Genomic DNA, 72089 nt, shown 5'->3' on the forward strand with positions numbered 1-72089 from the left:
ATTCTCTGCCCGTTGAAGTGGTGGAGGCTGCCTCGCTAAATATATTTAAGTCACGGGTAGATAGGTTTCTGATAGACAAGGGAATTAAGGGTTATGGGGAGAAAGCGGGAAAGTGGAACTGATCCACTTCAGATCAGCCATGATCTTATTGAATGGCGGGGCAGGCTCGAAGAGCTAGATGGCCTACTCCTGCTCCTATTTCTTATGTTCTTATGTTCTTACCCCACCCATAATCCCCATAACCCAATGTATTTACCCTAGCTAGTCCCCCTGACTCTAAGAGGCAATTTATCATCACCAATCCACCTAACAGCCCCACATATTTACCCTGCTCATCCCCTGATGCTAAGGGAGAATTTAGCCTGGCCGATCCACCGAACCTGCACATCTTTGGACGGTAGGAAGAATCTAGAGCACCCGGAGGAAACCCACGCGGAGAACGTGCAGGCTCCACACAGACAGTGATCCGAGGCCAGAATTGAACCCTGGTCCCTGGCACTGTGGAGCAGCTGCGTGACTCCATCCATGACTTCCGACTGTGTCCTCGAGAAAGCGGAAGCTTTGGTCTGCAGAATGCAAACGAAGGCCCGTTTGGGAGAATGATTGGGAAGCAGGTGTGGAACTGGGGAACATTCCAGTTTGTCAGGTTGAGCAGCATCAGCCTGCTCTTATTTAAAATCCTTGTCATGTTCCTCTCATATTTAAAATCTGAATTCAACTCACCACAGCTGAACATTTGTCTGAACAACCCTTCACCAGTCTGGTGCTGTGTTCGGTACTCAAAAAGAAGCATCGGATCCGCATGCTAATGGGCTGAATCTAAATCCTCCTGGAATTCTAAATAGGAAGAAACTTAATCAATGCGCACTGCCGGTGACTTTGCTTTGACTTCTCTTTGTTCCCGTAGTTATTTATGGCCACTTTATGGACAATGGCTTCACTTCTGAGTTACGTTGGCCCTGTTACAATTGGGAGGTGATGGCCTAGCGGTATTATCGCTGGGCTATTAATCTAAAAGCTCAGCTAATGTTCTGGGGGGCCCGCGTTCGAATCCCATCACGGCAGATGGTGGCATTTGAATTTGTTATGAAGGAAAATCTGGAATTGAGAATCTGTTGTCGGGAAAAACCCATCTGGTTCACTGACGTCCTTTAGGGAAGGGAATCTGCCGTCCTTACCTGGCCCGGTCTCCATGTGATTCCAGAGCCACGGCAACGCGATTGATTCTCAATGGCCCTCTGAATAAGGGCAGTTAGGGATGGGCAATAAATGCTGGCCAGCCGGCGATGCCCACGTCCCACAAACGAATAAAAACCAAGGTCCATCAGAATGTGGGCATGGTCGCGACTACTGCACGCCCCTAACCACCGTCCAGTTATCAGAGGCAATTATTCCAACAGACTTCAAGATTTAAGCTACAAGGAGCGATTAAACAAAGGAGCATTGTATTCCCCGGAATTTCAAAGCTTAAGCGATGAGTTGATTGTCAGAGATGTCTATTGGAATTTTACTCGCAGATCGGCATTCTCTGTTGGCCTCCGGTGGGATTGTACAAGCCTTGGGCAGCAAGGCGGTAAAATTCCAGCAGTCATCTTTCAGCTGCGGTTCCGCCCGCCTGCTCTGAGAGTTCCCCGGCCAACATTTATTCCCTCAATCAACATCACCAAAACCGATTATCTGGTCATCTCCATATGGTTGTGGGATCTTGCTATGCATCAATTGGACCTGAAAGCGAGCCCAGTCCAAGCTATACCCCTAGTTCTTAAAGGCAGCAGTGTTTAGCTTCATCAAACTGTTTATTGAGCCACACTATCACACTTCAGAAAACTTGCTGAACTCCAGGGCCCTGCGCAATCTACTCACTTCCTCAAGACAATCGCAACGCTTCCCTTGTCGTTCATTGCCAGATTGTCATTAGATCAGGCTGTCAGTAGTGGAGTATCACAAGGACCAGTGGGAGAACCACAGCCAGTCACTAACCATACTAATGACGTGGATGTGAGGACCAAATGTAATATTCCCAAAGTTGCCGATGGCATTGAACTAGGTGGGAATGTAAGTTGAGAGGAAGATGCAAGGAGGCTTCAAGTGACTTGGACAGGGAAAGCAAATGGACTAGAATATGGCAAGTATGAAAAATATGAAGCTATCCACTTTGGTGGCAGAAATACAAAGTCTGAATACTTCCTACATGCTGGAAGGTTGGGACGTGTTGGAGTCCCAAGAGACCTGGGTGTCTTTGATCCTGAGCCTCTCCGAGACTGGAATTCTCTGGCCATTCATGCTAGTGGGATTTACCGATCCTGCTGGCAGTGCATCTACTGCAGCGATTTTCCCAGCGGTGTGGGATGGCCTCAATCAGAATTCCCATTGACAGCAGCGGGACGAGAGGGTGCGGCCATCATCAAACAGCACGCTGCCTCCCGCCACCGAGAGAAACGGTGCGGGGAGGCCAGAGAACCCCTCACCGTGTCACTTACGTGAGTCACTAGAATGGAGGTGCAACAAGCAACTGGGAAGGCAGATGGTACATTGGGCTCCATTGCAAGAGAACATGAGTACAGAGGTAAAGATGTCTTGCTGCATTTGTATAGAGCCTTGGTGAGACTGCACCTGGAGGATTGTGCAGAGTTTGGTCTCCTTATCCAAGGATACTTGTCATAGAGGGAGAGCAAGATAGATTCTTGATTAACAAGGGTCATGGGTAGGCAGGCATGTAGATTGAGACCATAAGGCCATAAGATATAGGAGCAGAATTAGGCCGTTCAATCCATTGAGTCTACTCTGCCATTTAATCATAGTTGATATTATTTCCATCGCCATTCTCCCGTCTTCTCCTCATAACTCTTGATCCCCTTATTGATCAGGAACTTATCTATCTCTGTCTTAATGACACTCAATGTCATAGCCTCCACAGCCCTCTGTGGCAATGAGTTCCACAAATTCACCATCCTCTGGCTGAAGATATTCCACCTCATCTCAGTTTTAAAGGAACTTCCCTTCACTCTGAGGTTGTGACCTCAAGTTCTGGTCTCTCCCACTAGGGAAACATCCTCTCCACACCCACTCTATCTAGGCCTCTCAGTATTCTGTAAGTTTCAACTAGATCCCCCCTCATCCTTCTAAACTCCATCGAGTATGCACCCAGAATCCTCAACTGCTCCTCATACGACAAACCCTTAATTCCTGGGATCATTCTTGTGAATCTCCTCTGGACCCCCTCCAAGGCCAGCACATCCTTCCTTAGGTATGGGGTCCAAAACTGCTCACAATATTCCAAATGGGGTCTGACCGAAGCCTCATACAGCATCAGAAGTACATCCCTACTCTTGTATTCGAACCCTCTAGAAATGAATGCTAACATCGAATTTGCCTTCCTAACTGCCAACTGAACCCTGCATGTTAACCTTAAGAGAGTCCTGAACCAGGACTCCCAAGACACACACTCACACCACTCCGCATGTGACAAATCAGCCAAGATCTTATTAAATGGCAGAACAGCCTCGATGGGCCGAGTGGCCTACTCCTGCTCCCAATTCGTATGTTTGTATGTACAGATAATGAAATGTTTTCGAAATGACTATTGGAAAGATACCATACTCCCACTAACCACACCATAATAATGAGCAGATAATCTGTTTCTATGGTGTTGACTGAGGGATAAACATTGGTCAGAATTCCGGGGAGAACTCCCCTACTCTTCTCCAAACTAGCACGATGGATGTTTTACAACCAGCCCAACAGGCAGCCAGGGCCTCCGTGCGACAGTTCTGCCTTTGGTGGGGGGACAGGCTTGAGGGGTCAAATAGTCTACTCCTGCTGTTAATCTCCTAAATGTCCTAACATTCTCCTTTGTGTGCAGACATTTTCAAATCAATTTTCCAACACAAGCAAAGGTTGCTGGAGCAGATTTCCAAAACTGAGGGGTTAATTATATAAAATAGTCCCTAATAGGTTCAGTAAGATTTGATTTGATTTTAGTGTTGTCATCTGTATTAATATACTGTGTTGTTTCCTGCGCCCTGTACAGATAAAGCATACCGTTCATAGAGAAGGAAAGGAGCGAGTGCAGAATGTAGTGTCACAGTCATAGCTAGGGTGTAGAGAAAGATCAACTTAATGCAACAGAGGTCCATTCAAAAGCCTGACAGCAACAGAGAAGAAGCTGTTCTTGAGTCGGTTGGTGCGTGACCTCAGACTTTTGTATCTTTTGCCCGATGGAAGAGAGAATGTCCGGGTTGCCTGGGGTCCTTAATTATGCCGGCTGCTTTTCCGAGGCAGAGGGAAGTGGGACAAAATTCTTCACCCAGATGGCTTTTAGAACGTGGCTCTCACTACCACGGGAAAGGTTAAGGTGAATGTCACAGATGCATTTGAGAGGAAGCTAAATAAACACAGCAGTAAGAAAGGAACTGGAGGATAAACAGTTTAAAGTTGATTTATTATTGTCACAAGTAGGCTTACGTTAACACTGCAATGAAGTTACTGTGAATATCCTCTAGTCGCCACACTCCGGCGCCTGTTCGGGTACACTGAGGGGGAATTTAGCACGGCCAATGCACCCTAACCAGCACGTTTTTCGGACTGTGGGAGGAAACCGGAGCACCCAGAGGAAACCCATGCAGACACGGGGAGAACATGCAAAGTCCACACAGGCAGTGACCCAAGCTGGGAATCGAGCACGGTCCTTGGTGCTGTGAGGCAGCAGCACCAGCCACTGTGCCACCGTGCCACCACAGATTGGGTGGATGGAAGAGGATCGAGCGGAGGTCCGTAAGAGGCATCAATATCAGTATGGAGCAGTTGGGCTGAATGGCCTGTTTCTGTGGTGTACATACTTTAGGAGGTTGTTACCTCTGACTGGGATCATTCTTTGTAACACACAGGTACGTCCATTCCATCAACGGTGACCGGGCTGTTCGCTAACTGCTTACATTCGCAAAGTCAACCGCACAAGCTCGCCCGCCAAGAACAAAGGACAGAAACAAACCTGCCAGCTGTGCCCGACTCAATACTGCACTGAGACGTTCAGCTATGTCAACTGTGCCAACACTGCCATCTGCACTCATTTGGCCACCTGTGTCAAGAGTGCCAATTATTTCAGTTACGCCAATCAATTTCTACTGTGCTATTTTCATCCTTGGCTGTCGACTTCATGCCAACCTCACTGTCGATGCCAACAGCAGAAGCGTTGCCAGTTTTACCCTTTCGTGGCTTTAGATGAGTCGATTTGTATCATCGTGGCAATCTTTGTTCTGCGTTCCTTCTTTATCAAGCAAAGTTTATTTATTAGTCACAAGTAAGGCTTACATTAACACTGCAATGAAGTTACTGTGAAATTACCCTAGTCACCGCACTCTTGTTCGGATCAGTGCACCTAGCCAGCACGTCTTTCAGACTGTGACAGGAAACTGGAGCACCCGGAGGAAACCCATGCAGACATGGAGAGAACATGCAAACTCCACACAGACAGTGACCCAAGCCGGGAATCGAACCTGGGTCCCTGGCGCTGTGAGGCCTCCTCAGGCCTGTGAGGCAGCAATGCTGACCACTGTGCCACCGTGAACTGCCTCAGTGCCTTGCAAGCACACCCCAAGTCGGAAAGTCATGCCTACAAGTCCCCCTTTGGGGACGTGAGTCCAATATTCATACCTCCTTATGACAATGTTTTTTGACCACTCTGCTGCCTTTGACGAGGACTATCACACCATCCCCCTTCTCCGACCATCATCCAGCTGGGTGTGAGTGCACTCACCAGGTTGCAATCTTATCCATCCAGTCGATCGAGAATCACCTGCAATGGCTCCTTTTCCACTCTCACTCTCGTCACTCTGGTGTCCCACAAAGTAAGGGCATTTTCCTTTCTTTTATTCTTCATCCACACGCTAAACCTCAGAAACGCTATCCAGTGAGACAGCGTGTGATTCCACACATATACTGATGACACCCACCAACGCTTCCACCAACACCTCCACACTCTGGAAATTAATCAATCATTTGTTAGCTATCCAGTACTGGATGAACAGAAACTTTGGAAGGTGGAAGCCACTGTCTTTGATTTCTGCTTTAAACTCCGTTCCCTAGCGATCGACTCCACCTTTCTACTTAGCAATTGCCTACGGTTGAATTAGACTGACCTGAGGAAGGATGTCCTTGCTGTAGTGAGAATACAGCGAAGGTTCACCAGGCTGATTCCTGGGATGGCAGCTCTGTCATATGAGGAGAGACTAAGTTGTTTAGGATTGTATTCACTGGAGTTTAGAAGAGTGAGAGGGGATCTCTTAGAAACTTATAAAATTCTAACAGGGTTAGAGAGGGTAGATTCAGAAAGAATGTTCCCAATGGTGGGGGAGTCCAGAACTAGGGGTCTCAGTGTGAAGATAAGGGGTAAACCTTTTAAAACTGAGGTGAGGAGAAATTTCTTCATCCAAAGGGTGGTGAGCGTGTGGAATTCACTATCATAGAAAGTAGTTGAGGCCAGAATATTGTCTGATTTCAAGAAGAAATTAGATATGGCTCTTGGGGCTAAAGGGATCAAAGGATTTGAAGGGGGGGAGGCGAAGGCGGGGATCAGGATATTGAATTCTATGATCAGCCATGATCAAAATGAATGACAAAGCAAGCTTGAAGGGCCAAATGGCCCACCCCTGCTCCCAGTTTCTATGTTTCTAAGACAACCTTACTGCCCTTTCACCAGGGTCGCTTATTTCCAACTTCGATCGTCCCCAGATCATCCGCTCATCCGAGCCTTTCATCACCTCCCGACCTGACCATTCACACAACTGACTGTCCGTCACGCAAACCAGCCTCCCATCCATCGACTCTGTCTACACTTCCCACTCCCTCGGCAAAGCAGCCGGCATAATTAAGTACCCCACGCACCCCGGACATTCTCTCTTCCACCTTCTTCCATCGGGAAAAAGATACAAAAGTCTGAGGTCACGTACCAACCGACTCAAGAACAGCTTCTTCCCTGCTGCCGTCAGAGTTTTGAATGGACTTATCTCACATTAAGTTGATCTTTCTCTACATCCTAGCTTTGACTGTAACACTACATTCTGCACCCTCTCCTTTCCTTCCCTATGTACAGAATGCTTTGTCTATACAGCGCAAGGAACAATACTTTCCACTGCATACTAATATAGAAACATAGAAGATAGGAACAGGAGGAGGCCATTTGGGCCTTCGAGCCTGCTCCGCCATTCATTACGATCATGGCTGAGCATCCAACTCAACAGCCTAATCCTGCTTTCTCCCCATAACCTTTGATCCCATTTGCCCTGAGTGCTATATCTAGCTGCCCCTTGAATACATTCAATGTTTCAGCACCAACTACTTCCTGTAGTAATGAATTCCACAGGCTCACCTTCTTTGGGTGAAGAAATGTCTCCTCACCTCTGTCCTACCCTGAATTCTCAGAACTGTGATTCCTGGTTCTGGACTTCCCCACCATCCGGAATATCCTCTCTGCATCTACCTTTCCAATCTTATTTGAATTTTATAAGTCTGTATGAGAGCCCCCTCATTCGTCTGAAGACTAATACATGTGACAATAACAAATCAAATCAAATATTCCAACACACTCCAGACCAACCTCTCACACTTGGCCCTTTGTAAACTTGAGGCCATCCAAACCTCACTGTCAACGTCCTAACCCAAACCAAGCTCTATTCACCCAAAGCCCTGTGCTTGCTGATCTACGTTGATGGCAGGGTTTAGAGATGCCTTGGTTTAAAATTTCTCATTCTGAGTCTCAAATCTGCCCATGTTCTTCCTCCTCTCTATATCTGTAACCTCCTCCAGCCCCACAACACTCCAGATTATCTGCACCCTTCCAATTCTGGTCTCTTGAAGATCCTCTACATTAATCACTCCATCACTAGAGCTATGTCTTCAGTTTCCTGAATCCTAAACTCTGGAATTCCCTAAGTCAATCTGCCTCTTTCTTCTCCTTTTAAGTCTCTCCCTAAAACCGACCTCTTCAACCAAGCTTTTGATCATCTGACATTCTCTCAGGTTACTCACGGTCAAATATTGTTTGATAACACTCCTCTTTACCATGTTAAAGACGCTATGTAAATTCAAGTTGTTGTTGTTGTTGCTGCTGCACTCTCCTAGGTGCTGGTTTTATTCAGGGGAGATGTTAAACAAACGGCCTATCTGCCCTCTCAATTGTGTGTAAAAGATCCCTTCCTTCAAAATTTATCTATTAGTGTCGCAAGTAAGGCTTACATTAACACTACAATGAAGTTGCTGTGAAAATCCTCTAGTCACCATACTCCAGTGCCTGTTTGGGTAAACTGAGGGAGAATTTAGCACGACCAATCCACCTAACCAGCACGTCTTTTGGATTGTGGGACTAAACCGGAGCACCCGGAGGAAACCCACGCAGACATGGGGAGAGCGTGCAGACTTTGCGCAGACGGTGATCCGAGGCCAGGATTGAACTCGGGTTCCTAGCGCTGCGAGACAGCAGTGCTAACCAACTGAGCCACCACGCCATTCCTCGAAAGCGAGCAGGGAAATCGTCCCTGGTGTGAGTTAATACTTAACTAGCAAAGCCAAGCAGGTTCCTAGGCCATTATCACCTTGCTGCTTGTGGGAGTTTGGTGACTGCAAATTTGCACAGTGCAGTTTGGAAGTTTCTCATTGATCACAAATCACTTTGGGACTTCTTAAGGTCATGGAAAGATGCTTCCTCCTTTCCTTCCTTTGAGTTTGACATTCAGACTCAACCCCAACAAATATAAGTGAAGGAGACACTCGTAAGTATGAGTTACTGACAGCATGCATATCTTATCCTTCAGCACAAGACACAGATACTCTTGCACTCACTGAAGGATGCTAAGTACAGACAATGTGTGGGTGAGTGGAGAATAATAATTACATCTGAAGTATTTTAGTGGATATTTCCAATTGGATGCCATTGTGGTAATGTATAATTTTATGATTTTATTTCAGACATTCTGACCTTGTACCACAGGTTTGACTGTCACTGGAGTTGTGAAGTTTAGGTTAAAGTGAAGGGTTAAAATCCATTTTTGAAGACAGGATGGACACACACAGCCTTCTGGAAGTTACTGGTGCTCTCTTCAATAATGGGCAGGGGGGATTCTGAAAGGCCCCTGGGGAAATAACTGGATCCAGTGGGGTTTGTTATGATCTGGGGAGAAACCCCCTGGCTTTTAAAAAGTACTCTGAATCCCCTGGGTGTGAGATGAAGAGACCACACGACTAGACTTCATGTTTTAAAGGGCCCTTTTTTAAAATTTTTACTGTCAAAAGAAGAAAGAAAGAATATAGACTCAGAGGTTTACAGCATGGAAACAGGCCCTTCAGCCCAACTTGTCCATGCTGCCCTTTTTTTTAAATCCCCTAAGCTAGTCCCAATTGCCCACATTTGGCCCATATCCCTCTATCTTACCCATGTAACTGTCTAAACACTTTTTAAAAGAAAAAATTGTACCTGCCTCTACTATTACCTCTGGCAGCTTGTTCCAGACACTCACCACCGTCTGTATAAAAAAAAAATCACCCCTCTGGACTCTTTTGTATCTCTCCCCTCTCACCTTAAACCTATGCCCTCTAGTTTTAGACTCCTCTGCCTTTGGGAAAAAATGTTGACTATCTAGCTGATCTGTGCCCCTCATTATTTTATAGACCTCTTTTAGATCACCTCTCAGCCTCCTACACTCTAGAGAAAAAAGTTCCAGTCTATCCAGCCTCTCCTTATAGCTCAAACCATCAAGTCCTAGTAGCATCCTAGTAAATTTTTTCTGTACTCTTTCTAGTTTAATAATATCCTTTCTATGTTAAGGTGACCACAAACTATACACAGTATTCCAAATGTGGCCTTATTACACTTGGAATACCAGTATTGTTAACACTGTGAACAATTACACTTTAAACCAAATTTCCTAACATAATTCTTTCCATTATAATTTTTTTTACCTTCAATTGAGAACTTTTTATGCTACAGTTTCTTGAGTATCAGATATTATCCTGGAGCCGGGTGAAGATATTGTAATAAGTCTTTGGAGGCAGAAGTATGCCTTTATTTACAACTCTAACAGTGGGACACAGAGTGCTATCCAGGAGCAGTCTACCTCAGAGGGTGCCAGAGGAACTGACACTCCCAGTTAAATACAAGGCAAAGACTCCCCAGTTGGCTTATCAATTGGATCCTTAATCAGGGAGTTCGTACTCCAATTGTCTAACTTCAATAGCCTGATTGAAGTCATTACAAGTGTATAATTTGTGGCAGAATAAGGTTGAAAAACTTATCAGCCATGATTGAGTGGTGAAGAATTGATTGGCCAAATGGCCTAATTTGCCTCCTTGTCTTATCTTATAACCAAACCACAAAACATCTCAGCACCCAGGGAGCCTCCTTATTTTCCCAGTCTGCCAGTTAGATTTCTGGAACTCTCCTTGACTATCCCTTCCACCATAGGTGGGTCTTAACTCCTTCATGAGTTTGGGTATTTCATCCTGAGCATGGGTGGCATGGTGGCACAGTGGTTAGCACTGCTGCCTCACAGCGCCAGGGATCCGGGTTCAATCTCAGCCTCGGGGAGGGCTGTCTATGTGGAGTTTGCACATTCTCCCCATGTCTGCGTGGGTTTCCTCCGAGTGCTCCGGTTTCGTCCCACTGTTCAAAGATGTGCGGATTAGGTTGATTGGCCATGCTAAATTGACCCTTAGTGTCAGGGAGATTAGGAGGGTAAAGTATGTGGGGTTAGGGCCTGGGTAGAATTATGGTTGATCAAACTCGATGGGCCAAATGGCCTCCTTCTGCAGTCGAGATTCCATGAAATTAAGTCTCTATGAAATGGGCCCCACACCCACAATTCCTCATGATACCAATCTGGTCTGGGTTCCTGAGGGCCTGTCTGCTCCTTCGTGGAACGTGAGTATAACTGGCAAGACTAGCATTTATTGCCCATCCTGAGTTGCCCTTGAACTAATCCATTTCACAGGGCAGTTCAAGTCAACCACTTCACTGTGGGTCTGGAGTCACGTATAGGCCAGACCAGGTAAGGACAGCACAAAATGACCTTGTTGAACCAGATGGGGTTTTTATAATCAACAATTGTTAATACCATTACTGAAACTAACTTTACAATTCTAGATTTATTTGAACTCATGCCCCCACAGCATTGGGCCTTTGGATTACTAGCCCAGTGACATCATTAGTACACCACCAGGTTCCCCACCATCTCCTTATCTTGGCTGCTTCAGACATAGACACACTAAAACAACCAAGGTATATCAAAGTAAAAGAAAACTTTTCAGCCCCTTTAACCCGTCTCCATGGCAATGTGACACACGTAGCCTTACCCCTGGAAGAAATGCAACTTATATATCTTTTAAGTGTTCTTTGATCTGAAAAGTATATGGATACATTATTTTCTCCCTTAGCTCATCTGGATGTGGATGACTCCAGTTTGGCGGGTTCTTGAGTGGCTGATAAGTCCAATGTGCATTCTGCAGGCTTTGACCATTCCGGATGGATGGGCCATGTTGGGGAGATGAGTTGTTTGGAGGTTTGCAAGCCCCATCGACTTTACCTCTGCATATTCCTGATAATATCTTCCATTGTGTTTGTGCCTTCTGCAGTGAACCTTCTCCATTTTGGTCAGACACAAGGCCGAGTGTCCCATGAGCTTGTGGGAATGTTTGATCTCTTCAGGGATGCTCTGAGACTGTCCCTAAAGTGTTTCTGTTGTCCTGGTGGGCATGTGCTGCGAGAACTGAATTCCGAGTAGGCCAATTGCTTCAGGGGGCTGGTGTCAGGCGTATGAATGACATGCCCTTCCCCAGGGGAGCTGCTGTTCAGAGGTTCGTGCCTCGGTTCTGGACATGTTGACTTGGGAGAGGATACTGCTGGCATTGGATAATTTCATTTTTTAAAAAATCAGCTAAGATTAAATGGTCCTTTGGTCTCCCAAGTTGTGTGGGTAAAGTGGAGTAGGGGGTGATGGGGATCGGGTGAAGGGGCATGGACCTGGGTAAGATGCTGAGTTGACGCAGAGTTAATGGGCTGAATGGTCTCCTTCTGCACTCGAAGGATTCTATGATTCTATAAATCCACAACTACAACTTGTTCATTTTATCTCTTCAAGTCACTTGGCAGCAGCAACTCCCACACTTTTTAACCCTTCAAGGCCTGGTGTCAGCAGGGAACAGAGGCCAATATTCATGAGTGCAGTACACATGTGTCAGTGCACATGCATGGCAGTACACGTGTGCCAGTACACATGTGTGGCAGTACAAGTGTGTCAGTGCAACTTGCATATCAATGCACACGTGTGTCAGTACACATGTGTGTCAGTACACGTGTCAGTGCACATGCATGTCAGCGCACGTATGTATCAATATTGGTTTACTTGATGACATTTCATGTGATCATTTTGCCAAAATAAATAAACAAGCCTCACCAATTTGCACAGGAAGTTTCACTTTGATTGGATTTGATTTATTATTGTCACGTGTAGTAGTACGCAGTGAAAAGTGTTGTTTCTTGTGCACTATACGGACAAAACATACTATTCATAGTGCACACAGTGGAGAAGGAAAGGAGGGAGTGTAGAATGTAGTGGTGCAGTCATAGCTAGGGTGTAGAGAAAGATCAACTTAATGTAAGGTAGGTCCATGCAAAAGTCTGATGGCAGCAGGGAAGAAGCTGTTCTTGAGTCGGTTGCTACATGACCTAAGATTTTTATATCTTTTTCCCGACAGAAGAAGGTGGAAGAGAGAATGTCCGGGGTGCACGGGGTCCTTAATTGTGCTGGCTGCTTTTCCGAGGCAGCGGGAAGTGTAAACAGTGTCAATGGATGGTGGGGGGGGTGGGTTTGTGTGATGGATTGGGCTTCATTCACGACCCTTTGTAGTTTCTCGCTGCCATGAGATGGGTGTTTACAGTGGGTTCAGTTGAAGATTTGAAGTGTTTTCCTCTCTCTTGCTTTTCAGCTCCTTTGAGACTTCCCATTCCATCCACCGAACTCACTGCATCTCTAACTGAGGCTAACACACTCATGATGTTAAAACAGAAAATGCTGGAAAATACTCAGCAGGTCTGGCAGCATCTGTGGAGAGAGAAACATATTGACTCCGATATGAGTTGTAAATCTTTTCAGGGTGAGTTACCCCCAGGACATAACTGAGTGGCGTAACTCCCCAACAAATCTCACCTGCCAGCTGCCATGCAATCTAGTCTGACACTCCAGCGCAGGACCAAGGGGGGGCTGCACTGTCGATGGTGCCATCTTTCAATGAGATCTTCAGCTGAATCTCTGCGCATTCTCTTTGGGGAACATAAAATGATGTGCAGCATGACTTTGGAGAGCGGCACAGAAGTCCTAGCCAATACTCATTCCTTAGCCATCACCTAAAGCAGGCGTTCTGGGCCATTGTCACATAGCTGGTCATGGGATCTTGCTGTGCACAGACTGGCAGCTGAGTTTCCTGCATTACAACAGTCACAATGCTTCAAAGAAGAACCTTGTTGGCCTTTCAGCTACCTGGAGGCTGTGAAAGGTGCTGTATAAATGCAAGGCTGTATCCCCCGCGCCTTTTTTTTAAGCTCCTGGGAAAGGCAAAGACCAGCTCAGGGAAAAGGAAAATCTGGGAAATTTCTTCCCAACTACTGGATTCAAGCCAAACAAACTCCAGGAGACCACAAATGGCCATGAGTCAGATTTCCTAATATCCGACCCACCTTTCCATCTGCTGTCATTGCAGCCACAGCTCGGAACTCTGGCAGTGAGTCTGCGCCTCACTGCATGAACAGGCAACTTACTCTCAAGGTCAGTAAACCAAAAAACCTCTGGACGCCCAGAGAAAAGGAGAGAATGCAGAATTTAATATTGACTGTATGCATTTGGTGAGTCACGGAATCATTGAATCCCACAGTGCTAAAGGAGGCCATTCGGTCCATCGGTCAGTCTGCACTGACCAAAATCCCACCCAGACCCCATTCCCACAACCCATGTATTTACCCTTTCTAGTCCCCCAGATACTAATGGGCAATTTCAGCATGGCCAATCCACCTAACCCATGCGTCTTTAGACTGTGGAGCACCCGGAGGAAACCCATGCAGACACAGGGAGAACGCGTACACTCCACACAGACAGTGACCCAAGCCGGGAATCAAAGCTGGGTTCCTGGTGCCCTGAGGTAGCAATGCTAACTACTGTGCCACCGTGCAGCTCCACTTAGCCTGAAGAGGTTTTGTCCCCCCCTCAGTTCACTGTCATTGAAAGGTCTTAGCTAGCGACCTTCCCCATTGCATCTCTGTGTCAGCTTTAGTGCATCTCTCAACACAGAGTCCTGGGATTTGGAATGTGCCACTTTGCAACACTCAGTCAGGGACAATCCTTGTATTGGAAGACCAACAAATTCCAGGGAAACCAGAGAATGTCTTTCACTAAGACGATGACCTCTAGCAACATCCGATGTTTGTCTTGGAGTGTGTGCCTGGGAACAGCCCGTAGAGCACAGAGTCCTGCATCACAGAACAATAATGAATAAAATTTCACAGCAAGAGTTCAGGAGATTTGAATGGGCGATCGGAAGAGACAGGATTTAATGATGCGTTTTAAAGGTAGGAAGAGAGAGAGGTAGATGTTATATTGTAACCAATGGGAACATGCTGTGGTGGTCAGCTGACCACCCGACCCGGAATGAATAGAAAGCAGATGGAGATTGTGGGGAACTTGTGTGACCCGAGTGGTGGAGTAATGAAGTTTCTTTATTGAACCTTTTACTTTGTGAAGTTAATTCTTTGCTTGCAACTGAAGTAAAGTAGAGTTTATTTATTAGTCACAAGTAATTAACACTGCAATGAAGTTACTGCGAAATTCCTCTAGTCGCCACATTCCGATGACTGGGTCAATGCATCTAACCAGCACATCTTTCAGGTTGTGGGAGGAAACCAGAGCACCCAAATGAACAGTAGAGGGGTTGAGGGAAGTAATTCTATAGTCTGGGGCTCAGGTAGCTGAAGGCACGGCCATCAGTAATGGAGCAATAAAAACAAAAGGCCAGATCTGAAAAAGTGCCGGATTTACAGAGGGTCCAATAGTTCATCTATCCGGGCCAGTCTAGTGCACAACTTTTTAAAAACCTGCTTTTCTCTTTTGCTGAATTTTTGAAGAAACTTGTTCTAACTTTCTAAGAAGAGCATCTTCCAGTTTCTGATTTTGATGGCCTCTAATTTGAAAGCTGAATATTTTTCCGTCTGTTCTGCTCCCAGAGGTTGAAGGACCTGCTATGGATTTTCTATAACTTGCAGATTATCGGCATTTGCAGTTTCTCTGTAAGGGTAATCGCGGCTTTGGACAATGGTGTAAGATGGAGCAAGAGCCATTCAATTTCTCGCTATACATCTCTCCTGACTCCTGCCTGAACTGACCTGATTGAACCATATTAGCTTCTGTCAGCTCCTTTAAGAGAAGGTCAGCGAGAGACGTGTCTTCCTTTGTGTACTTTCTTGTATACATAAAGGAAATGAAATGACAGCCTTAGAGGCCTTCTGTAGGATACAGAATAATGGAGAGCTATTCCACTTTCACAGCCAATGAGATGAATACCCCTGAGATCTCATATCAGGAAATGCCTGTACCTAACCCTTACCCTCGCAATATTGATTCAACGGGTAACCTGCCCTGGTTGCTGTGTGGATTGATGGGTGACTCATTTATCTCAAAACCAAAAGGCTTATGGGTTCAAGTTCCACTCCACAATCTTAAACCCCAGTTCCAGGCTGGTCCTCCAGTGCAGTACTGAGGGAGGGAGACACTGTGTGTGGGGCATGTGATGTTAGTGTACCTTTAAGTGGCTTTCTTAAGTCATGGTCACAGCCTTGGGTGATGTCATTGCTGGAAGGAGGAAAAGAAACTGTGGGCAGGTCAGGAGACAAAGGTTTTTGAACTTTCAGTTTGGTTTTGGCTACAGGGTTAGAAGCAGTCTTAGAAGCGAGCTAGAAAAGAAATCTCTTTCTCTTTGTTTTGCTTAGAACACTTTACCAGTTAGCTGAAAGGAAGGTTTGTTGCCAACCTGCAATAAAGAGTCTGTTTTGTAGAGCTGATCTGACCAAAAGCTGCTCTGAGTTTTCAAGATCATTTGAAATCAGCATTCAACCCAGGGAACTGGATTCCAGTATCATGTGAGCTTTAGCCTGCACAGTGATAAATCTGTTTAAAGAGTTTTGTTTATTGCATATTGGTTTTGTTTGGAACATCTGATATGTATAATGGTTGACATTACAATGGCTGTTTTGTTTTCACTTGTTATTGCTAAAAGTTCTTACTAATTTTCTTACTATACATGTCAACTATATTCTAAAATAAACTTTGTTTGATAAAAGCTCCCTAGTGGCTCTTTTGAATCACACCCGAAGTGGAACATCTCATGCTTATCCGAGCCGAATACAAGATGCAAAGCTTCTGATTCAGGCCGGCTTCATAAAACACTGTGGAGTTTCTATCCTGACCCACAGCAGGCGGGAGATTATCATTTCAGTGAGACTTTGTACCTCAGACCCCCATCTCAAGTAGGCTTGAAGGATCCCATGCCACTCTGTAAAGTAGAGCGAGCGGAGAGATGTCCCCAGTTCCTGGCTAACATTTATCCCTAAATTGGTGTCACTAAAACAGATGACCTGGTCATTATCCGATTGCTGATTGTGGGATCTTGCTGTGTATAAATTGCATATAAAGCCAGCTCTTTCTTTCCCGTTCATTGGAGTGACTTCAGTGTTGCAAAACAAACAACGAGTGTCTCCGCTGCTCATGGTTTTATTAAAAAGCAGCTGTAATTTTTCTGTCTGCGTCCCTCTGTCTGCTCTGATAAATTGTCTCCTTTAAAAATAATAAAAGAATTGTATATTTTTACAGCCCTTTGTCACCGTTTTAAACCACTTCACCTGTTTTGAAATGATTGTTGTCAATGCAGCTATTTTAGGACACGCTACAGAATCTTCTGAGCATAGAAACAGCCATTAGCAGGTCCAGGATGGTGTTTCTGCTCCATATTCACCTCCCTTCACTCTACTTCACTGAATCTCATCAACATATCCTTCAATTCCTCGCTCCCTAATTTTATCAGGCTTCTCCTTCAATACATCTCCCTGCTATTCACCACAACAACTCCATGAATTTAAGTTTAAAGTTTGTTAATTAGTGTCTCAAGTAGGCATACGTTAGCACTGCCATGAAGTTACTATGAAAAGCCCCTAGTCGCCACACTCCAATGCCTGTTCGGGTACACTGAGGGAGCATTTAGCATGGCCAATGCACCTAACCAGGACACCTTCTGGACTATGGGAGGAAACCAGAACACCCAGAGGAAACCCAGACAGACACGGGGAGAATGTGCAAACTCCACACAGATAGTGACCCAAGCCTTGGCACTATGAAGCAGCAATGCCAACCACTGTGCCACCCTATGTTCCACATTCTCATCACCTTCTAGATAACAACATTTCACTTGGATTCCTTATGGAACATATTTGCGATTGCTTCATATTTATGGCCCCTTGTTCTGGCCTTCAACTTGGATATTTGTTGGTGTTGTTTCTCAGTTAAGAAAGGATGTAACTGTGTAAACAGCTCAGAGAAGATTCAGACGGCTAATCCCTGGGGTGAAGAGTCACTTACTGAGGGAAAGTTGTCCAGATTGGGCCTATTGGAATACAGTGAAAAGTATTGTTTCTTGTGCGCTATACAGGCAAAACATACCGTTCATAGAGTACACGGGAGAAGGAAAGGAGAGGATGCAGTATATAGTTACAATTAGGGTGCAGAGAAAAATCAGCTTGATATTATATAATGGGACCATTCAAACGTTTGACAGAAGCAGGGAAGAAGCTGTTCTTGAGTCGGTTGGTACGTGACCTCAGACTTTTGTATCTTTTTCCTGATGGGAAAAGATGGAAGAGAGAATGTCCGGGGTATGTGGGGTCCTTGATTATGCTGGCTGCTTTGCTGAGGCAGCAGGAAGTGTAGACGGAGTCAATAGATGGGAGGATACACACTAAAGGGTGGCCAGAGGTTTGGAAATCTCTTCCACAAACAATAGTTGAGGCTCGATCAGTTGCTATCTTAACTCTGAGACAGATAAATTTTGTTAAGTAATTGTATTAAGGGACATGGACCAAAGACAGGTGTATGGAATTAGGCCCCAGATCAACCAACATCTCTTTGAAGGGCAGAACAGGCTTGATGGGCTGAATGGACATCTCCTGTTCCTATATTCCAAAGATCAGCTATGCTCTTATTGAAAGGACTGAATAGACTAGCACAGTGGTTAGCACTGCTGTCTCACAGTTCCAGAATCCTATGTTCGATTCCTGGCTTGGGTGACTATTTCTGCACATTCTCCCCGTGCCTGCGTGGGTTTCCTCCGGGTGCTCTGGTTTCCTACCTCATTCCAAAGCTGTGCGGGTTAAGTGGATTTGCACATTCTCCCCATATCTGCGTGGGTTTCCTCCGGGCACTGTGGTTTCCTACCACAGTCCAAAGCTGTGCGGGATTGGCCATGCCAAATTACCCTTTAGTACCAGGGGGATTAGCTAGGGTAAATGTATGGGGTTATGGGGCGAGGGCCTGGGTGGGATTGTGGCTGGTGCAGACTCGATGGGCTGAATGGCCTCTTTCCGCTCTGTAGCATTCTATGATTCTACTCTTTAACTATTAGAACCATAGACTTGTTTTGCTCCTCTGAGTTGGAATATATGGAGATAAGGTTTGAGTGTAGTGTCTCAGAGGGATTTGCCTTTAACAACGCAGCAGTGTTAACCCTGGAATGTGTGCTCAAGCCTCAGTGCAAGTCAATATGTGTTTATTACATTGACAGCATTTGCAGCACAAAGGACTATACCTGGGTGTCCCATCTGCTAGCTGGAGACATGGTGAGGACCCTGTAACATCTCTGCCGGGGACAGATTTCACTGCAGCAGGGCTTGTCAAGTCATTACAATCTCAGTTCAGACCAGTGGGACTGGAAGACTCCCCCTGGCAGGTTGGAAAATTCCAGCCCTGAGTATTTCAACGAATGATTAGGAAATGTTGGAACTCGGAATTCTTACAGCTTGCAACATTTTACCCAGAACCTATCCCCAAATGTGCTGAGGAATTATATTTATGTTGCAAATGTGCTTTCGTGGAAAAGTCTTCCTTGATAAGAATCTGGCAGGAGGAATACACATGTCAAGAAGTGAATCATTCCGATTGAGTAATAACAACTTGTACACAGTGCCTTCAGCAGAATGAAATGCTCACGGAAACGTTACCGGATTTACATAAAACAAAGCCTGACACTGAGCCTCACCAGGGAATATTGGGGCAAGATTGGCAAATATTTGGTGAAGAGATTGCTTTTAAGGATCGTCTTAAAGGAGCAACATTAGGTGGAGAGGTGTGGGGAGGGAATCCCAGGGCTTGCGGCCTAGGCAACTGAAGGCGTGGGCATGCTCAGGAGGCCAGAATTAGAGGAGTGCAGAGACCTCAGAGGGATATGGGGCTGGAACGGTGATAGGGAGGGACAAGATCACGGAGTGGTTTGGAAACAAGGTTGAGAATTTTAAAATCAGGATGCTCATAGAATCCCGATAATGCAGAAGGAGGCCATTTGGCCCATCGTGTCTGTACTGATCGTAATCCCACCCAGGCTCTACTCCCACACATTTACCCTGCTATCCCTCCTGACGCTAACGGACAACTTAGTATGGCCAATCCAGCTAACCTGCACATCTTTGGACTTATTACCAACCACAATCCCATCCAGCCCCAGTGCCCATAGCCCCATGTTTTTACCCTGCTAATCCTCCTGACACTATGTGGCAAATTAGCATGGCCAATCAACCAGTTGACCAATGTTGCTTGACTAGGAATGAGCGTAGACCGCGAGCACAGCTGTCAATTTAGGAAGAACTGGGATGCAACAACTGGCAATCAGGGACTAACATAAGAACATAAGAAATAGGAGCAGGAGTAGGCCATCTAGCCCTTCGAGCCTGCCCCGCCATTCAATAAGATCATGGCTGATCTGAAGTGGATCAGTTCCACTTTCCCGCTTTCTCCCCATAACCCTTAATTCCCCTGTCTATCAGAAACCTATCCATCCGTGACTTAAAAATATTTAGCGAGGTAGCCTCCACCACCTCAACGGGCAGAGAATCCCAGAGATTCACCACTCTTTTGAGTGCTAACAAAAATGAAGGTGCAAGTTTTTCACTCAGAGGGTGGTGAGTGAGTGGAATCGGCTGCCGTCAGTGGTGGTAGAGGCGAACTCACTGGGGTCTTTTAAGAGACTTTTGGATGAGTACATGGGATTTAATGGGATTGAGAGTTGTAGATAGGCCTGGTAGGCAGGGATATGATTGGCGCAACTTGTGGGCCGAAGGGCCTGTTTGTGCTGTAGTGTTCTATGTTCTAAGGTTTAGTGGTAACTTTGAGCCACTGCGCGCCTGCCTGCGCCCCAGGAGAACTGCTGCACTCCCGACATTGATCCCCTTTTGTACCCGTGTCATCTCAGCTTCCATCTGATCTACACCCAAGTTCCTCCTCTCCGGAATTCTCTTCCCAAACTCTTCAACCTTTCCACTTCCAAGCTTAAAGCCTACCTCCATTGGTCACCTGACCTAATATCTCCTTACGTCGCTCAGCATCAGTTGCTTTTACAGTGATTTATTTCTTATGATCTTCACGTTGCAAAACCAATGGTTGGTATTAAAGGATTAGCTAAGGTCAGGACAATTAACACAGATTAACAACGGGGCCGTTTGCACTCCAGGCAGGTGTGAAAAGGTTTGGGCGTATCTGGCTTGTTAAAATGTGCCTGGGAATTACCTGGTGTATGTTTTAATAGGAAAATGCGCAATTATTCTGCATTATTCACAATTATTCCTCATGAGGAGACCAATGAGAGAAGCAGTGACCCCCCACGACCCACGCCCAATTGCAAATCAGCTGCGGCTCAGCGGGTAGCACCTACACCTTGAGTAAGACAACATCAGTGAATACTTAAAGCAGCACGGCGGCACTGCGGTTAGCACAGCTGCCTCACAGCGTCAGGAACCCGGGTTCGATTCCGGCCTCGGGTCACTGTCTGTGCGGAGTTTGCGCATTCTCCCCGTGTCTGAGTGGGTTTCCTCCGGGTGCTCCGGTTTCCTCCCAAAATTCAAAGATTTGCAGGTTAGATGGATTAGCCATTGCCCCTTCGTGTCTCAAAGACATGTAGGTTAGGGGGATTTGTGGGGTAAACACCTAGGGTTACATGGATAGGGTCTGGGTGGAATGCTCCATTGTAGAGTCATAGAATCTACAACACAAAAAGCAGCCATTCGGCCCATTGAGCCTGCGTCGACAACAGTCGCACCCGGGCCCTATCCGCACAACTCCACTCATCCATCCCGTTAATCCCTCTGCCACTCGGGTCAACTTAGCCTGGCCGTTCTACTTACCCTGCATATCTTTGGACTGTGGGAGGAAGCCGGAGAACAGGAGGAAACCCACGCAGACATGGGGAGAACGTGCAAACTCCACACAGACAGTGATCCAAGGAATTGAACCCAAGTCGCTGGTGCTGTGAGGCAGAAGTGCCGACCACTGTGCCATCGTGCCACCCCTATGCTGCAGACTCTGTGGGCCGAATGGCTTGTTTCTGCACAGAAAGGATTTTATGATTTATATTGTACTGATAACGTAATATAATATCCAAAGGTGCTTCCTGGAACATTAGTCACTGAGCTGCGGAGCGAGATGTAAGGGCAGATAGCCAAAGAGGAAGATTTTAAGGGGCGTATTAAAGGAAGAGAGAGAGGTGGAGAGGTTTATGGAAGGAATTCCAGATCTTGGGGCCCAGGCAGCTGAGGGTTTGGTCACCACTCCTGGAGTGATTAAAATGGGGGATGTTTAAAAGGCCAGAATTTGAGGGTTGTGGAACTGGAAGTGATGACAGAGAGAGGGAGAGGTAAAGCAATGGAGGGATTTAAAATAAAACAAAGTTGGCAGGGGGAATGAGGTGATGTATGGCTGAATATAGAAAGAAACAAGTTAATCTTGCACAGTGGTTAGCGCTGCTGCCTCACAGCGCCAGGGATCCGGGTTCAATTCCCGGCCTCGGGTCACTGTCTGTGTGAAGTTTGCACATTCTCCCCGTGTCTGCGTGGGTTTCCTCTGGGTGCTTCGGTTTCCTCCCACAGTCCAAAGATGTGCAGGTTAGCTGGATTGGCCACATTAAATTGCCCCTTAGTGCCAGGGGACTAGCTAAGGTAAATGCATGGGGTTGAGGCCCTGAGTGGGATTGTGGTTTTTGCAGACTCGATGGGCTAAATGGCCTCATTTTGCACTGTAGATTCTATGATTCTATGATCTGGAAGGCGGAGCAAAGAGAGACATGTTAAGACCCAAGAGAATATGGCAAATATGGCTGGATGGCATTTATTTTAATGCAAAGAGCCTGATGGGCAAGGAAAATGGATGGTACGGTGGCACAGTGATTAGTGATGCTGTTTCACAGCTCCAGTTGTGGGGGTTTGATTCCCAGCTTGGGTCACTGTCTGTGCGGAATTTGCACAGGTTTCCCCCGGGTGCTCCGGTTTCCTCCCACAGTCCAAAGATATGCAGATGAGGTGGATTAGCCATGCTAAATTGCCCCTTAGTATTCCGGGATGCGTAGGTTAGAGGGATTAGCAGGGTAAGTACGTGGGGTTACGGGAATAGGGCCTGGGTGAGAATGTTGTCGATGAGCCGAATGGCCTTCTTCTCACTGTTGGGATTCTATGAACTGAGGCATCGATGCCATTGATGCTATCACCGGGAATGAGGGAGGGGCAGGACTGGCAGCTCAATATTTTGGGATATAGAACTTTCAGGTGAAGTGGGGGTGATTGTGAAAGAGGCAGTTGTGTTCCAGACTTGATTAAGGGGTCAATTACTGTCGTGAGGAGGGATGGTATCTTAGCAGGAAACTGGGGCACCTAGAACTGAAGCTATATGGGCAGAACTTAAAAACAAACTGGGGCAATTATGTTGCTGGGAGTGTATTATAGATCCCCAACCAGTCAGGGAGAGAGAGAAGAGCAGATGTGTAGACAAATCTCAGAGAAGTGTAAAAACAATAGGGTACTATTAGTAAGGGATTTTAACTTCCCCAGGATTAACTGGAATAGGCAGAGTGTGAAAGACTTGGAGGGAGTGGAATTCTTAAAGCACATCCAGGAGAACCCTAAAAACAACTGCTTCTGAATATTGAATTGGCGGAAGCTTCTGCTCATCCAGTACTGGATGGTTGCTAAGAATCCTGATCACTAAGCAACAATGCAGGAGTTGAGAGAGGTGACGGTGAGGTAGATTTGGGTGGTGTGTGGTCGGTGTACATGTGTAAGCTAAAACTGCTTTTGCATCATGTCAGCAAGTGACATAATGTGGATGAGGAATAGGAGGGGGTGCGGGGGTCAATGATTGATCATTGAGGGTAACAGTGCTGGAGGAGGAAGGGAAGCCATTGCAAGTGATTCCCTGGCGACAGTTAGATAGATAGGAATGGAACTGGGTGAGAGCGGACCCACCCAGCAGTGAAGGATCACCAACAACTGTCCTGGCACCCCCCTCATGCTGACACTATAGTTAAGAAAGTCCACCAATGCCTCTACTTTCTCAGAAGGCTAAGGAAATTTGGCATGTCCGCTATGACTCTCACCAACTTTTACAGATACAGTGTAGAAAGCATTCTTTCTGTTGTATCACAGCTTGGTATGGGCTCCTGCTCTGTACAAAACCACAAGGAACTACAAAAGGTTGTGAGTGTAGCCCAGTCCATCACCAGCCTCCCATTCATTGACTCTGTCTGTACTTTCTGCTGCCTCACCAAAGCAGCCAGCATAATTAAGGACCTCACGCACACCGGACATTCTCTCTTCCACCTTCTTCCGTCGAGAAAAAGATACAAAAGTCTGAGCTCACGTATCAACCAACGCAAGAACAACTTCTTCCCTGCTGCCATCAGACTTTTGAATGGCCTTATCTCACGTTAAGTTGATCTTTCTCTACACCCTGGCTATGACTGTAACACTACATTCTGCACTCTCTCCTTTCCTTCTCTATGAATGGTATGCTTTGTCTGTATAGCGCGCAAGAAACATTACTTTTCACTGTATGTTAATACGTGTGACAACAATAAATCAAATCAAAAAAGATGATGATGTGGTTGAGTGTGTCCAAGATTACAGAGAGAGGGACAAGGAGGGAGAATTTACCTTTATTCCAGTCACACAGGATCTTATTTGTTGATACAAACAGCTGTTCTCACTGTCACGTTGAGAAAGAACTTGAATTGAGGAAACAACTCACAAATTCAAACAGTGAGCCACTGAAAGATTAAGGTATAAGAATTTGGGTAACATGCACACAGGCAACCCTGAGTTCCAGAACCTTTCATATACACTATGCCTTAGTGTCACAGTTAGTGGGGGGAATAGAATGATAGAATCCCGACAGTGCAGAAAGAGGCCACTCGGCCCATCGAGTCTGCACGGACCTTAATCCCACCTATCCCCATAACCCCATGTATTTACCCTAGCCAATCCCCCTGATACATAAGGGGAATGTATCATGGTCAAATCCATCCTAAACTGCCCATCTTTGGACTGTGGGAGGAAACTGGAGCACTCGGAGGAAGCCCACACAGACACGGGGGAGAACATGCAGATTCCACAAAGTCACCCGAGGCTGGAACTGAACCCCGGTCCCTGGTGCTGTGAGGCAGCATTGCTAACCACTGTGCCACCGTGCTAAATCGATCTGAGGATCTGGAGGCTCAGGACTCTTCGAAGCATCATCTAGTGTTTGAGGTTTTCCACTATTGATGTGAATCTAGATATCGAATATTCACACCAGAATAAAGAATGTGTTAAAAATCGATCAGCTTTGCAGGACTGCATGTTTCGTAGAGGTTTACAGCACAGAAACAGGCCCTTCAGCCCAACTTGTCCATGCTGCCCTTTTTTATTAACCACTAAGCTAGTCCCAATTTGGCCCATATCTCTCTATACCCATCGTGCCCATGTAACGGTCTAAATGCTTTTTAAAAGACAAAATTGTACCCGTCTCTACTACTCCCTCTGGCAGCTTGTTCCAGACACTCACCACCCTCTGTATGAAAAAATTGCCTCTCTGGACATTTTTGTATCTCTCCCCTCTCACGTTACCCTCTAGTTTTAGACTCTCCTACCTTTGGGAAAAGATGTTGACCATCTAGCTGATCTATGCCTCTCAATATTTTATAGACCTCTATAAGATCACCCCTAAGTCTCCTAAGCATCAGAGAAAAAAGCCCCAGTCTATCCAGCCTCTCCTTATAACTCAAATTCTTGATTACCCAAGGGAGGGCAATGTTTGGAAATAGGCTGGTTGGTGTTGTTGTCTTTGAAGTGAGACGTTAATATTCATCCCTCCACCAGCATCACTCAAATTTATCTCAGTTTGTGGGATCTCACTGTGCACAAATGGGCTTTTGTGTTTCCTGCATTGCACCTTCAGTAGTACTTCATCGGCTGTGTCTTTGAGGGGGCCGGAGGTTGTGAAAGGTGCTATATAAACGCAACCCAACAATTCCCGAGGTCTCAAAATCAAAATGTTCTCTCTTCAAACAGGAAAGATTTGCCTTTTGATAAACACCTCCTCCTCTCGATCTCTCTTTCCTGCTTTAAAATGGTTCTTAAAACCTCTCTCTCGCCAAGCATTAGGTCAAATGTCCCAGTACCACCTTCTGTGGTTCAAGGTCAAATTTTGTTCAACGACACTCCAATCAGGCATCTTTCACGTGTTACTAGGTGCCATATGAATACAAATTGCTGTTGTTAAATGCTGTTGTTGTATTTGTCCCTTGGGGTGGGTGGACATGTGGCCAACGTTCGGTCGTGAAGATTTTGAGGTAAGAAGTTCATCCTGGCATTTTGTTGGACTATGTTTGGGGAGTTTTTTTAAGAACTTTCGAGCTGGCTCCACTATCAACAAGATTGTGCTGGTGTTGTATTGCCCACCTTCCTGCACTAACCCTATATCCTTAAACCCCGAGTAACCAAAGATTCACTGATCCCTGCCTTGAGTGTACTCATTGACCGAGCGTCCTTGGCTGTCTGGGGGTAGGGAATGCCAAAGATTCACAACTCCTTGAGTGAGAAAAGTTAGCTCAGTTGGCTGGACGGCTGGTTTGTGATGCAGAGGATGCCAACACTGTGGGTTCGATGCCCGTACTGCCTGAGGTTATTCATGCGGGCCCCACCTTGTCTAATGTGTGATGATCCTGAGGTTAAATCGTCACCAGTCCCACAGAGGGGAGGGCAGATTATGGCCACGTTATATTTGTAGCAAGACTTCCTTACGCTTATATTCCGATCCCTTTATAAAGAAACCGTTTGCTTTTCAAATTGCTCGCTGCACCTGCATATTAAGGATTTTAAGTTGGAGAGGATCCACGATAGAGTACATTGTACACGCTCTGCAGAAGTGGTTCTGTCTGAATGGCTGCTTCACGTCCACTTATTCCTTATGATCTTAGCGCTGCAAAACAAGTGGTTAGACATTAAAGGATTAGATAAAGTCGGGCCTATTAACAGAGTAAACCATTTAGATTAACAACAGGGCTTTTCTGCACTCAAGGCAGGTGTGAAAAGGTTTGGGTGTACCTGATTGTTAAAACGTATCTGGGAATTACCTGCTACATGGTTTAACAGGAAAATGCACAATTATTCTAATTGTCTCGCTGGCAATTCCGTTGAATTTAAGCAAAATTGCCTCGCTGGGGAGAAGACTGAGAGGTAACGTGACCTTTGAGATCCATAGCAATCACGTTGGGTCTTTGTTCAGTGAAGAGACCTCTTACCTTTGAGTCAAAACAACACCAATGAATATTAATGTAGTGTCTTTAATGTTATAAACATCCCAAGGCACTTTACGTGAATGTTACAAAGTAAAATTAGGCATCAAGCCTTGTAAAGTGATAGTTGGTAGAAAATCCTAGCCTCAGATTACTTGTTGATTAGTGTCACAAGTAGTCTTACATTAACACTGCAATGAAGTTACTGTGAAAATCCCCTAGTCTCCACACTCTGGAGCCTGTTCGGGTACACTGAGGGAGAATTTAGCACGGTCAATGCGTCTAACCAGCACACCTTTCAGACTGTGGGAGGAAACTGGAGCACCCAGAGGAAACCCACACAGACATGGAGAGAATGTGTAAACTCCACACAGGCAGTGATCCAAAGCCGGGAGTTGAACCCAGGTTCCTGGCGCTGTGAGACAGCAGTGCTAACCAGTGTTAACACGGTGCCTCTTCAAGGGAGAAAGCAGGATAAAGAGGGAAGTAATTCCAGCGTTTGGGCTGTTGAGGGCACAACCACCAATAGTGGATGGACAAAAATCAGGGATGTGCAAGGGGCCAGAATTAGCTGAGTGCGTGGTGAGATTTTATTACTTTCAACCCACCTTGTGAGTAGAGCATTGTTGCTCTTGTTGCTGTCAACAATGTCCATTTTTAGACAAAATGCAGTCAGGAGCAGGAATTCTGGCTGATTTGCAACCCTCCCTGACCTCTAGACTTTCAAGGTTAGTGGATGTCCTCTTGACTGCCTTAGCTGAACTCAACAAGCTTGGCGACGTTCGCCATTTGACCATGGACCATGGGATTTTCCTGCTGGAATCAGCACACACTGAACCATTGGAGCTGATTATTCAACTAAAACTGTGGTCATGGGATTGGATGAACCTCTGGAAAGTGTGAGAATTAGACGGAGTTCCTCAGCTAGGAAAAGGTTGTGGGGTGGCTTTGTTAATTAAGGATGTAATTGGCACAGTCTTGGGAGGTGACCTTAGCTTAAAATACAGATAAGAAATTGGAAAAGTAAAAGGTCACTTTTGGGGAGTAGTATATGGGCCCCTGAACAGTTATATTGTAGGTTAGAGTATGTAGGAAAAAACTAATAGAACTTGAAAAAAAGGCACTAGAGTGGATGACTTTAATTGAAATATAGATTGGACAAATCAGATTGGCAATGGGAGAGTGTATTTGGGACAATTTCTTGGAGCATTATGTTCAGTGCCATTCAGCACTCTGGACCTTGCAATATTCAATAAGACAGGATTAATCAATAACCTCACTCTGAAGACATCTCTAGGTAACAGTGATCATAACATGATAGAATATCCTGTTCAGTGGAAGGTGAGATATGTGGGGCTAAGACTGGTGTTTTAAACTTAAATAAAAATAACTATAAGGATACGAAGGCAGAGTTGGCTAAAGTGAACTAGCACAGTGCAGATGCAGTGACAGGCTTTTGAGGGGCTATCTAATGGAGAATTGTCCCAGTGAGAAAGAATGTTGGAGAAGGATGCATCACCCATGACTAAATAGAATCAAATTGAAAGAAATAATGTGCAAATCTGTGAAAATTAATGGAAGGTCAGAAAATTGGACAGATTTTAAGAATGAAACAATGACTAAACAATGACTAAAACAAAAAGGGAAGGATTGGGATAAAGAACAAAGAACAAAGAACAGTACAGCACAGGAACAGGCCCTTCGGCCCGCCAAGCCTGTACTGCTCATGCGCCCAACTAGACCATTCGTTTGTATCCCTCTATTCCCAGTCTGTTCATGTGGCTAGCTAGATAAATCTTAAACGATCCCAGCGTGTCCGCCTCAACCACCTTGCTTGGCAGTGCATTCCAGGCCTCCACCACCCTCTGTGTAAAATATGTCCCCCTGACCTCTGTGTTGAACCTTGCCCCCCCCTCACCTTGAACTTGTGACCCCTTGTGTTCGTCACCTCCGACCTGGGAAAAAGCTTCCCACTGTTCACCCTATCTATGCCCTTCATAATTTTATACACCTCTATTAGGTCTCCCCTTATCCTCTGTCTTTCCAGGGAGAACAACCCCAGTTTACCCAATCTCTCCTTATAGCTAAGATACCAGGCAACATCCTGGTAAACCTTTTCTCTCCAAAGCCTTCTGGTAGTGTGGCAACCAGAACTGGACGCAGTATTCCAAATGTAGCCTAACCAACGCTCTATATAGCTGCAACATCATATGCCAACTTTTATACTCTATGCCCCGTCCAATAAAGGCAAGCATGCCATATGCCTTCTTCACCACCCTCTCCACCTGCGCTGCCATCTTTGAGGATATGTGGACTTGCACACCCAGGTCCCTCTGTGTGTCTATACTTCTGATGGTTCTCCCATTTATTGTATAGCTCCCCCTACGTTAGATCTACCGAAATGCATCACTTCGCATTTATCTGGATTAAATTCCATGTGCTATTTCTCCGCCCGATTTTCCAGTCTATCTATATCCTGCTGTATTCTCTGACAATGTTCATCACTATCCGCAACTCCAGCAATCTTCGTGTCGTCCGCAAATTTACTGATCACACCAGCTACATCTTCTTCCACATCATTTATATAAGAGAAAGATATAAGATAAAGATTGCTCATAATATAAAAACAGATAGAACACCAACAGTATTGAAATAAGAAAAGAGTAACTGAAGCAGGTATTGGTCCTTTAAAGAGTGAATTAATGAAAAACAGGGATGTGGAGGAGAAATTGAACAAGAACTTTTGTCAGGAATTTTACTGGCACGCCTGCCCGAGGCTTGTAAGCTCAGGGCCGAGGCCAATGGGGAATGTTTTTCTATAAGATTCGCCTGCCCTGATTTCGCAGGGGCATGCCCGTAAAATCAAAGCCTTTGTGTCTGTCTTCACCATAGAAGATTTAGACAATTTCCTAAGGATACGTGAAAACCGAGAAACGAAAGGGAGGGAGGTACTTAAAACAATCGCCAGCTCCAGACAACTGTTACCGGGGAAGCTATTAGACCTACAGGCTGTATCCCAATCAAAGTGGCTGCTGGGTTAGAATCACAGAATCCCTACAGTGCAGAAGGAGGCCATTCAACCCATCGAATCTGCACCGACCACAATCCCCGTGTAGGTCCTATCCCCGTAAACCCACATATTTATCCTTCTGGTCCCCCGATACTAAGGGACAATTTAGCATGGCCAATCCACCCAACCTGCACATCTTTGGACTGTGGGCGGAAACTGGAGCACCTGAAGGAAACCCATGCAGACACAGGGAGAGTGTGCAAACTGCAGTGATCCAAGGCCAGAATTCTAAACTCCCTTAGATTCTATCAGCATTCCAGGAGATCAAGAACAGTCAACATGGTTTTGTGAAAAGAAAATCATGTTTGGCTAATTTATTAGCGTTCTTGGTGGATGTAACAAACAAAATGGATAAAGGGGAACCTGCAGATGTGGTGGACTTGGAATCCCTAAGACATTTAATGAGGTGCCACATCAAGGATTATTACACAAAATAAGATCCCATGCTGTTGTGGGCAACATATTGAAATGGATAAAGATTTTTTTTAGCTAGGAGCAGAGGAAAAAGTGTCTTTTTCATGTTGGCAAGCTGTAATTAGTGGAGTTTCACAGGGATGAGTACTGCACTTCAACTACTTAGAATTGATATCAATGACTCAGTTGAAAAGAATGAACATATGGCAGCTAAATTTAAAAATTACACCAAGAAATTAAATTGCCAACAAGGTCACAGAGGTAAAAGGGATACAGATAGGTTGAGTGGGTACAAATTCGACAGATGGAACATAATCTGGAAAAGTGTCAACTTGTCCATTTTGGCAGGAATAATAAGAAAGGAGTGGACTATTTAAACAGAGAGAGATTGTAGAATACTGAGGTACAGAGGGATCTGGGTGTCCTGAATCACAAAGAAATATGCAGGTATAGCAAGCGATTAAGAAGGCAAATGGAAGTTTGGCATTTATTGCTCAGAGAATGGAATCTGAAAGTAGGGATGCTTTGCTACAGTTGTACAAGGCATTAGTACAAATTCTGAGAACTGTGTACAGTTTTGTTCTCTATAATTGACAAAAGATTAGAAACAGTTCAGAGAAGGTTCTCTTGACTCATTCCTGGGATGAAGCATTTACTGTTGCATTATTGAACAAGCTGGCCTGTATCCATTGGAGTTTAGAAGAATGAGAGGTCACATTATGAGATGCCGAGGGGATTTGATAGGTGGATACTGAGAGGGTATTTCACCTTATGGAGGAGATTAAACTAGGGGACACTATTTAAAATGGAAACGCTCCTTTACACCCAGAACTCTGTGGAATTTTTTGCCCTAGAAAGCAGAGGCGATTGGGTCATTGAGTTTATTCAAGGTAGCGTTAGATGGATTTATGATGAAAAAGGATGTCTATTTATTAGTGTCACAAATAGGCTTACATTAACACTGTAATAAAGTTACAGTGAAAATCCCCAAGTCGCCACACTCCGGCGCCTATTCGGGTACACTGAGGGAGAATTTAGCATGGCCAATGCACCTAACCAGCACGTTGTTCCAACTGTGTGAGGAAACTGGAGCACCCAGGGGAAACCCTTACAGACATGGGGGGAGAACATGCAAACTCTACACAGACAGTCTTCTGGCAATTAAACCTGCGTCCCTGGCGCTGTGGGGCAGAAGTGCTAACCACTGTGCCACAATGTTCTTATGTTATGTTCTTATGTTCTTAATGCCACCCTAGTTGAAAGGCTTAACTAAAGCAAGCGCAGTGAACATCAATGGTACACAGACTCGCATAGCCAGAGAGCGGCACGGTAGCACAGTGGTTAGCACTGCTGCTTCACAGCTCCAGGGACCTGGGTTCAATTCCCGGCTTGGGTCACTGTCTGTGTGGAGTTTGCACATTCTCCCTGAGTCTGCGTGGGTTTCCTGCAGGTGCTCCGGTTTCCTCCCACAGTCTGAAGAAGTGTGGGTTAGATTGATTGGTTATGCTAAATTGCCCCTTTGTGTCCTGAGATGTGTAGGTTAGAGGGATTAATGGGTAAATATGTAGGGATATGGGGGTAGGGCCTGGGTGGGATTGTGATCAGTGCAGACTCGATGGGCTGAATGGCCTCCTTCTGCACTGTAGGGTTTCTATGGATTTCAATTGAACTGTACACGCGAGAAGACCCAAAGCACTTTACAACAATGAATTACTTTTGAAGTGAAGTCACTATTGCATGGAAATATCGCTGTGATTTGAATTAGCTCATGAGACTGCATTTGATAAGAATTTGAACAGTGTTGGCTGAATCTCTGCTTGAAGATATTCCAGTGGTGGCATCGGGTTTTTTTTTTGCTTTTAATCCAATTCAATCCAATCAAGTCCAATTCAGAGTCCCAACAAGTTGAGACATTCCCGATCCAACCTGACAGGACAAGGCTTTCGCCTCCTGTCTCGGGCTTGATCTACATGATCCAAGCTGATTGGAGTAGGCATAACTCCTTCTCCAAGGTTTGATCTCAATTGCATCTTAGCCAAAAGATGCCGCTTTTAAAAATTGCTTCAAATGAAGCTGAAATGTAACCTAATGACTTCAACCAAGCGCGGCATGTCGATACTACACTTGATCTTAGCCAAAAGGCCGAGAAATTTCAAATCCAGAAAGCAAGTTCCTGAAGGGTGATACTGGAGGCAACTCAGCGTTACATTTAGTTATGAAGTGAAACATTACAAGCCTTGAGAGCTCCTAACCCAAACACACCACAGCTTCATCAAGTCTCTCTTTAATTGTGCTCAAGTAAAACCTCAATGAATCCCCTCCACCCACAAATTGATGGATAATTTACATGCACCTGTAAAATCAAATAGCCTCTCGGTGAACCTGCTACCTGGTTTTCAACAGCTTTCTTTGCTATAGATTTTGACAGGGAAAGGATGAGTTTTAAAACGAGCTTTGGATAAGTCGGACTTTTTCCCTGCCAGCCTCTTCAATAAAAGCCCAGTGTTGTTCTTCACAGTAACTTGCACTTCATTGGGAGTGTGACCCTATCTTTGTTTGAATTACCTGAACCTATGAAAGCACAACAGACACAAGGCCTTTCTGTGCGCAAGACTCATTCCATTCACTCTGTGGAAATCTACGCGGAGAGCTGTATTAAAGATATTTATCAAGCTGCCTTGTTCAAATCAATGAATCCATCTGTAGCCTTTTGTTGAGAGATATTCAGGTCAGATACCTTCCCTAGAGAGTGAGAAAAGTGGAATCAGTGTCATACTAAAACATTATTTATAACAGAAGTTGATACAACAGTCATAGGACTCAGGAGCAGGAGTATATCATTTTGATAAGATCATGGCTGATCTTATTGTGGACTCAGCTCCACTTTCCTGTTTCATTCTTGACTCTCTCTGGGTCTCTGCAGCAGGCGACGGTGCAGAGGGACCTCGGGGTCCTTGTGCATGAGTCGCAAAAACCCAGCCTGCAGGTGCAGCAGGTGGTCAGGAAGGTGAATGGGATGCTGGCCTTCATAGCGAGGGGGATTGAATATAAAAGTAGGGAGGTCTTGCTGCAGCTGTATAGGGCATTGGTGAGGCCGCAGCTGGAGTACTGTGTGCAGTTTTGGGCGCCGCACCTGCGCAAAGATATTTTGGCTTTGGAGGGAGTGCAGAGGAGGTTTACTAGGCTGATACCGGAGTTGAGGGGGTTGAGCTATGAGGAGAGGCTGAATAAACTAGGCTTGTACTCGTTGGAGTTTAGAAGAATGAGGGGAGATCTCATTGAGACGTATAAGATGATGAATGGGATGGATAGGATAGAGGTGGAGAGACTCTTCCCACTCAAAAAAGACAGTAGGACTAGGGGGCACAGCCTCAAGATAAAGGGGGGGCGTTTTAGAACGGAGTTGAGGAGGAACTTCTTCACTCAAAGGGTGGTGAATCTCTGGAATTCTCTGCCCGTTGAAGTGGTGGAGGCTGCCTCGCTAAATATTTTCAAGAAGCGGGTTGATGGGTTTTTGATAAGAGAGGGGATTAAGGGTTATGGGGAGAGGGCGGGAAAGTGGAACTGAGCCACGACAGATCAGCCATGATCTTATTGAATGGCGGGGCAGGCTCGAAGGGCCAGATGGCCTACTCCTGCTCCTATTTCTTATGTTCTTATGTTCATCTTACCTATTTTCTAATTGGACATAAGCTTGGGGGTTAACATTCCCCATAGCAATGTTTCAACTGATCAGAATCCACTTACCAACCAGTCAGCATCCTATCCTTACGCAGTATAAATTGTTCTCTTTGAAATTTGACATTCTGATGAGTGCAAGATGAAAAGATCAGACGGAAAGTTTCTTTTTTCAGAAATGCTCAGGTCTTGCACTAACAAGAGGCAGTGCTGTAGTGATATTGCTGCTAGACTAGTAATCCAGAGATCCAGGGTAACACTGTGGGAACCTGAGTTCAAATCCTACCATGGCAAATGGTGAAATTTGAATTCAGTAAAAATCTGGAATTAAAAATTGTCAAGTTCCGCTTCTAAGGTAATCTCGGTGAAGCCACCACAGTGAAACTTAAATTCAATAAAACTCCAGCAATGACCACAAAACCATTGCTGATTGTTGTAAAAACTCTTTTGGTTCACTAATGTCTTTAGGGAAGGAAATCTGCCGTCCTTACCCCGTCTGGCCTACATGTGATTCCAGAGCCACAGCAACATTGTTGATTCTTAACTGTCCTCAGAGATGGACCAGCCAGTGGTGCCCATAACTCCTGAATGAAAAAAAAGAGAGATTATCCATAAAAGGAGAAAATAACTCTACTTGAACTGTTTTGTTTAATTCTTAAATGGTTTGTGGCTGGCTGGACCAGCTTTCATTGCTCATCGCTAACTGCCTCTGCCCTTGAACTGAGTGGCTTGCAAGGCCATTTAAAGAGTCAACTCCATTGCTGTGCGTCTGGAGTCACATGTAAGCCAGATGGGGTAAGGATGGCAGATTTCCTTCTCTAAAGGACATTAGTGGTGCAGACAGATTTTTACGACAATTGGCAATGGTTTCATGGTCATCGCTAATCTTTTAATTTCAGCTTTTTAAAGAATTCAAGTTATACTAAGGCAGCTTCTGCAAGATTACCTCAGCAGCAGAACTTGGCAATTTATTGACGAAGAGTGGGATTTTCCAGCCGCGCTTGCCCCAAAACTGGAAAATTCTGCCCGAGGTCAACGGACCTTTACATGGTTCGCGCTCCACCTCCGTCCCTATCCCCCCACCTGCTAGAATTCCCATGGTGAGTAGGACAGGAAAACTCTCTCCAAAATGTTTAAAAGCCATCCCATAATTATCTCACTTACAGAGACCACGGAGAGGGCCAGCAATCTCATTCACTTCCTCCTTCTCACCCCACCACCAGCACCTGCCCCCCAGCTCTGGGCGTCAGGGTGGCACAGTGGTTAGCACTGCTGCCTCACAGGGACTTGGGTTCCATTCCCGGCTTGGGTCACTGCCCGTGTGGAGTTTGCACATTCTCTCCGTGCCTGCGGGAGTTTCTTCTGGGTGCTCCGGTTTCCGCCCACAGCCCAAAATTGTGTGAGTTAGGTGGGTTGGCCAATGGTAAATTGCCCCTTAGTGTCAGGGAGACTAACTAGGGTAAATGCAAGGGGTTATGGGGATAGGGCCTGGGTGGGATTGTTGTCGGTGCAGACTCAATGAGTCAAATGATTTCCTTTTGCACTGTAGGGATTCTATGATTCCAGAACTCCATCTTACCTCAACCCTGGCCCAAATGGGAGGGGAGAAGGATGGCTTCAAATTAAAAGAATAGAGAAAGTGAAGTCATTATTAGTTCCAGTTTAAAACATGCATCAATTTTTATTTAGCTGCCTTTCACTTCCAAGAAGAACAATTCAGGCCTGCCCTGAAGGAGATTTTGCAGGGGGGTTTATGAACCATTGATGGTTTATCACAGGCCTCAACGTGGAGTACTAGAACAATTTACAAACAAAAAATATCTTTGTCAAGGTGACTTTGTTATATTTTTGCCAACGTACTGGACGCTCTGTACATCATAAATCTAGGAAACAAAGTAGAAAATCCTTATCATTGGGAGTTTCTTGACTGCCTATTGTGTGTCTCGGAGCTTGGCCTGAGAGGGTTCCAGCTCGCTGCGAGTTGTCTCAGAATTCTGCTCCACCGTCCCTGTCCCAACAGAGGGTCCGCACTCATATACAACAACCTTCCCTCACAGGACACTGCTGGTGTAAAGATGGAGGGGATTACACGCTTGATTTTTTGTTTGAACTAAAGAGAGACTCGCTAGAAGTAATTGAAGTTCTTTGAAAGGAATAAAATCCTTGCATTGAAATAGCTCCTTCCACCAATTCAGACGGGCAAGAGCACTTTACAACTTTTGGAGGGTAGTCACTGGTGTAATATATAAGAAACATGGTAGCCAATTTGAAAAATGTGGTTTTGCTGACCTGAGAGCCAATGTAGGCTATTGATTATCGAGGTACTGATGGAAGTTAGTGCGGGTTTGGATATAACACAGCAGCATTGGGATGAGTGCTTGTTGAGAATCCCTTACCCCTGTTGGGACATCTTGCCAGCAAATCCCAAGATGAGTTCATCCAGCACGTTGCCTATCGGTTGACACAAGTCTACTGAGAATTGCCCTCACAAACTCCTCTGCAACACCCCTCCTACCATCTCTCTGATTCCATTCCACTTTCCTCCTCACCTCCACCTGCCCTGCCCTATCCTTCTCCTGCCATCCTCAACACCCGTGCCACTGTCCCTGCCCTTTATTTCCTGTAAGAAGTCTCACAACATCAGGTTAACGTCCAACAAGTTTATTTGGTAGCAAACGCTACTGGCTTTTGGAGCGCTGCTCCTTCAGCAGGTGAGTTCTGATCACAAAAAGGCACACGCTCAGTTTACAGAATACTGATTAGAATGCGAGTCTTTACAGCTAATCAAGTCTTAAAGGTGCAGACAATGTGAGTGGAGATAGCATTAAGCACAGGTTAAAGAGATGTATATTGTCTCCAGATAGGACAGTGAGATGTTGCAAGCCCAGGCAAGTCATGGGGGTTACAGATAGTGCGACATGAACCCAAGATCCCGGTTGAGGCCATCCCTATGCGTGCAGAACTTGGCTATCAGTCTGCTCAGCGACTCTGCGCTGTCGTGTGTCATGAAGGCTGCCTTGGAGAACGTTTACCCGAAGATCAGGGGCTGAGTTGTTCTGCTGAAGTGTTCGCCAACAGGAAGAGAACAGTCTTGCCTGGTGATTGTCGAGCGGTGTTCATTCATCCGTTGTCGTTGCGTCTGTATGGTCTCCGCATGTACCACGCCTTGGGGCATCCTTTCCTGCAGCGAATCAGGTAGACTCAACCTTGAATATACTCAATGACCTATCCTCTAGTCTGAAAGATGTGCTGGTTAGGTGCATTGGCCATACTAAACTCTCCCTCAGTGTACCCGAACAGGTACCGGAGTGTGGCAACTGGGGGATTTTCACAGTAACTTCATTGCAGTGTTAATGTAAGCTGACTTCTGGCAATAAATAAATAAATAAACCTTGTAACCCAAGGTTAGGAAACCAGTTGCCCAATGGTGAGCTGCCTCTGCGGATAGTTAAGCCACCACATTGGGGTGATGGGGGAGGGGACACAGAATCTGGGCCAAAGTTTGAGGTCGATAATTTTTCAATGGAAGGCCGCCTGTTTCTCTCTGCCCCCGGATGCTGCCTGACCCACTGCGAGCGTCCACGATTTCCATCATACGTCTCAGATTCCCAAAGGTTGCTGCAAATGTTCCTTATTCGAACGCTGGCGTTGTTTCAATTCTGCTGGTTTGCTTCGCCCTGGCTATGGTAATTTGCTGATCGGTGGTCAGAATGGGCTGGCTGTGACACCTCATCATCCATAAACTACAGAGTGTGTAAACGTCAAAACCCGGAGCTCCCTCAAATGAACCTGCTGTTGTTAATATATTAAACCAAGCTGCTCTGAATAACTGGGTAGAGTTGCTTCATTTGTGAAGACTCCTATTAAAGGACAGCGGCACCAGAGGGACATTATTCTTCATGGGTAATGAACACCTCTTGCTTACAAACAATTGTGGGGGTTGGTAGTTTATGATGATTACAGGATGAGTGATTTGTTGCAGTGAGGAGACACTGAGCCTCCCTGTGTCAGTGCCGCCCCCTCCCTCCCTCCCTCTCTCGTTCTCTCCCTTTTGGGTTTCTTGCTCTCCCTCTGCACTAACAACACCGGATAGTTTCTCCCTTTGGTGCGTTTGGTTTACCCCCTCCGCTCTCCCTGAATCCACAGACCAAGCCTGTGCTTATTCAAGCTTAACAATGGACACCATCAACTTAGGATTTCAATGAAGACCGATACATGGCCAGTGCGACTGTAAGACACGTGCCCCTGAGTTCGAAGGTCGCGGGTTCAAGCCCCATCCCTGAGTAGCTGCAATTCTAGTGCAATACAGCAGGACTGCCCCATTGTTAGCGATGCTGTTTTTATTCATTTGTGGGACCTGGGTGTTGCTGGCTGGCCAGCATCTATTGCCCATCCCTAGTTGCCCTTGGAGGGCAGTTGAGAGTCAGCCACATTGCTGCTGTGGCTCTGGAGTTACACGTAGACCAGACCAGGTAAGGGCAGCAGATTTCCTTCCCTAAAGGACATTAGTGAACCAGATGGGTTTTTCTGACAATCAACAATAGTTTCATGGCCATCCGTAGATTCTTAATTCCAGATATTTTTTATTGAATTCAAATTCCACCATCTGCCGTGGTGGGATTCGAACCCGGGTCCCTCAGAACATTAGTTGAGTTTCCTGGATTAATAGTCTAGCGATAATACCACTAGGCCATCGCCTCCCCTTTGGCTGAAAGGCCTCTCAGGTCCTTGCAGAGGGCCCCACAAGACAATTTTGATGAAGACAAGAGTATTTCTCCCTGGGGTCCCATCCATTTTATGTTCCTCTATCAAAATCACTCAAAAAAACTAAGCATCTCCCTTCCTTTTCACATGAATTATCCCGTGGGACCTTTTCAAAGCAAGGTTACCTCGGTAATATTGCCCTTGGATTGCCACCTTGCTGGGGTGGAGGCTCGAATGTTCCACTGATCCTGAGACTGAAGACATCAAGGATCTGGGACTCCAGGCAGGCTCACCCATGACGGTAAGGTCGGAGGGGAGGAACCAGGTAAAGTGCAATCTAAAACAAGTCCTCAACAGTGAATCAGGGTGAAGACACCCTTATAGTATCAGTGGCTGCAATGGCGGATGGAGGCTGCAACTGTAGGGAGGCCCCCAGTTGAGGTTCCCTTGCCACTGGAACTAGACCTACAATCGTGCCAAAGACTCTGCGTCTGCAGATGTGTAATGGCCACGTTAGAAGATGCCCCGCACCAGGTATCTACAAAAAGGAAACCAACCCACTTCCCGACAAGCTCTGTGGCCATCGGCGAGAGGTGGCAGGGAAATGACTGTGAGAGTACAACTTGCCAGGAACCATAGGCTGTGAGTGCCCCAACCCCTGATGCCAAAGATGAGTCCAAAGAAAGCTTTTACTCCACCCTTGGACACCAAACTCTCCAACGCTCCTGAGGAAAACAAGATCATCTTCCTTGGGGACTTCAACACCAGGGTCAGAAAGGACTCCCCGCTCTGGGAAGGAACAATCGGAAAGGAAGGAGTCGGGAATTGTCGGAAAACCCATCTGGTTCACTAATGTTCTTTAGAGAAGGAAATCTGCTGTCCTTACCTGGTCTGGCCTACGTGTGACTCCAAAACCACAGCAATGTAATGGATTGTCAACCCTTGGGCAATTAGGGATGGGCAATAAATGCTGGCCAGCCAGCGACATCCATGTCCCACGAATTGAATAAAAGGTTAGGTGGATTAGCTGTGTTAAGTGCACAGGGTTATGGGGATAAGGAGTGGGCTTGGGTAAGATGCTCCGTTGGAGAGCCGTGAAGACTTGATGGGCTGAATGGTCTCCTTCTGCACTGTAGAGATTCTATAATAAACAGGAAGGGGAGAAGGACAAAACGGAAGGTCTGTGAGATGGAGGCAGCTCTGACAAAGAGTTATCCAGACTCAAAATGTTGGCTCTATTCTCTCTTCACTGATGCTATCAGACCTGCTGAGTTTCTCCAGCATTTTCTGTTTTTGGGACAGATCAAGCTGCAATTCTCCTGCTGTTCACACATTGTGGTTGACTCTCAAATGCCCTCTGATAAAGTCTGGCAAGTCACTCAGTTCAAGGGCAACTAGGGATGGGCAACAAATGCTGGCCAGTCAGCGACGCCCACGTCCCACGAATGAATAAAAAATAATGTTGACTCAGAGCCATGGAAAGAGCTGTCAGGAAAAGTCACCAAAAGCTTTGTCAAAGAGATAGGTTTTAAACAGCTACAATGGAAGGGAGAGAGCGAGATGATGTTCCAAAGCGGTTTAGGGAAGGAATATCAAACTGAGAGACAAGACAACTGAACGCACAGCCGTTAATGATATCAGAACAATTTGACTTGTGCATGAGTGATATCAATCTGTAACTTCATTGACGACTCAAATATATATTGAATTGTCCAGGGGGCTTTTTAAAAGCAAGAAAAGACACTGACTTAAGATGGCTGCCACAAGTCCGTTGACAACTGGTATTGCAAGTTGGCCAGTTTTCAGAAAGTTCCAATGTGAGTTACAATTCAGATGTGCCACAGCATCCTTCTATCTTATGTCTTGCTGATGTGATGTCAAGAACTACTTCAAAAGGTTTACAGAAACTAAACTGGATCTCCTACTTGTATTTCTACAAGGCTACCTCTCAAGTGGAGACAGAAAGTCTGCTAGGACAACAGCTATATGGAAAAGTGTTCTTACGATCTCATCAAGATAATGGATATTCAGAAGTTAATGGCCGAGACAAATTATTCTAATTACCTCAGCAATGAAACAGAAGCTACGGCCTTTCCAGATATTAGCTGAGCAAATAGCTTCTGAAAACATTAAGGAGAGAGAGAGAGATCATGGGACCAGTGTAACTTTTTTTGAAATCTCCTTTAATATAAGGGTGGTACAGTGGTTAGCACTGCCGCCTCACAGCGTCAATAATCCAGGATCGATTCTAGCCTCGTGTGGCCATCTCCCCGTGCCTGCATGGGTTTCCTCTGGGTGGTCCGGTTTCCTCCCACACTCCAAAGATGTGCAGGTTAATTGGCCACGCTAAATTGTCTCTTAGTGTCCCAAGATGATTCGGGGGATTAGCCAGGTAAATATGTAGGGATGGGGCGGAGATGGGCTTGGGTAAGAAACTATGTCGAGAGTCAGTGCAGACTTGACAGGCTGAATAGCCTCCATCTGCACTGTCGGGATTCTATGATGATTCTATGACAAGCTCCTAAAACAATCATCTGGAAGGAGCTGCGAGTGGGGCAGTAAATGCCTGCCCCTCCCTCGAGTGAAAGCCCTATCACAGGCATCCACCCTGGAACCTTAAGATTAACCTGGAGAAAAAGTTACTCCAGTCAAACAATGAACTCTGTACTTTTTTTCCCCTTTGGCGTTGATCTTTAATTTGGCTAAGGAAACAAGTGCCTACCTTGAGCTTGTGCGTGCAAGTGCGGGAGTGTGTGCCGTGAAGGGCAGACCTTTGAAAACGTTTTGATGTCTTTTGTTGGGGGTAGTCTTCAAGGGATGTGAGTCATTGATTGGGGAGCACCACACCACAGATCCCTGCAAGATCCCAGCTGTGCCGATACAATGCACAGGGGCATTGGCCAATGCTGGAAGGAGTGAACATAAGAACATAAGAAACAGGAGCAGGAGTAGGCCATCTAGCCCTTCGAGCCTGCCCCGCCATTCAATAAGATCATGGCTGATCTAAAGTAGATCAGTTCCACTTTCCCGCTTTCTCCCCATAACCCTTAATTATCCTTTGTCTATCAGAAACCTATCTACCCGTGACTTAAATATATTCAATGAGGTAGCCTCCACCACTTCAATGGGCAGTGTTGGCATGGCTGGTTGAAGCCAGGCGGGCTATGATGGGCAAGCGGTTTTTAACGGCAGCATGTTGGTTCCATTGCCACATCAAAGACACGATAATAAATCCAAGCCAGTGGTGTTGTTATCAATGCTATGAGAGCAGTAAAGCAAGCAGTGATGTAAGTTGATTTTCATACCAAATGTCAAACGATAGTTTAATCAGAGATACATGCTGGAAAAAAAATATTTTTGTCAGGGTCTGTTTTTGGTCGATTGAATACTTTTGTTTACACATTGAACACTAATGACATCATGGAACTGAATTCATGGAGCCACTGAGCTTGTCAGTGCGAGGGAGCTTAATTAGTATCAGTGCACACAGCCATTAACCCCAGGGATCTCTCTGCAGATACTGTGTTCATCTTAATTCAGCTCCCTTCCACTTAGCTCTATCAAACTACTCCTCCTGATGTTGTTCCTCATGTGACCATTTTTCCAATTATCTCCAGCTGTTTTAACATTATTCCGTTTTTCCTTCCCTCTCTTCCAAAAAGGGTAAAGAGAAACTGCATTTATAAAAGTCTTTTCACCTGCACTGAATGCCCCAAAGCACTTTATTCAAAAAATCTGGGCATGGCTGGCTAGACCAGCATTTATTGCCCCTCCTTCAATCGTCCTTGCAAAGACCATAAGATGCTTTGGAGAGGGTACAGAAGAGGTCCACCAGGATGTTGCCTGGTCTGGAGGGTATTAGCTATGAGGAGAGGTTGGGTTTGCTCTCACTGGAATGACAGAGGTTGAGGGGCGACCTGATAGAGGTTTACAAGATTATGAGTGGCACGGACAGATTGGATGGGAGGATGCTCTTTCCTAGGGTGGAAAAGTCAAGTATTCGGGGCCATAGGTTTAAGTTGCGTGGGGGAAAGTTTAGAGGAGACGCGCGAGGCAAATTTTTTTACACAGAGGGTGGCGAATGTCTGGAACCCGCTGCTCGGGGAGGCGGTGGGAGCAGGTACAATAGCAGCACTTAAGGGGCATCTAGATGAGTCCACGAATAGGATGGGAATGGAAGGGTACGGACTCCGTAAGTGCATATGGTTTAGGCAGGCATCATGATCAACGCAGGCTTGGAGGGTCGAAGGGCCTGTTCCTGTGCTGTACTGTTCTTTGTTCTTTGTCAAAGTAGAAGTAGGCCATTCGGCCCATCGAGTCTGCTCCATCATTCAGTGGGATCATGATCGATCTGATATGATAATCCTCAACTCCACTTTCCTGCCTTATCTCCAAAGCCCTTGATTCTCTTACTGATTAAAAACCTGTCAATCTCAGCCTTGAACCTACTCAATGACCCAACCTCTACAGCCCTCTGGAGTAAAGAATTCCACAGATTCACTCCCCTCAGGGAAAAAAAAATCATCCTCATCTCTGTCTTAAATAGGCGATCTTTTACTCTGAGATTATGCCCTCTGGTCCTAAACTCTCCCACAAGGGGAAACAACTTCTCAGTGTGTACCCTGTCAAGCCTCTTGAGAATCTGAGATGTCTCAATAAGGTCGCCTCTCATTTATCTAACCTCCAGAGGGAGGAGAATGTAGTGGTCTTCCTGAATCACTGCAGTTCATGCAGTGTAAGTGCACCCACAGTGCTGTTTGGTCGGGGCTCCCAGGATTTTGACTTAGCGACAGTGAAGGAACGGCGATATATTTCCATGTCAGGATGCAGGGCAACTTAAAGGGCAACTTGTAGGTTCTGGTGTTCCCAGGTATCTGTTGCCCTTGTCCTTTAAGGTGGTAGCAGAGTGTGTTTGTCAATGAAGCTGCAGTGAGTTGCTGCGGTGCATTATGGAAATGGTATATACAGGAACTGTGTTGCCAGCTTTAAATGTAACTGGTGTTCAGGTCCTTCAGATTGCAGGATGCTGGGTAAGTGGCCTGGTATCTCTACCCTGGTGGAGGGAGTGGATGTTGAAGGTGGTGGATGGGGTGCCAGTCAAGTGGGTGCTTTGTCTTGGGTGGTATCGAGCTTCTTGAGTGTTGGAGCTGCACTCACCCAGGCAAGGGGAGCGTGTTCCACCACACTCCTGACTTGTTCCTTGGAGATAATAGACTGGTCTTGGGGAGTCAGGAGGTGAGTTAGTTGTTGCAGGATTCCCAGCCTTTGACCTGCCCTTGTAAGCACAGTATTTATATGGCTGGTCTAGTTCAGTTTCTGGTCGATGATAACCTGTTGATAGTAGGGGACTGATCAGTGATGGTATTGTCAGTGAATGTCAAAGGGGGGATCTTTAGAATCACTCTTTCTGAGATGGCTAATGTCTGGTACATGTGTGGCCAATGAAGTACTTCTGAAGCATATGGTTGTAATGTAGGAACGGCAGTCTACTTGTGTATACAAACTCTGGCAAACAGCAACATGCAAACTCCCCACCTCAAAATAGCACCATGGGAACTTACACATCTCCCAATGAGAAGGCAGAGTTTAATCTCCCATCCAAAACCTAATGCATCATCTCCCCTCAGCGCTGGGCTGAAGTATTTTTGTATACAGCTTCTGGAGAGGGAACCGAACCCATAACCTTCAGAATTCAAAGGTACAAAAGCTACCCACTGGAGCCACTGGAATATTCCCTTCAGCAAAGTGCCTTTCAAGCCACGTAACTCCTTACCTGGTTGGTCTTCCTAACACTGCACAGACTGGTAAAGCCTGGGGCCTTGTGGCACCTGGAGGCTCTGTGCTTGTGCATTCTTCGACTTGGCGTTGAGTCTCCCAACGCTACAATAAAAGACCTTTGTCCCTCAGCGTAATCATAAATATGGCCCTCACAATTAAATCACTGTTTTCACTTTCAATGCTTTTACAGTGGTTTGAGTGGGTGAATATTAACCGTCTCGATCCTGAAGGATCCATTTTATAGAACGCACCTTTCAGAGGTGCGTCGTGGTCTGGGATTAACGATTAGCCTAAATAAGAACACGAGAAATAGGAGCAGGAGAAGGCCATCTAGCCCTTCGAGCCTGCCCTGCCATTCAATAAGATCATGGCTGATCTGAAGTGGATCAGTTCCACTTTCCCGCTTTCTCCCCATAACCCTTAATTCCCTTGTCTGTCAGAAACCCATCTACCCGTGACTTAAATAACTAAATCCCAAAATCGTAAATAACTAAATCCAGTAAATCAAACACCAGAATTTATAAAGATTTGATTTCCGTCACTTCCACTGACAGAATGTTGTCAGCTTGGCTAGAACTTTTACAGGGTTAGTTAAATTTACTCACAATGTGATGAACACACAAAGCTACAGGAAACAACTCATTATCTCCATTATAAATTTCCGTCACAAAACTCAGGAATGGGGTGGCGCTTGTAAAATTTGGGGAATGGTTTTTGTGGCTTTTAACGGCAGACAGGCTCGGCCTTGGCTCAGCTCCCTCCTGAGTTAGGCAGTCATGGGTTAACGTGCGCACACAGCTTTCCATTCCAGATTTATTGGCCGGGCTTAAATTCCACCAGCTGCTGTGCTGGGATTTGAACCCATGTCCCTAGATCATTAGTCTAAGCCATGGGATTACTAGCCCATTGGAAACGCTACAACTCTGGCCTCGCCCCCCCCCCCCCCCTCTCTGAGCATGCATGTGTAAATGGCCTTGGACTGAATTATAGAGCAGGGCACGGGTTTTAAATTTCGTGTGCCAGGCTCAGGTAGGAAGAGACAGTGTTAGTCAATGAGTCTCATAATCACCATGTTAAGGTGACTCACCTGATGAAGGGGCAATGCTCCAAAAGCTCGTGCTGCCAAATAAACCTGTTGGACTTTAACATGGTGTTGTGAGACTACTTACTGTGTTTACCCCAGTCCAATGCCGGCAACTCCATATCTTAGTCAAAGAGGATAGGGCAGCTAAGCTTAAGGACCCAATGTGGGCAGGATGGAGTACGTAGAGTCATAGAGGTTTACAACATGGAAACAGGCCCTTCAGCCCAACTTGTCCATGTCACCCTTTTTTTTTAAAACCCAAAGCTAGTCCCAATTGCCAGCATTTGGCTCATATCCCCCTAGACCCATCTTACCCATGCAACTGTCTAAATGCTTTTTAAAAGACAAAATTGTACCCGCGTCTACTACTATCTCTAACGCAGCTGGTGGAATTTGCACTGAAGTTACGGATGGAAATGCACTCCGGCAAACAACAATTCTGATGTCCACATCACTCTGCCAAAGTGGCATCCCCATGTCTGCAGGAATAGAGATAGTCACAATGTGACACCAATCAACAAATATAAATATAAATTGGATAAATATTTGATAAGGAAAAAGATTTGCAAGCTAGTGGAGGGGTGGGATTAATCAGATAGCTATTTCAAAGAACTGGACAGTTGTGATGGGCTGAATGGCCTCATTCTGTCCTGTACGACCCATACAGCACCATTTTATATGTATTGTGCTGCGGAATAGTTTGTCTGAGAGAAATGACTTTTTCTCGTCAATGTTTTTTGATCTCTTTATCGGAGTGAGGTGAGTCTATCTTTCTGAGGAGGAAAGGACAACAGAAACAGGCTGAAAGTGAGATGCGGCCTTCACCATCTCTCAGGAATTTTGTGTGAAAAAATTGCCCCTCTGGACTCTTTTGTATCTCTCCCCTCTCACCTTAAACCTATGCCCTCTAGTTTTAGACTCCCCTACCTTTGGGAAAAGATATTGACTATCTAGCTGGTCTAGGCCCCTAATTATTTTATAGACCACCCCGAAGCCTCCAGGGAAAAAAGTCCTAGTCTATCCAACCCATCCTTATAACTCAACCCATCAAGTGCCGATAGCATCCCAGTAAATCTCTTCTGCACTCTTTCTAGTTTAACAATATCCTATCTGTGAGGAGAAAGGGGGAACAGCAGCAGTGGGAGTCTTCAAATCGTTGAGTCAGTTTGTGTTGCAGTACTGTGTTAAACCTTTGGGCTTGACTAAGAGTTCAAGTTCCAGGGCGACAATGCCTGAGTTCCTCTCTGACTCGGTGGAACAGTTGCGAAAATCCCAAGAAAAGTGAACCAGTTGCTGCCTCTCCCATTACTCCCAGGGTTTCTACAAAGTCTCAGTGTAGGGGAAATCGCTGTGGGAGTTCATACCCCAACAGAGTATGTTTGGTGCCCAAAACATTCTACGCCAAGATGGCACGGAGTTTAATTCACTGAATCGCACAATGCTTACAGCGTAGACAGAGGACATTTGATTCACGGAGGGGAGATCTCATGAAACAAATTCTAAGTGCTGAATGAGCATGGAAATGGGAGAGAATTGCACGCATTTTCTGGTGAGCTCCCAGATGTAATCGGATGGCACTCAGAAAAGGAAATGAGGCAAAGCGTGATTCTCGCCAGTAAGGGGAGTGGACAGAATCCATCTTACCAGCTCGACACCAACGAGGACCAGATATGATAACCTTATCATTGGGGGTGCAATATCCAGGGGGATGGCGGGAGTGACAGATTTCCCAGTGCTCTGTGCACACTTGTACACAGTGCACTGGGAGATCAGGGTGCATGAGCAGTAGCGGCCTCTAGCAGTCAACACTGGCTTCCTAGCATGAATACACTCTCTCCACTCCCCCTACTGGTGAGAATCAGACTTTGCCTCATTTATTTTTCTAAGTGCCGTACAATTGTCTTTGGGAACTGGGCACGATTCTCTTCTACATTCACGCTCATTAGTCATTTTGAATCTGTTTGATATGATCGCCTCCATTGAGTTTTTTCTAACTCTCTGAATGGGCAATTCTCCTCCTACCATTGGCCCACCTTCTTCCCATAATCCTACACATTCTTTCTTTTCTGATAACAATACAATCCCTTCTGAAAGTCTCGATTGGACCTGCCTCCACTACCTTCTCAGGCTGTGCATTCCTGACTTCAACCAAAAAAAGTTTTTTTTCCCCATGCTGCCATTGCGATTTTTTTGGTCAACTCTCTTAAATCTGCATCTTCATATAATTTAAGATTTTTTTAAGGTAATGCATTGGCGTACCTTCGAACTAACTGTGGGAGTTTGATCAGAGTTACCGCTGCTCCGTCGGCAGCAGATTCATGAGATCCCACTCAACACGGCAAGTGGAATTTGCACTGAAGTTACGGATGGAAATGCACTCCAGCAAACAACAATTCTGATGTCAACGTCAGTCAGAACTTTCTGACAACATGGCATTTCCATATCTGCAGGAATAGAGATAGTCCCATTGTGACACCAATCGACAAATATAAATATAAATTGGATAAATATTTGATAAGGAAAAGGATTTGCAAGCTAGTAGAGGAGTGGGATTAATCAGATAGCTCTTTCAAAGAACTGGAACAGTTGTGATGGGCTGAATGGCCTCATTCTGTACTCTATGAATTTATGACCCATTTTATATTTATTGTGCTGAGGAATAGTTTGTTTGAGAGAAGTGACTTTATCTCGTCAATGTTCTTCGATCTCTTTATCGGAGGGAGGTGAGTCTATCTTTCTGAGGAGGAAAGGACAACAGAAACAGGCTGAAAGTGAGGTGCGGCCTTCACCATCTCTCAGGAATTTTGTGTGGGAATAGCACGGGACTCAGGTTAACTCTAGCTTTTCTACCCAATCCCTCAGGAATGTCTGGTAGTCGGGACTAATGCGTAGCCGGTTTGATGGGATTTGACACAATGTGGTTGGACGTGATCTGGTTGACTTGAGTGTAGATGAAGCCCGGGCTGTTTTTTCATTGACTTGTACACCGGGTACCAGCCACAGGTTTCAACTCTCTGCTTGAGACAGCTGCACTTTGCTCTGTCACCCAGCCAAGCATTTTATTTGACATTCCTTTCAAGAAATCAAATGAAAGGAAAAAGACAAGAATGTTTCAAAAACCCTGATGGAGCTCCCACCTTCTCGCCAAACCCTCGCTCTCTCAGAGGCGCAGCCTACGACCTCTTGCTCTGTCCGTGTGATGGATGTTCCCCCAAATTTTTATTCCGCGTCTATTTAACCTGATTAATTTTTGCTTCAACATTGCAAATTTGAACACCATTTGCTTCCTTTTTCTAAAAGCAACGAGAATGACTTAATTTCCGCTGCTTTTCCTTGTGGCTTGAGTTCCTGAATTGAATGGTGGTGAGATGTGGCCACTGCTTCCTGTTCGAAGCTTTCCGGCATTCTGTGCCACATTACATCAATGAAGTGTCGCATTCTGGGCCCCACTTGCCCTCCGAATTGGATATAATGGATCTTGCAGCAGTGTTACAAGAGCAGGACGGGGTGATAGAGGAGCTCTCCCCTAGGACCCTGCTCAATTATTTATTCCTTGATCAAAATCATCAGAAATTAAGTTTCTGGTCAATACCTCGTTGATGTTTGTGGGACCCCCAGTCCGACAAATTGCCCGGCGCATTATATTACCGTGTAGAGATGCCAGCAAAGGTTCCACACACAAAGAACAACGAACAACACAGCACGGGAAACAGGCCCTTCGGCCCAACGAGCCCATGCCGCCATCTTAACAATGTATTTTTCCTACACCTCCCTTGACCCGTGTCTATGCTTATGGTACCCCCATTGGAAACGAGATTCAGGGGAGACTAATTTAGGGACAATTTGTTACACCAATCAGCCTAAGAGCACACCTTTGGGGTGTGGGAGGAAACCGGAGCACCCGGAGGAAACCCACGCAAGCACGGGGAGAATGCGCAAACTCCCACAGACACTGGCCCAAATCCATGTATCTGCACAGCTAATAGTGATAGTCACTGAGCTGTTGTGGTGCCCATCTGCTGGTCCAGTTTTAAGCGCACACAAACGATGCGAAGTTCTAGGCCACTCTCGAAACACCCAAGAGCAGCCCACGCACGACCCACCGTGTGCATGCCCCTCGTTAGACAACAAGGTGGACCGACGCACCTGCGGAGTAAAAGAGACAAAACGTCAACACATGTAACATTAGATTTCCAGGAACGTCCCGAGGCTCTGACCCTTATTTAAAACCATCTCCTATAACCCTCCATCCCTGTTTCGCTCATGTGTCTATCTAAGTAAACCTTAAACACCTGACGAAGGGATTCCGTTTGCAAAAGCTTGTGAGATTACTATCAAATAAACTGGTTGGACTCTAACCTGGTGCTGTGTGACTTCTTACGGCATTATATTACAACAGTGACCGCACATCAGAAATGTTTCTTGGTTTGTGAAGTGCCCTCGAACATCTGGAGGTTATGAAAGAGCCCAAAGAAATACAACAACATCCGTGCAAGTTGTTTTACTTTCACTCTTTTTTTTATTCATTTGTGGGACATGGGTGCCGCTGGCTGGACCAGCATTTATTGCCCATCCCTAGTTGCCCTTGGAGGGCAGTCGAGAGTCAACCTGTGGCTCTGGAGTCACATGTCGGCCGGACCAGGTAAGGACGGCAGATTTCCTTCCCTAAAGGACATTAGTGAACCAGATGACGATCGACAATGGTTTCCTGGTCATCAGTAGATTTTTAATTCCAGATTTTTTTTTAATATTGAATTCAATTTCCACCATCTTCCATGGTGGGATTCGAACCTGGGTCCCCTGAACATTAGGTGAGTTTCTGGATTAATAGTTTAGTGATAACACCATTAACCCATCACCTGGCCTAATGTTTCAAGAAAGATGAGCGAGAATGAATGCCAATAGCCATCCTCAGTGAGACGGTGATTTGGAGTTCTGTCAGTTTGGTGGACAAATGCAGGAACCATTCAATGTATAGAAAGATCCCACCAACAGCTTTAGGGTTGGGAGTGCTGTGTGACTAGCCTGATAACCTGTGTTTGAGGTTGTTAATTGGTTGTTAAGCACTGGCCGTGACACTACACTTATTTGTAACGAGTTTACATCTGCAGTGAGACATACCAAGGCTCTCCACCCAATCATTGACGAACAAAACTTGACACTGAGCCACTTAGGGAGGTATCAGGACAGGAAGGCTGGTCAAAGAGCTGGGCTTTGAAGAGTGTCCTAAAGTTTGGAGGCAGAGAGCTTTAGGAAAGGAATTCCTGAGCTTGGGGCCATTGCTAATGACTGAAATGAGGGCTACGCATAATCGAGAGCAGAAGTGGAGGAGTGCAGATATCTCACAAAGATGTGCGACTGGAGGTTACACGGAGAAAGATGAGCTAAATAAATCCAAAAGACAAGAACACGTATCAATGATCATTTAATAATGTGTGCCAGTATATAAATTTGTATTTTGTGTACATTCAAAATCTCCCGAACACAACATTAACTGTTTCTAGCCCTTCTTGACGTTCTTCCTCACATTTTCTCACGTTATCCTTTGGCTCATTTACCTAACTTACCCAAATAAAAGCAAATTACTGAGGAAGCTGGAATCTGAGAGAACGCTGGAAAATCTCAGCAGGGCTGGCAGCATCTGTAAGGAGAGAAAAGAGCTGACGTTTCGAGTCTAGTTGACCTTTTGTCAAAGCTAGAGGGCAGAGAAAGTGGGAGATATTTATATTGGAGGGTGAGGGAACGGAGGATGAGTCACAGCCACAAAGATTGGAGGAACAGCATCTCATCTTCCGGCTGGGCACTTTACAGCGTTCTAGCTTCAACATCGAATTCAACAACTGCAGAAGATTAGCTTGACCCCACTTCCACCCCTTTGTTTTCATTTCCTGTTCTTTATTGTCTTTCTTTATTTCTCTTCCCCCCCCCCCACTCCTTCCTCCTACTTCATCCCCCTTCCCTTACTTTTTGTCCCTCTTTGCTTCCCCTTTCCCCCCTTTTCCGAATTTTACCTCTCTCCCACCCATCTCCCCCTCCCCCCACATCTTCATCTGTCACAGTTTACCCTCTGATCTCATCTTCTCTGCCTTTTGGCCATTCACACCCTTTAGTCTCTCTGTGGGCTGCCATTAGCAGCCTTTCCCCTTGTTCCTGTGTCTCTGACCATTCTTTCATTCCCTCCCCCCGCAGTATAAATATCTCCCACTTTCTCTGCCTTTTGGCTTTGACAAAGGATCACCTTTTCTCTCCTTACAGACGCTGCCAGACCTGCTGAGATTTTCCAGCAATTTCTCCTTTGGTAACTTATCTCAATCCCTTTGTAGACACAAGAGGCTTGTTAACTCTTCACCCTTGAACAAGTCTTGTGCAAATTAAGATCTTGTCCTTTGTGTCATTTCCATAGCTCGTTTTTCGCCTTGTATCATCTTGGGTACAATTACATTTGATCCCTTCATCTAAGTCATCAATGTAGATTGTAAATTACTGAGGCCTCAGCACAGATTCTCATGGCACCCCACAAGTACCAATCTGTCAAAAAAATCACCTGTTCATGCCCACTCTCTGGTCTCTGTCTATTGGCCAATTCTCTATCCATGCCACTACATTGTCCCATAAGCACATGGGTCCATATTTTAAGCATCAATCTAAAGATTAACCTTCAAATTTGCAACATTGGAGTACGAGAACCCCTCATAGGAGCAGGAGTAGGCCCTTCAGCCCATCAAGCCTAGTCCATCATTCAATAAGATCATGACTGTCTTGTTGACCAATCTTTGCCTCACTCCACCTTCAATATATTCAATAACCCAGTCTCCATGCTCTCTGAGAAAGAGAATTTCAATTGTCAAGAGCTCTCTGAAAGAGAAAACAAAATCCTCCTCATCTCAATCTTCAACGGGATGTCTTTTATTTTTAAACTATTTTCCCCGGTTTTAGGCTCTTCCACAAAGGGAAGCATCCTCACAGCATTCATCTTGGCAAGTCCTCTCGGGAAGCTGTATGCTTCAGTTAGATTACCTCTCATTTCTCTAAACTCCAATAGATGTAGGCCTAACCATCTCAACCTTTCCTCATAAGGCCACTCCTTTATTCCCCTTGTTTAGGTGGATGGACCTTTTCGGGACTGTTATTAATGCAATCCGATCCTTCCATAAGTAAGGCGACCAAATTATACACAAACTCCAGATGTCATCTCACTGGGGGTGGCATGGTGGCACAGTGGTTAGCATTGCTGCCTCTCAGAACCATGAACCTGGATTTGATTCCTGGCTTGAGTCACTGTCTCTGCGGAGTATGCACGTTCTCCCCGTGTCTGCATGGATTTCGTCCGGATGCTTTGGTTTCCTCCCACAGTCAGGTACATTGGCCATGCTAAATTCTCCCTCAGTGTACCTGAACAGGCACCAGAGTGTAGTAATTAGGGGATTTTCGTAGTAACTTCATTGCAATGATAATGTAAGCCTACTTGTGGCACCAAAAAATAAGCTTTAAGGCCCTGTAAGTACAACAGCAGGAACATTTTCCTACTTTTATATTCCATTCCCTTTGTAATAAATGCCATTAACATTCCATTTGTCTCCCTAAATGGGGAGGTGACGGCCTTGTGGTATTATCACTAGATTATCAATTGAGAAACTCAGTTAATGTTCTGGGGACCCAGATTTGAATCCTCCCATTCCGGATGGTAGAATTTGAATTCAGAAAAAAATCTGGAATTAAGAATCCACTGATGTCCATGAAACGATTGCTGATTGTTGGAAAAACCCATCTGGTTCCCTAATGTCCTTTAGGGAAGGAAATCTGTCATCTTTACCCGATCTGGCCTACACGTGACTCCAGAGCCACAGCAATGTGGTTGACTCTCAACTGCCATTGGGCAACTAGGGGTGGGCAATAAATGCTGGCCCAGCCAGCGATATCCATGTCCCGCAAATGAATTTAAAAAATCATTTGCTTCAATTGCATATCAACTTGTTGTGATCCATGTTGCTTCGTAGCACAGAGTTCTGCAGCCTCTCTGAGTGGTAAAGCAAATTGCGTGGAGGGTGTGGAAAGTCTGCAGAGGGATCTGGGTAGGCTGAGCGAGTGGGCGAGGACCTGGCAGATGGAGTATAATGTTAGCAAGTGTGAGGTTATCCACTTTGGCAGAAATAATAGTAGGAGGGATTACTATTTAAAGGGCGAAAAGCTGCAGCATGCTACGGTGCAGAGGGACCTGGGGGTCCTTGTGCATGAGTCGCAAAAGCCCAGCCTGCAGGTGCAGCAGGTGATCTAGAAGGCGAATGGAATGCTAGCCTTTATAGCGAGGGGGATAGAATATAAAAGCAGGGAGGTCTTGCTGCAACTGTACAGGGCGCTGGTGAGGCCACAGCTGGAGTACTGTGTGCAGTTTTGGTCGCCGCACTTGCGCAAGGACGTTTTGGCCTTGGAGGGAGTGCAGAGGAGGTTCACTAGGCTGATACCGGAGATGAGGGGGTTGGACTATGAAGAGAGACTAAATAGTCTGGATCTGTACTCGTTGGAGTTTAGAAGGATGAGGGGGGATCTTATAGAGACGTATAAGATAGTGAAAGGGATGGATAGGGTAGAGGTAGAGAGATTCTTCCTGCTCAGAAAGGATAGCAGGACTAGAGGGCACAGCCTCAAGATAAAGGGGGGTGCAGTTTAGAACGGAGTTGAGGAGGAACTTCTTCACTCAAAGGGTGGTGATTCTCTGGAATTCTCTGCCCGTTGAAGTGGTGGAGGCTGCCTCGCTAAATATATTTAAGTCACAGGTAGATAGATTTCTGATAGACAAGGGAATTAAGGGTTATGGGGAGAAAGCGGGAAAGTGGAAATGATCCACTTCAGACCAGCCATGATCTTATTGAATGGCGGGGCAGGCTCGAAGGGCTGGATGGCCTACTCCTGCTCCTATTTCTTATGTTCTTAAGTTCTCTCCCCAGATTCATTATGGCTAGAATTCTCCGGCCGTTCCCATCCTGCCTCCGTTGCCAGGAAAGACGGAGAACTTGGTGCTGAGCCGAATCTCTGTTCACTGCAGCCAGAGAATCCCACTGGTGTGAACGGCTGGAGAACTCCCCCCTTACAAATGGAGGTTGACGGAAAACAGGTTATCACAGTGTGGTTATATTTATGGAGCATATTATGACCAAAGCAACATTGCAGGTTCGAGATTATGAGCAGGATTTTACGGCCTCACTTGTCCTGAATCTTAAAAACCCACCCGAGGTCAATGGACCTTCCCATTGTCCACCCCTCACCCCCTCCGATTCCCCTGGTGGGCAGGGTGGTAAAATTCAGGCCCATATATCCACCTGCAGGAATCCATAGAATCCAAAGAAACCATGCAGTGCTGGAGGAGGCCATTCAGTCCATTGAGTGTGCACTGACTACCATCTCCCCAGGCCCTATCCCTGTAACCCCACGTATTTACCCTGCTAATCCCCCTGACACTAGGGTCAATTTTGCACGTCAACTTCACTAACCCGCACATCTTTGGAGTGTGGGAGGAAAGCGGAGCACTCGGAGGAAACACTCACGCCCACGGGGAGAACTTGCAGACTCCACACAGACAGCGACCCAAGGTGGGAATTGAACCCAGGTCCCTGGCGCTGTGAGGCAGGAAAATATTGCCGTTGGGCTTGTTGCAAAGGAGAAGCAAAGTGACAGATATTGTGGAGTGCTGGACTTTGTCACTGTGTCTGACGAAGCTCAACCCTCTCTCCTCAGGAAATTCTGTATCACATAGTCTGTCCCCGCACTGGATCAACAGGAGTCAGCAATGCCACTGATGACAAAAGAGCTTTGTTTAACTAGAGAGCTACAATTGGTTGGATTCAGTGATGATCTGCTCTCAGAGAGTGGCAATTATTTTTGGCTTTTGCACTGTGACAATGGGATGAACACTAATGTTACAGTCAGAAAGATACTCAGATGTTGCACTTTGCCAGCTTGATAGATAACTCTTAAACATCTCAGAGCAAAGCAGAGATTACATTCATTCATTATTGACAAGTTTTAAAATCTCCACGCAATTCCAAAATGCCTGTAACTCTTGCTTATCCCGAGCCCAGCTTCTCTATCTTTCTAAGCTTTTGTTCACTTTGCTCTGAGGCATCGCCCAGCCTTACCCAATCGAGCACAGATCAGTTACCAGGCTCACATTAGCAAAGGCAGAAGAATTGAAACATTGAATACTACATCAAACACTAATAGCAGATTTCTTACTGTGATCGCAATCCATAAGTATTAAGAAATGAATCCTTAATAATATGTTAAAATGAGCACTTATTTCTGGTTGTCCTTATTGTCCCTCTCTCTTTATGGGTTGTTGTATTCCAATTTTATTTTATTCGTTCATGGAATGTGGGCATCACTTGCTGAGCCAGCATTTATTGCCCATCGCTGAGGGCACTTAAGATTCAACCCCACATTGCTGTGGGTCTGGAGTCACGTGTAGGCCAGACCAGGGTAAGGATGGCAGATTTCCTTCCCTAAAAGACATCAACGAACCAGATGGGTTTTTATGACAATCAACAGTGGTTTCATGGTGATCATTAGACTTTTCATTCCAGGTTTTAATTGAATTCAAATTTCACCATCTATCATGGTGGGGTCAAACTTGTGTTGCCAGAGTGTTATCCTGGGTGTCTGGATTATTAGTCCAGTGATAAATACCATTACACCACTGCCTCCCACTTTCTCATCCTGTGTTGTTGAATTTGACTGAACAGATTTGGACACAAGGTCATCATCATCATTCTGTATTCCTTTTTACTTTCTACTACCTCTCCACCCAGGGGAATTCTCTCATTACCAACCCCCCCTTCTATGTACCCTCACTCAGCACGTCACCTCCTGGTCTGTTCATCTCTCGCACATTACCTGGCTCCCAGCTTTGCATCCTTTCATGTTACTGATCTGAAATTGAAAATGGTCAGATTCCTGTATCTTCTTTCCTGCTCCAAAACAATGCCTCTTACTGCTTCATTAATGTTCCTCTAGTGCCCGGTTACTAAACCTGCCTGCTAACTGGATCACCTAGTTACTGAAATCACCTCATAGGGCAGAATTCTCCGACCGAGCTGGTCTAAAATCCAGAAATTCCTGCCCGACCGTCAATGGCGTCTCCCATTCTCCACAACCCGTCCTCTAAAATTCCAGTGGTGGGCAGGATGGGAGAATTCCAGCCTTACTGTTTGGCTACTGTCAGAATAATGAAGGAAAAAACACCGAACTACGTGCAGACATATTCAAATAAAACCGGGTATTTTTTAAACGATGGACACAAAGCTAGTTGATGAATTACTGCAGGGTGAGAGGCAATGGATCCCCACCCTGTTACCAGGCAAAGTATCTCTAAAAACATCCAGAAGTTAACCATCATCGCTAGTCGAGACAAGAACAATGAACAAAGAACAACACAGCACGGGAAACAGGCCCTTCAGCCCAACGAGCCCGTGCCACCATTTTAACATTGTGAGTGCCCTCTGCGACCTATGACCTTTGTCTACGCCTATTGGACTCCACAATAAAGGAACCATAACCAGATTGAGGGATGACTAATTTAGGGACAATTTGTTAATACCAGTCAGCCTAAGAGCACGTTTTTGGGGTGTGGGAGGGGGCATACAGTCCATCGCATCAAGAGATGTCCTGTGTAATGCCCAAATAGATTTTGTGGATTCGCCTTCCCACACGGAACATGCAAATAATGGGTTGAAAGCTAGCTAAAAAGCTGTCCCAGGTTGTCTGTCTGTGAGAGCAAGAGCTGGAATTTGGAAACAGAAGTAGAAACCAGCAAGCCCACTCACAGTGACCCTGCATATAGCTATTTTGCAGGTATCGCTCTCTCTCTCTCTCTCTCTGACTGTGGAAGCCAGTCAAGTTAACAAAGATTGTCACTGAAAAGAGAAATGGGAAGCTTCTTCACCAAACTACAGAATACAGGAATTGCAAAACTGATTGTTCGCCCGCTGACATCAATGCCTGTGGGATCCTGAACCACACCACTTGCAATTCTCGATCATCTACTCTTCACAAGTCACAGTGGCACAGTGGTTAGCTGCCTCACAATGCCAGGCACCCGGGTTTGATTCCCAGCTTGGGTCGAGTTTGCATGTTCTCCCCGTGTCTGTGTGAGTTTCCTCTGGTTGTTCTGATTTCCTCCCACAGTCTGAAAGATGTGCTGGTTAGGTACATTGGCCATGTTAAATTCTCCCTTGGTGTACCTGAACAGGCGCCGGAGTATGGCGACTAGGGGATTTTCACAGTAACTTCACCGCAGTGTTAATGTAAGCTGACTTGTGACACTAGTCAATAAACTTCACTTGATTCTTACATTAAGAAAGTGCCTTCCCTCCTGACAGATAATTCGCACATCTATATTTTATTGTTCATTCAGGGGACATGGGTGTCACTGGCTGGCCAACATGTATTGTCCACGCAGAGAACATGCAGACTCTGCACAGACAGGAACCCAAGCCAGGAATTGAACCCAGGTCCCTGGAGCTGTGACGCAGCAGTGCTAACCACTGTGCCACTGTTCCGCACTATGTCTGAAGAACAGTTTTAAAGAAGAGAAAAGATCAGTATCACTGCTTGGTATATCCTGTGGTTCAGTAGTACTCTTGCCTCAAAGTCAAAGTCTTAGAGGTTCAAGGGCCACAGTATTGTAAGTTGTAGAAATAGTCATGATTTGGTTTAACAGGTTGACAATCAACTTGCTAATCATTCTGATACTCGCCCACTATTCCTCAAAGGGAAAATGTGTGTTTAAATATATCAGACTAATGGGATTACTTCACAGCAAAAGTAGATTTTTTATTAACAATATTACAACAGTTTAGCTATCTGGAAGGTACGGGGGAAAGGGAGGCTTGGAGGCGACAGGGTGTTCAAAAGGGAATCATTACATTAATGAGCAATAGGAAGGTAAATAAATATATATTCCATATTAATTGCAAAGAAATGGAATGAAACAAGTCATTAACTTTATGACTATAAAATAAAAGTCATTGGAGCCTGAACTCTATCAAAAGGAGATTGTAAAAGGAAAGGCCCTTCAAGGAACAGATTGGAGACTGAGCTGCATCAGTCACTCTGACTCTCTTCGCCAACTCTCAGTGATTGCTTCAAGTAATGAAAGAGGTTTGAGAAAAAGGTGAAAGATTATGTTCACAGGCCAGCGAACCGGGGAAGGAAGGGTTTGAAGACAATGGGTGGCATGGAGAGACGGAACACCTTAGGCAAATCATGGAATCCCTACAGTGCAGAAGGAGGCCATTCAGACCATCGAGTCTGCACTGACTCTCCAGCAGAGCATCTTACCCAGCCCTATCCCTGTAACCCCACATAGTTACCCTTCTAATTCCCCTAACCTATAGCACACTGAGGGGCAATTTAGCATGGCCAATCCACCTAAACTGCACATCTTTGGAATGCGGGAGGGAACTGGAGCACCCGGAGGAAACCCACTCAGACACGGGGAGAACATGCAGATTCCACACAGACAGTGACCCGAGGCTGGAATTGAACCCGGGTCACTAGCACTGTAAGGCAGCAGTGCTAACCGCTGTGCCACCCCAAAGTGGCAAACATTTAAGAGTAAATTAGATGAATGTTTAAAGTGTATCAATGTGCGCTGGGAGTGAGCAGGGGAATGGTCTCATGTCCATCCCCAGTTTTTATCTTTTTTAAGTTTATTTATTAATGTCACAAATAGGCTTACATTAACACTGCAACGAAGTTACTGTGAAAATCCCCTAGCTGCCACAGTCTGGCGCCTGTTCGGGTACACAGAGGGAGAATTTAGCATGGCCAGTGCACCAAACTAGCATGCCTTTCCGACTGTGGGAGGAAACCGGAGCAGCTGGAGTATACCCACACAGACATGGGGCGACATGCAGATTTTGCACAGTCAGGGACCCAAGCCAGGAATCGAACCTGCGTTCCTGACGCAGTGAGGCAGCCGTGTTAGCTACTGTGCCACCGAGCTGCCAATTTCTCCGTCATTGGTGGCATGCTTTCAACTGCCTGGGTCCCACGGTCTGGAATTCCCTCTCTAAACGCCTCCGCCTCTCCACAACTCCCTCCTCCAGAACGCTTCTTAAAACCCACCTCAATGACTAAGCTTTCTCCTGAGGAGGCTTGGTGTGACATTTTGTTTAACAGTGCTCCTGTGGGGTGTTTCTAGTAAGTTAAAGGTATTGAGTAAATGTGTCCTTTGGGATCAACCTTGCCACACTAAACGAGGGAAATTCGCCCCTCAGGATGCAACACTCAAGTACTCCCAAAGTTTAAATGCCACGTCTTATCTCCCACCCTCCAAAACAAATATCTCCTCCCACCCTCCCCCCCACTCAACAACTGAAGGGAAAAACATCCTTTGTTAGCCTGTTACAAGGTCACTGCACCTTGTGGTGAGTGAACTGTGCCAAAGGCTGCAGGGTGTGAAAGAAAAAAATCTTGTTATTGCACAAAAATGTCCTTAGAGAAGAAGAATTTTGTCACCAGCGAGGTCCAGTGGGGGTGAACGCTGTACCTTCGGAACGAGAATTAAACCACCTCGAACAGAGCTGTGAAGTAGCAAAACGGAGGCCGATTATCTGGGAGGGACTCAGTACGAGGGCTGACTTGCTGGTGTCAAGCCGGCGTCACTGATTGATGTCTCAGTGCACAGTGTCCGAGTGCTACACTTTAACAGCACTGTGTCATTCCGCATCTTTTATCGACAGTGCACGAGGTGGAGGGTTGAGGGAGGAGGGGGTGGGGTGGGGGTGGTTGGCGATTTCTGGGTAAGATTCTCCAGACGCCTGGTTAAGTCTGGAAGCTGCTCGTTGGGTAGCGAGGCTGATCAGAGAGTGTGGAGCAGCAGAGAGAGATGTGGACGTGGATCAAACTACAGCCAGTTGAGTATTTGATGAAGGCTGGTGCCTGCTGTTACATAGGAAATGCGTCAGCCAGTTTGCGCAAAGCAAGATCCCAAAATGAGTTAATCTGTCTTGTCATTATATTAGGTGAGGGATAAATATTGTCCAACGATAGCAAGGAACACCCCTCCCGTCTTTTGAAATTTTGATCTTGATTTTGTATTGGCAGCACGGTGGTTAGAGAATCATAGAACCCTACTGTGCAGAAAGAGGCCCTTTGGCCCATCGAGTCTGCACCGCCCACAATCCCACCCAGGCCCTATCCCCATATCCCTCCATATTATACCCACTAATCCCCCTAACTACGCATCCCTGGACACTACGGGGCAATTTCTTAGCATGGCCAATCAACCTAACCCGCACATCTTTGGACTGTAGGAGGAAACCAGAGCACCCGGAGGAAACCCATGCAGACACGGGGAGAATGTGCAAACTCCACACAGACAGTGACCCGAGCTGGGAATCGAACCCAGGACCCATGGAGCTGTGAAGCAGCAGTGCTAACCACTGTGCAACCATGCCACCCATGGTTAGCACTGCTGCCTCACAGATGCTGGTTCAATTCCTGGCTTGGGTCATTGTCTGTGTGGAGTTTGCACATTCTCCCTGTGTCTGCGTGGGTTTCCTCCGGGTAACCCAGTTTCCTCTCACAGCCCAAATATGTGTGAGTTAGGATGATTGGCCTTGCTACATTGCCCCTTGGTGTCATGGGGAAATATGTGGGGTTATGGGGATAGGGCTTGGATGGGATTGTGATCAGTGCAGACTCAATGGGAATTCTGCACTGCAGGATTCTATGTATTGATATACAGTGAAAAATATTGCTTCTTGTGCACTACACAGACAAAACATACCATTCATAGAGTACATAGGGGAGAAGGAAAGGAGAGGGTGCAGAATGTAGTGTTGCAGTCATAGTTAGGGTGTGAAATAGCACCGTGGGGTCTTTTCTCACCTGCAAGGTGGCACCTTTGACAGCTAGGATTGTTTATGCGCATCAGTCCTTTGCAACAGCTGACTGTGCTTGTTGTGGGAACATAACTTAGCTCAATTTGATTCAATAGAGACAGGGTAGAGATTGTGTTTGACCGTGGATCCAGCCTATTGTTTTCTGGGAGTTAGAATGCAATTTTCCAGATAACGGGCAATGAAGAAGAAAGAAAACAAAGAACATTACAGCGCAGGAACAGGCCCACCAGGTCTGTGCCGACGCAGATGTCTCTCTAATCTAATATTTTCTTGCCTCTACGTGGTCCATATCTCTCTATTCCCTGCCCATTCATATATCTATCCAGACGCCTCTTGAATGTTACTATAGAACCAGCTTCCACCACCTCCTCTGGCAACGCGTTCCAGGCATTCACCACCCTCTGTGTGAAAAACCCGCCCCTTTACGTCTCTTTTAAACTTTCCCCCTCTCACTTTCAACCCCTGCCCCCGAGTAATTGACCCTTCGACCCTGGGAAAAAGGATCATAGGATCACAGGATCTTCCAGAGCAGAAGAGGCCCTTCGGCCCATCGAGTCCGCCCTGACATGTGAGAAACACCTGAACTCCCATCTAGTCCCAACTTGGCCCACATGTCCTTCCCCTTTCAGAGATTTATGAACAAACTTTGTTCCACAGAACTTCCTAGTGTCCTACCATTCATTGCATACTTTCTTGTCAACTTAACTCCTTCTAAAGTGTATCACCTCACACTTTTCAGGATTAAATTCCATCTGCCACTTATCTGCCCATTTGACCATTCCACCTATATCTTCTCATAGTCCAAGATAACAACCTGTCCAATCTTTGTATCATCTGCAAACTTACTGGTCCTACTCCCCCACGTAGTCATCTAGATCATTTATATGAATGACGAATAATAGGGGGCCCAACACAGATCTCTGTGGTATGCTACTGGACACTGGATTCCAGTCACTCAAGCAGCTTTCTGCCATCACCTTTTGTCTCCTACAACTGAGCCAATTTTGAATCCACTTTATCAAATTTCCCTGTATCCCGTGTGAATTTACCTCCTCTACAAGTCTCCCATGTGGGACCTTGTCAAAGGCTTTGCTGAAATCCAAATAAACTACATCAACTGCACTACCCTCATCGACACACTGATCACCTCCTCAAAAAATTCAATCAAATTTATTAGTCATGGCCTCTCTCTGATGAAAGCATGCTGACTATCCCTGATCAAGCTTTGCCTCTCCAAGTGGAGATAGATCCTTTCCTTCGGAAGTTTCTCTAACAGTTTCCCTACCATTGACGTGAGACTCACTGGTCTGTAGTTCCCTGGTTTATCTCTATAACCTTTCTTAAATAGCGGAACCACATTAGCTGTTCCCCAGTCATCTGACACTTACCCCGTGGCCAGAGATGAATTAAGAATTTGGGTCAGAGCCTCTGCAATCTGCTCCCTTGCCTCCCACAGCAGCCTGAGGGCACAATTCATCTGAATCTGGGGATTTATCCACTTTGAAGGCTGTCAACACCTCCGATACCTCGTCCTTCCCTATGTCAATTTGCTCAAGAACCTCACAGTCCCTCTCCCTGAATTCCATACCATTGTGTTCATTCTCTGGGGTGAAGATAGACACTTGACCAGTGTCCACTGGGTTCACCCACAATTTTCCTCCTTCATCCCTAATGGCCCCTACTCTTTTCCCGGCTATCCTCTTCCCATTGATAGACGTATCGAATATCTTGGGACTTTCCCTACTTTTGCCAGTCAGAGCTTTCTCATATCCCCGCTTTGCATTCCTAATTGTTTCCTTAAGCTCCACTAATGCGTCCACAAACTTGGTTCTCTTGTACTTTTTAAAAGCCTATCTGTTTGTAATCAATCTAAATGATTTGGAGAAAAATGCAACTGGTTTGATTAGTAAGTTTGAGGAAGACACAAAGGTTGGTAGATTTGCGGATAGCGATCAGGACCATCAGAGGATACAGCAGGACATAGGTCAGTTGGAGACTTGGGCGAAGAGATGGCAGATGGAGTTTAATCTGGACAAATGTGAGGTAATGCATTTTGGAAGGCCTAATACAGATAGGAAACATACAGTAAATGCAGAACCCTTAAGATAGGCAGAGGGATCTGGGCGTACAGGTACACAGGTCTCTGAAAGTGACAACGCAGGTAGAGAAGGCAGTGGAGAAGGCATATGACATGCTTGCCCTCATTAGCTATGAGGAGAGGTTGGAGAAACTTGGATTATTCTCACTGTTCCTGCGCTGTAATTTTCTTTGTTCTTTCTTTTCCTTCTCACAGTATCCTGAATATCTCTGGACATCCATGATTCTCTGGGCTTGTTATTCCTGTCTATCATCCCAGAGGGAACATGCTGGGCTTGCACCCTCCCCATTTCGTTTTTGAATGCCCCCCCATTGCTGTTCTGTAGATTTTCCTGTTAGTAGCCGTTCCCGGTCTACCTTGGCCAGATCTTGCCTTACTTTACTAAAATCTGCTCTCCCCAATCCAAAAGACTCAGACTATCCACTGTATCCAAGCCTGTCATAATCCTGTAAACCTCTATCAGGTCCCCTCTCATCCTCCGACACTCCAGTGAAAGCAATGGCTGGGAGGGGGTTCGCCTCATGGACATCAAGAGCAGCCAGACTTCGGTTTCTGTTCTGTTTCTGGCACCTATTACCAAACCGAAACCAGCCTCCAAACAATGTTCCTGTTTTTAAAAAAGTTAAAGATAGAAATGTTTTTGTTATCAGCAGTCTTTCCCATCTTCAGCACAATCCGCACACACCAATGCCTCCACAATTTCCTCAGCTATCTCTGTTAGAGCCCTGGGGTATAGTCCATCAGGTCGAGGTGATTTATCCACCTTTAGGCCTTTCAGTTTCCTCAGAATCTTCTCCTTAGTGATGGCCACTACACTCACCTATACTTCCTGACTCTCCTGGAGCTCTGATGTCTTCCACTGCGAAGACCGATGCAAAGTAACTATTCAGTTCCTCTGCCACTATTACTTCTCCAGCCTCATTTTCCATTGGTCCGATGGCAATTTTTGCCTCTCTCTTACCTTTTATATATTGAAGAAAACTCTTCCTATTTTATTTTATATTACTAGCTATCTTACACTCATATTTCATCTTCTCCCCCCTTATTGCTTTTTTAGTTGTCCTCTGCTCGCTATTAAAGACTTCCCAATCCTCTGGCTTCCCACTAATCCTCGTCACTTTGTATGCTTTTCCTTTTGCTTTTCTGCTGTCCTTGGCTTCCCTCATCAGCCATGGGATGTCCTGTCCTCCCCTTAGCATGTTTCCTCCTTCATGGGGTAAATTTCTGTTGGTGCTTCCCGAATAACCCCAAAACTTCCTGCCATTGCTGTTCCACTGTCTTCCCTGCTGGGCTCCCTTTCCAATCAGCTCTGGCCAGCTCCCCCCTCATGTCTTTGTAGTTGCCTTTATTTAATTGTAGTACCGTGATACGTGATTCCAGCTTTTCCCTGTCAAACTGAAGATAAATTCTCCCAAAAAGATCGGCGTCAACTGTGGCATTCTCACCTCTTGAGTCCGAACTATTAGGAGAAGGAAAGGTATCTTGGTCAATATTTCTCTCTCAGTCAATAACCTGGTCATTGTCGCAATAGTGTTCTGGGATCTTGCTGTGCGCAGAACTGTCTGATGTGTTTCTTTCATTAACAGTGACAAAGCGAAGGGCTTTCAGACGTCCTGTTGGTGTGAAAGATGCCATGAGAATGCAAATTCTTGTCTTCAACTCGATTGGCGCTGGCTCTTTGAAAGAGGTATCCAATTAAACCTCCCCCCCCCCACCTCCCCCCGGCCTCCCCCCTCCCTCCCTCCACCTTCCCTTACTCACTCCCCAAAGCTTTGCAACTTCATTCAAATATTCATCCATTGAACCGTAGAAAATTACACCTCAGAAACAGGCCTTTCGGCCCTTCTTGTCTGTGCTGAACCATTTTTTGCCTCGCCCCACTGACCTGTTCCAACTATCCTCTCAGGCAGCACATTCCGGATCTATCAGTGTTTACAGCTCTCTACGTATGATGGGGCATGACATAATGAGCTAAATAAGGGTGCACATGTCTGCAGTGAAGCAATGCTGTTTTACCTTTGTGTGGCTGACTTAAGCCTCAGCATAATGATCGCGTTAATCTGGAGATCAGCTCTCACCAAGTGTCTGTTTGCATCACGTTGCGGCTTCATTGTCCTACCTGTACTGCTGACTCAGACTCTAAATCACACTACAAACTGCCTGACGCTGAATGCTGACAACACTGTTTCTCTCCCCTGAGGTCATCAGCACTTTGCAATTCTTAGCAGCACTGTGCAAGCAGCCAGGCTCTGTCACTGCGGAGGGAGAGTGGTGGGGGTGGGGAGGACGGGACGGCGAGTGCTCAACGCAGGGCAGGGAAACCAATCCAATGAAGAAGGGAAATGTACCTGATCAACCCATCAGGAACTTGTCAAAGACACTGGCACTGACAGTAATACAGAGGCCAGTTGAGATGGCAGCATTGCAGCCATTTTTGATTTGATTTGATTTATTATTGTCACACGTATTGGGATACAGTGAAAGATATTGTCTCTTGTGCACTATACGGGCAAAGCAAACCGTACATAGAGAAGGAAAGGAAGGGGTGCAGAATGTAGGGTTACGGCTAGGCTGTAGAGAAAGATATGGCACAGGCGTGAGGCAATTTCTTGCAAGCTGTGCCCAGCATACTTTTTAATTCTATTTTTTATTCTCATTCTATGCTTCTAAAACTTCATTCTAACTCCTTTAAACTCCCGAACAGTGCTTCCCTGCTGACTTTTAAATGGACTTACCTTGCACTAAGTTGATCTTTCTCTAGCCCCTAGCTATGACTGTAATTCTACGTTCGCCTTTTCTTCTCTATGAACGGCATGCTTTGTCTGTATAGCATGCAAGAAACAATACTTTTCACAGTGTACTAATACATGTCACAATCATAGAATCTCTACAGTGCAGAAGGACCATCGAGCTTACACCAACAACAATCCCGTCCAGGGCTTATCCCCGCAACCCAGGTATTTACCCTGCTAGTCCGCCTGAGAGTTAAGGGGCAATTTAGCTTGGTCAAGCCACCTAATCTGCACACCTTTTGAATGTGGGAGGAAACTGGACCACCCAGAGGGAGCCCACGCTGTCACGGGGAGAGCTTGCAAACTTCACGCAGACAGTCACCCAAGGTCAGAATTGAACCCAGATCCCTGGCGCTGTGAGGCAGCGGTGCTAACCACTGTGCCAATGTGCTGTCACAATAATAAATCAAATCAAATTAAAAAGATGTGTTTAACATATGGTAGGTCCATTCGAAGGCCTGATGGCAGCAGGGAAGAAGCTGTTCTTGAGTTGGTTGGCATGTGACCTCAAACTTTTGTATCTTTTTTCTCTCAGAAGAAAGTGGAGGAGAGAACGTCTGGAGTGTGTGGGGTCCTTAATTATGCGGGCTGCTTTCCCGAGGCAGCGGGAAGTGTAGACAGAGTCAATGGACGGGAGGATGATTATGGGTCGGTGGTTTAGAAGAGTAAGGAGTTGCTCAGTGCGAATGGGAAAATGCATGGGCGTGGAAGGCAGGAGTGAATGAGGATTTTGAAGGAAGCCACAAGAGTTGAAGGAAGTGAGGTGAAAAGCGAAAAGAAGACTTGCTCTGACATCACCGTCTCTGTCCTCAAGATAGCTCAAAGTCATTCAGTGTCTTTAAGACAGAGATAGATAGGTTCTTGATTATAGAATCAGAGAGTCACAGTAGCACAGTGGTTAGCACTGCTGCTTCACAGCTCCTGGGTTCGATTCCTGGCTTCGGGTCACTGTCTGTGTGGGGTTTGCACATTCTCCTTGTGTCTGCCTGGGTTTCCTCCCACAGTTCAAAGATGTGCTGGTTAGGTTGATTGGCTGTGGTAAGAAATTGCCCTTAGTATCCAGGGATGTGTGGATTAGTGGGTATGATATATGGGGGTAGGGTCTGGGTGGGATTGTGTTCAGTGCAGACTTGATGGGCCGAAGGGCCTCGTTCTGCACTGTAGGGTTCTATAGTTTACAGCATGGAAACTGGCCCTTTTGCTCAACTTGTCCATGCCACCCTTTTTTTTAAAACCCTTAAGCAAAACTCAATTGTCCGCATTTGGCCCATATCCCTCTACACCCATTGTACCCATGTAACTATCTAAATGCTTCTTAAAAGACAAAATTGTACCTGCCTCTACTACTACCTCTGGCAGCTTGTTCCAGACACTCACCAATCTTCTTGTTTGTTCTGGGACTGATATGCCGCACTCGCAAATGGGAAAGGAGTCACAGCATTTTGGCCCCTGCGACGTTCTGAGAAAACAGATGAGCCAGTTCCACCTTTCGTCAAGTCCCAAATTCCGACAGCAACAACGAGCTGCATTTACGTAGCTCCTCTAACTTACAGTGAAACGTCCCGAGGTTTTTTTTTCCCAGGAATGGCTATCAAACAGGATTTCACAGTGAACCGTGTAAGGGACGAGCGGGAGAGGTGATGACTAGCTTGGTCCAAGGGCTCAATCCTGAAGGAGCAGGGAGAGATAGAAAGTTTGGGGGGCAGGGGTTCCACAACTTCGGGACTCTGCAGCTGAAGGTACAGCCACCAGAGCATGAGTGATTGGAATCGGGACTGTGCATGAAACCAGGATGGGTGGAGTATAGAGATGGCACGGGGTTTGGGGAGGGGAGGTGCAGTGGTGATGGATGATGATATGAAAAAGCAGGTCTACTTGCCCAGGTCAATATACACTGAGACCCAATGACACCCATTGTGTCTGTGGAGTATTTTATCATCTTATTCAAGATGGAGATGGGGAGAGGCTCACTAAATCTCCATAGTCTTTGGAATTCCCACTGCGCCATTGAGTATACTGATGTCTGAGTTTATTTGATTTGATTGGATTTATTATTAGAACATAGAACATAGAACACTACAGCACAAACAGGCCCTTCGGCCCACGAGTTGCGCCGATCACATCAACACCTACCAATCAATAGAACTATCTATAACCCCCAATCCCATTAAATTCCATATACTCATCCAGAAGTCTTTTAAAAGACCCCAGCGAGTTCGCCTCCACCACCACTGACGGCAGCCGATTCCATTCACTCACCACCCTCTGAGTGAAAAACTTACCCCTAACATCACTTCTGTATTTGCCTCCCCGCACCTTAAACCTGTGTCCTCTCGTATTGTTGCATGTATTAACATACAGTGAAAAGTATTGTTCCTTGCGCCCTTTATAGACAAAGCATACCACTCATAGAGAAGGAAAGGAGAGAGTGTAGCGTGTGGTGCGACAGTCATAGCTAAGATGTAGAGAAAGATCAATTTAATGCAAGATAGGTCCATTCAAAAGTCTGATGGCAGCAGGGAAGAAATTGTTCTTGAGTCGGTTGGTATGTGACCTCAGATTTTTCTATCTTTTCCCCAACAGGAGAAGGTGGAAGAGAGAACGTCTGGGCTGTGTGGGGTCCTTGATTATGCTGGCTGCTTTTTCGAGGCAGTGGAAGTGTAGACAGAGTCGATGGATAGTGGGCTAGTTTGCGTGATGGATTGGGCTACATTCAGAACCCTCTGTAGTTTCTTGTTGGACAGAGTTTTTGGTTAATGGGGTGGGGGGCTTGAGCGGGAGTGGGTTTGGGGTTGGGGTGGGGGAATAGGTCGGAAAGTGGCGTTAAGGCCACAAATCTGACCAGCCATAATCTTACTGAGTGGAAGAATAGGCTTGAGGGACCGAATGGCCTCCTTCTGATCCTAACTCTTTAGCTCTTAATCATCGCGTTGCTCTTTGCACTGCACAGATTTGGCTACAGCCTTTTCTACTGTCAAGAGGTAACTACTCTTCAAAACTATTTCCTAGAATTCCTACAGTGCAGAAGGAGGCCATTCGGCCCATCGAATCTGCAGCAACACCAATCCCACCCAGGCCCTATCCCGGCAATCCCACACATTCACCCCGCCAATTCCTCTATCCTACACATCCCGGGGCACTCAGGGGCAATTTAGCATGGCCAATCCACCGAACATATATGTCTTTCAGGCTGTGGGAGGAAACTGGAGCACCCAAAGGAAACCCACGCAGACACAGGGAGAATGTGCCAACTCCACACAGACAGTGACCCAAGCCGGGAATCGGACCCGGGTCCCTAGAGCTGTGAGGCAGCAGTGCTAACCACTGTGCCGCCGTGCTGCCCGTGGCTGCAAAACACTTGGGTAAAGCCATGAAAGGTGCTACATAAATGCAGGTCTTTTATTTCTTTATTTGCAGTGAAAGATCCAACCAGCTCTGTTTCTTGAAGCAAGTTGACTGACCCAGCACCCACTGCTCGTAGTATAATGCCCACACCCACCGCTCTGCAGGAGAAGAATTTTAATTTAGAATTTCACTTCCGTCTGCTACATACGTGCTAGTCCTCCGCTCCCAGAGTCTAAATTAAACAATTTACTAGTCCAGTCGTTCTGAAGACCTGTGTCATGGTCTCTGCTCAGCAGATGTTATAAGTAAAGACAAACAGTTATAAAAGTTCACAAAGTCTTCAGTAGACTGTTATCACTCAGTCAGGACCTGGAATAATAAGGTTATTTTCAGCGCTGCCTCTCCTTTGGGCTTAATTACTGCAGACCCATTTCCCTGGGCGAGTTAAACACAGATTTGACACATTATCCGATAATTAAAACTATCCTTCTGGTCCTTACAGAGCTGCCTGATTGAGAGTTAGAATTTCTTTGCCTTTTTCCATTGTGTTAAGCGAGAGGATTCCAGACCACATTATGCATTGTCCTTGGAATTCACTGATAGAGCCAAGTGTCAATTACAAAGGAATTGTAGGAATTTTCAGCAACTTCTGCGCAAAACAAACACAGTCTGAAATTGGTTTCCTCCAACGACGGAACCAGGGGTAAAATGTTGGGAGAATAAAGCATTGCTGCAACTCCTTTGTACCCCTCTTCCATTCCTATTTCCACAGATCTATGGATCACAGGTCACAAGTCTACGACTCTATCCTATCCAAGGATGGGTGCACTTGCCATGGAAGGAATGCAACAAAGCCTCACTAGACTGATAGCTGGGATGGTGCGATTGCCCATTGAGGACAGATTTAGGAGGCTGGGCCTCAATTTTAGACAGAAGGAGAAGTGATCCCATTGAAGAATACAAATTCTTACAGATGCTTCCCTTAGAATCATAGACCCTCGACAGTGCGGAAGGAAATCATTTGGCCCATCAAGCCTGCGCCAACAATAATCCCACCCTATCTCCTTAACCCCGTGTATTTACCCTGCCAATCTCCTTGAGGGCATGGCCAATCAACCTGGCCTACACATCTTTGGACTGTGGGAGGAAACCAGAGCACCCGGAGGAAACCCACGCAGACACGAGGAGAATGTGCAAACTCCACACACACACACACAGCGAGCCAAGCTGGGAATTGAACCCGTGTCCCTGGCGCTGTGAGGCAGCAGTGCCACCCACTGTGCCACCATCTCCTGATCCTTGGACTGTTAATGTGTAGCTGGCACCCAAAACACCCTCAACTTTCATTGGTGGATCAGCAATAGGCCACATGTAATGACTTCGATCAGGACATTGAACCCCTGCCTCCCCCTCCCCAGAGATTGACGCTGAGTGCTCGCACTCTGTGCACTGCCGTTAGAGTTTGTAAATAAAAGGGTACTGGTGAAGGGAGTTCTGTCTCTGAAGACTTATGATGTGGAGATGCCGGGGTTGGACTGGGGTAAACACAGTAAGAAGTCTCACAACACCAGGTTAAAGTCCAACCAATTTATTTGATAGTAAACTCACAAGCTTTCGAGATTTGCCCCTTCGTCAGGTGAATGGAGAGTTCTGGCCTCAGACAGAGCGTATAACAGCACACACACTGTCTGTGCTATTTAACGGCATTTTAAAATTGATGAGTATTTTCATCTGAAATAAAACTGCAAGGTGAAGACGTGAGTCACTGGGAAAATCAGTTTTAAATTCTACGCTGTCACGTGGAAGATACATGAAAGCAACGCCTCTGAGAGGCATTTTATACACAGTGCTGTTCCTGGCTCTGAGAGTCACTTTCTCAGTGCCCATGAGGTTGGGTCCAGAGGGGATAGAGTGGACTTGGGTTTAACCCTCTGATTTATGTCTGTGACCCTTACCTGTATCAAGGGGGTGTTGCTCTGTTGGCACTGCCTTCTTCGAGGTCAGACATTAATCTGAAGACTCTCAAATCCTGACTGTTCAGGTAAAATGTTGAAGATCCCAAAGTTGTCGCCAAATACCTTGATCTTTATTGATTTGGCTGAATTTGTTCCGTGGGCGGCACAGTGGTTAGCATGGCTTCCTCACAGCAGCCAGGGACCCAGGTTCAATTCCACCCACGGGTCACTGTCTGTAGTGGAGTTCGCACATTCTCCCCGTATCTGCGTGGGTTTCCTCCAGGTGCTCCGGTTGCCCCCAGTGCTCCAAAGATCTGCAGGTTAGGTGGGTTGGCCATGCTAAATTGACTCTTAGTGTCCCAAGATGAGTGGGTTAGATGGATTAA

At 45.9% G+C, this 72089-nt stretch overlaps 1 pseudogene; it reads right to left on the reverse strand.

Annotated features, from left to right (window-relative positions):
* Positions 1-32374: 32374 nt before the first annotated feature.
* On the reverse strand, positions 32375-32518 carry LOC145351221 (U2 spliceosomal RNA; annotated as a pseudogene).
* Positions 32519-72089: the final 39571 nt, after the last annotated feature.

The sequence above is a fragment of the Carcharhinus amblyrhynchos genome, chromosome 12 (assembly GCF_965287045.1).
Source record: "Carcharhinus amblyrhynchos chromosome 12, sCarAmb.v2.hapA, whole genome shotgun sequence".
NCBI lineage: Eukaryota > Metazoa > Chordata > Chondrichthyes > Carcharhiniformes > Carcharhinidae > Carcharhinus > Carcharhinus amblyrhynchos.